Source organism: Aplidium turbinatum, chromosome 8 (genome assembly GCF_918807975.1).
Source record: "Aplidium turbinatum chromosome 8, kaAplTurb1.1, whole genome shotgun sequence".
NCBI classification, from domain to species: Eukaryota; Metazoa; Chordata; class Ascidiacea; order Aplousobranchia; family Polyclinidae; genus Aplidium; species Aplidium turbinatum.
In genome coordinates, this window is record NC_137479.1 from 5,652,742 (window position 1) to 5,723,983 (window position 71,242).

The 71,242-nt window shown below is 37.3% G+C and overlaps 2 protein-coding genes across 3 annotated transcripts; both read left to right on the plus strand.

Annotated features, from left to right (window-relative positions):
• The first annotated feature begins 3,723 nt into the window (after positions 1-3,723).
• Positions 3,724-29,860, plus strand: LOC145775255 (methyl-CpG-binding domain protein 2-like). The gene is made up of 8 exons (XM_082586511.1): positions 3,724-3,884; positions 12,776-12,923; positions 13,460-13,603; positions 14,876-14,966; positions 17,592-17,672; positions 18,023-18,119; positions 18,541-18,646; positions 27,801-29,860. The coding sequence occupies exons 1-7, from the start codon at positions 3,763-3,765 to the stop codon at positions 18,638-18,640; spliced, it is 783 nt and encodes a 260-aa protein (XP_082442637.1). The 5' UTR covers positions 3,724-3,762; the 3' UTR covers positions 18,641-18,646; positions 27,801-29,860.
• Positions 29,861-35,139: 5,279 nt separating this feature from the next.
• LOC145775950 (RNA-binding protein MEX3B-like) lies at positions 35,140-42,159 on the plus strand. Of its 2 annotated transcripts, none has more exons than XM_082587361.1 (7): positions 35,140-35,442; positions 36,868-37,024; positions 38,232-38,437; positions 38,602-38,782; positions 38,870-39,000; positions 39,094-39,525; positions 39,672-42,159. In XM_082587361.1, the coding sequence occupies exons 1-7, from the start codon at positions 35,172-35,174 to the stop codon at positions 39,929-39,931; spliced, it is 1,638 nt and encodes a 545-aa protein (XP_082443487.1). In that variant the 5' UTR covers positions 35,140-35,171; the 3' UTR covers positions 39,932-42,159. The 2 variants fall into 2 exon arrangements, with proteins under 2 accessions (XP_082443487.1, XP_082443488.1); XM_082587362.1 differs by having other exon boundaries at positions 38,241-38,437.
• Positions 42,160-71,242: the final 29,083 nt, after the last annotated feature.

The following is a 71,242-nucleotide window of genomic DNA, read 5'->3' on the forward strand; positions in this document are numbered from 1 at the left end:
GGGAACAATAGGCTACCGCTAAGTCAAACTAAGTAACAAAAGTGCGTCAGGAATCCTGGTTATAGTTTCTTAAAGAAGGATCCTAGTCTTGAATGGGAAAGCGCTACTATGCGCATTGCAAACGCTTTACAGTAGGGTTTCCCAAACTGTGGTCCGCGGACCATTGGTGGTCGGCGACGACTGCACAGGCGGTCCGTGGCGATATGACAAGAAATTAAAAAGTCACACATATACTTTGTACAGTACCAGGGGCGCCGGAAGCGGGGAGGCAGGGGGGCGAATTCCCCCCATGCCCTCAATTTTTCTCTGGATGGGGGGCAGGGGGCAATGGTGCCCTTTTAAGGCCATGTAAGCTACTGCATATTTTGCAATATAACACTTTCTGTTATTCGCTTTTAGTCTAATTATAATCTTTCATGTTTGCCTCAAAATAATATTCACGGCACAAAATTCTGTATCATAGTAGGTTACATAGGCCTACCATATTTTGATAGCCCAAAAAGAGGACACGTTTCGCCAGCAAGTACAATTTTACGTTTGGAAAATCTTTTACATCTTTTGGATAATTTTAAACTGATGCAGCAAAAGTTACAGCAAAAAAACAAGATAAATTTGTATGCCAGATTTGGCCTATGAATATTTTGCAGCCCCCTTATAGCCTACGGCCTGATTTGTTAGCCTACATTCTGCAACACGTTTCTAGATTTTTCCAACTTTTGGTTACTGTCTGAGTGAAATTTTTAAAAATTATATTTTAACATTTTTTGCTCTCTTTCCCAAGTGACACAATGAGTTTCAACATCACAAGGGTTGGAAAAACGAAGACAATTTAACCTATAAGATTTCATTCAGACTGGCAACAGGACTTGCTTACAAGACTTTTTAACAGTCTGCTTGAACGCTTTTTAAGATAGTTTTTCTCATGTTTGACTGCTTCCTCAAGACAACAAAAAGCTTTCATACTATTACGAGTCAGCTGATTTTTAGACAATTTAAGTCAGACAGCAACGATCGCAAAAATTTACGAAATGTGACAAATCAGGCACCACCTCCAGGTAGCAATGCCTTAACTTTTTCAGTGAGAAAGGATCAGCTTTGAAATTACGAAATTGTTGGCATGAAGTATGATTGAGATTGTATGCTACTCTATAGATAAGATTCTGAAAACGGACTGAGATAACTAAAAGGCTGTTTATTTCCATGCACCATTGAGGCTGAAACGAGAATCGCACATAAAATGCGTTCTATTTGCATCTGCATCAACTGAAAGTATCTATGCCACGATTTCTTTTTGCAGTAGCCTACCGCAAGCTATGTTATTTATGGTGCACTTTTGTAAATTCGTTCCTACTTGCTTCACTTGACCAATGAGCCAAACTCTTAAGTTGGTAATCATAACGTCTACAAGCGTTGAATCAATTGAATAAAATCAGAGTAAAATGATTGTTGTTTGTAAAAGTATGCAGTGGGCCGTAAATTATAAATACGATAAACTATTTTGCATTTTTCTGTTTTTAGGTCACATTTTTTAATGTATTTCCTGGTGATTTAGCCTATATAGCCCACTCATTTTTTTGATTTTTCAAATTTCTTATTTCGTCACAAATTTCCTTATAAAATTCCAAATTCAAAGTCATAAATTTCCGATAATTGCGAAACAATGGTGTTTGATATGTTACAATACAGTAGGCTGTAGACGTCTGATTGTTTACAACAACGGATCATCAAGATAGGCTACGCCAAATTTTTAAATTATCTTTGAATACTACATTGGTGCAGAAAATTGTTTTGGAAAGCACATACAAGCCATCGCCGCAAATTCGCACAGCAATAAAATCCTGTTGAAAATTTAAGCAAGAAAACTCAAAATACCAAAAAAAGAGGACATTTGAGCATTTCTGAGTGTCCTGGGAGGACTATTCATTTTTCTTGAAAATAGAGGACAAATCCTCTAAAAAGAGGAAATATGGTAGCCCTAAGGTTACATCATTATAATATAGTATGATGCCCTTTCGTGCCATTGCTCTTTGTATACCGGACACTTGTATAATTACTCGATAGTGAGCAGATAGAAAAGCATCATTGCTTTGTCTTATCTTAAAACTTAAAAAAAATTGGCCTTTCAGCAACAAAAGTGCCCTTTTTTCATAATCCTGCCCCCCCCCAGTCAAAAATCGTTCCGGCGCCCCTGTTCAGTACTTACCCTGTCAAAGGTAATTGCTGCAGTTCTTTACAACTTAAATGATTTCGAAAGCTTTTGCTATCCAGTAGCCTATCGTAAATCTTACTTGTTGCACCTTCGTTGCATTTAAAAAGTTGTTTACGAAAAATTAGTGGTCCGTGGCCCAAAAAAATTCAAAAATAATGGTCCGTGGCTCAAAAAAGTTTGGGAAACCCTGCGTTACACAACCGTACACACAATGTAACATAGCCTAACCACAGATCAACGTGTCCATCAAGCACTAGTCAAAATGCGATTAGGCATTCTTTCAAAAAATCATTGCTTACAATTCCTTAGATTTCTAAGCGAGACTCAGGATTGAACTAAAAGCCCGCGGTATTTGTACTAATCATGTAGATTCCAGCGCGTGATGTCAGAGAAAGTGCTCAAGCGCTACACTATTTTGTTTGTTTGTTTGTTTGTTTATCTTTATCCTGCATTGCGGGAAAGCAGACTTGAGCGCTATGCATCGGTGTACGCCTTCCGACGTACACCTGACCCACGCTGCAGCCGACAGCAATGTCTGTTTCCGGTTGTCTACTTTACTTATGACTTAAATTTGGTACTACCCATTACTCGAAATCGATCACTAGGTAGAGGCAATTATCGTAAAGTTTCTTGCCCAGAGAAACAACAGCAAGTGCGAGTGGCTGGAGTCGAACATGCAGGCTCTCGACTGCCGAGCCCAACGCGCTAACCACTCGGCCACTTTTAGTGAAGAATATCTGGCAACACTGACAATGCCTGACAAGTGACAATGGGTGCAATGGGTATTTAGATTTGGACTCTTTTTGGAGGTACCCGGAAATTTCCTGACTGAAAATGTGACTTCAAAATTGATGAAAGAGGAAATGAAGAAAAATAAGGAAATCAAGAGGAAAAGATTAAATATGAGAAAATCAGGAGGAGAATTGGCAAAAAAATTCTTGCTTTTTAAGTAGCTAGAAAAATAGGAATATGTAGCCTACTAGCATATATATACAAGGCCTGGTCGCCTAGTCCTGAAATATTTCACATTTCTCAAACGTATTAAAAAATTTTGGAGCTGGTTTACAAGCTTCCCACTTGGTTAAAAAGGTTGACTTCTTAAAACTTCTTCGTTAAAAATTTTTTCACAGATTTGTGAATACAAGCAAGACTGCCTATCAGAGTGGGGTATAATTTTGGGAACAAATATATATATTTTTTGCATTTGGCTACTTCAGCTGTCTGGAAATGAAGCACAAAAGAACAAACTGCTAACAATGTCATGTGTGAATTTCTTATATGGACAAAGCCACACTGACCTGGCTTTTGCCTACCTGCCTAAACTTTGAACAACCTGTCTCATATATAAAAAATTATTTTTCTGAAAGGTTTATAAGTGTTTGCCTAGAAGCGATTGTTAAAGATTGTTGACTATTGTTCCAATCTATGAGACTACGTAAAAGTCAAGTTTTCATTGTCATTAACAAATTATTTATTTGTTTTATGACTTTTTGTTGGTATTGATTAGACTAAAACTACACTTTCTAAAACTTGGCATCATATTAAATTGGCACATGTCTTTGTCTACAACTAAAAAGAAGACTCCAGCCATTGGTCTTCCTACTGGTTGGGTTAGAGAAGAATGCATTCGTCAGAACGGATTATCAAGGGGAAAAAGTGATATCTATTATATCAGGTGATGAAAATTCTGGTAAATTTATGTGTGCCAATAGTGTTAACTTGTTTTTTTCCAAACCAGAAGAAAGAAAAACTAGTTTTCTAAATGTCAAACGCCAGGTTGTTGCTGTTATTTTGGCATATTGCATCATAACAGAATAGTTATAGCTCCGGTTATACTTTGTATACCATACTAGTTAAATAAGAACATAGTTTTTCGGAGAATAGTTCACCATTTAACAGAATTTGTCACACTTGATGCATGTGCTTGTTTCTTTTATTGCTTGCTGAAAGGTCAAATAAAAAAGTTTCTCAGGCAAAATTGAAATTCAAAGTTCATGCAGTTATTAAGGTGACATCTCAGTTTAATATTTAGACTGACATTTAGAATTTAGACTCTAATTTCTCACGGTGACACCTATTAGCTAGTTTAATAGGCCTAGCCAATGGTACCTCAGCAGCTCCCAAAAATCGGTATATAAGTCATTGTGGGGGTGGTTCATTTTATAGTTATTATGGTACATAGAACTGTTTACATTGCAAAATGCTATCAAAGCATAGGCTACATTGGTTGGATGTATAGTCCAAACAAGTTTGGAGTCATTATGTATCATATAGTAATAAAAATTACTTCTTGATTTTTATGAGAAAAGCTATTTACAAACTTTGAAAATGTGTATATACTAGGGCAGGGGTTCCCAAACTTTCTGTTCATCGGTACCCTTTGGTCAATTTATAGATTCGCTCGTGTACCCCCAAAATTTTGTTTTAGATATTGCAACAAATTATCAGTAGAGCTGCATTAGAAGACTGCATACATGATATTTTGTACCAATCAAAGCACACAAAGTTATTCATAACAATGTAATCCAAGGTTAAACAAACACTACAATCAATCAAACAAACAATAGCCTATATCCGCTGAATAAGCCCAGCAATCCTAGCTAATGTGATGGATGAGCCTGCTTTTTAGCAACAAGCTCAATAATAGGGTGGGCTGAAAAAACTTTTTTTTTTTAAATTACAAATGGGGGGGTCCTAATGCCTGGCAAATGATCCAAAAACATCCCAAAAAATTTTTTGGGGAGTTGGGGGCAAAAACCAGCCTCCAACTCCCCCATCAAGGTCATGCGGGGGTCAAATTTCATGAAAATGCTGTAACTCGAGAACCGCTTGTGGTAGAAAGCTGTTCTTACACTCAAATGATGCAGAATAGTCATAATTCTATCTGTCCTAAAACAACTTTTCTTCGTAAGTAATGTATTTATTGAGATATTTAGAAAAAACTGGTATTCCATGTTCTTATGTATATTCGCATGTGCGTATCACATCAGCCTTTCTAGATTTTCGCTATTAAAACTGCTTCAGCAGTCAGCACTTGTCACCAAAGCATTTTGATGAGTTGTGTGCAATAGACAATTACTGTAGACATAGAATTAGACCAATGAACGTCTTAAGAGCGTTCATTAAAAACGAATACAAAACGATATACTAGCAAAATCTAAATATAAAATCGTCTCCACTCCTGCACACATGAAAGGCCATTCAGTTGCAAAGTTATCATAGCAGTGTACACTGTACAGTATAATGTTCTGCAGTGTATAACTGAAATGTTGTAGCCTACTTGTATTCTAACTGGCTTGACAAAACGTTACGTTGGCGTCACATGGGGGAGGGTGGGGGTCAAAAATTCGGAAAAACAGCGTTATGTAATATTTGAACCTTCCCTAAGACGTTTCACAATCAAAATACTACTGGCATCTTGTTTTGAGTAATATAAAGTTGCAGTGAAAACAAAAAAACAGTGAAATAATGCAGGATGCAGCCCACAGAAAAGTGATACTGCAGTTATTACTTTGCCTAATCTGTGGCAAAATGAGACTTATTGTCAATTTTCTTCATCATCTTTCTGGATCTAATTTTTTGCCGTATAAGCCCATCACGTCGCTCAAATGTTGCAACTGCTGTTGCTGCTTCACTGACAAGCTTAATGTGGCGCTCAACTGCTTGATTGTGGCATGGATGTAGCAGCTTAAAAGGGTTGGTACGAATGTCATTTACTTCGGCAGAGGACTTCTTCCTAATTGCTGGTGGTTCAGTAACACCGTCCATGTTCATGTCCACAAGTTTGTAATAAACTTTGGCCTTTACACTAATTTTTGGGACTGTAAAACGGCGAAAGGTTTCAGAAGATACGTCTTCATCTGGTTCATCTTCTGGCCAATATCCTCCTTCATAACTTTCTGCTGGGATTTCAGCATCAGCACTTGCCTGCAGCTCACCGCGGATAGCCATAATTTTGTTTACTGCTAAACAGCGAACCTGGTAATCACTATCACCCAACATGGCCAATAAAATATTTTCTGGGTGAGCAAAATAGGCATTGCGCTCGAGAGATGCTATTGCTGTTTCTCTTATTTTTGGACTAGGAAACTTTGTAGTTCGCTCTAGCAATGCATGGAAATTCTTTGCTCCTTGAGATATGGCATTTCTTCGTTTTATCTCAAACCAGGAGGGAAAGAAAATTTTAACACAAAATTCTGCTAAAAGAGCAAGGTTTTTTGATGTTTTTTCTTCGGAAATGTAAAGTCTTAAAATCCGTGGAGCAAGTGCAATTTCCCTGCATTGCTAGAGCGAATTACAAAGTTTCCTAGTCCAAAAATAAGAGAAACAGCAATAGCATCTTTCGAGCGCAATGCCTATTTTGCTCACCCAGAAAATATTTTATTGGCCATGTTGGGTGATAGTGATTACCAGGTTGGCTGTTTAGCAGTAAACAAAATTATGGCTATCCGCGGTGAGCTGCAGGCAAGTGCTGATGCTGAAATCCCAGCAGAAAGTTATGAAGGAGGATATTGGCCAGAAGATGAACCAGATGAAGACGTATCTTCTGAAACCTTTCGCCGTTTTAAAGTCCCAAAAATTAATGTAAAGGCCAAAGTTTATTACAAACTTGTGGACATGAATATGGACGGTGTAACTGAACCACCAGCAATTAGGAAGAAGTCCTCTGCCGAAGTAAATGACATTCGTACCAACCCTTTTAAGCTGCTACATCCATGCCACAATCAAGCAGTTGAGCGCCACATGAAGCTTGTCAGTGAAGCAGCAACAGCAGTTGCAACATTTGAGCGACGTGATGGGCTTATACGGCAAAAAATTAGATCCAGAAAGATGATGAAGAAAATTGACAATAAGTCTCATTTTGCCACAGATTAGGCAAAGTAATAACTGCAGTGTCACTTTTCTGTGGGCTGCATCCTGCATTATTTCACTGTTTTTTTGTTTTTCACTGCAACTTTATATTACTCAAAACAAGATGCCAGTAGTATTTTGATTGTGAAACGTCTTAGGGAAGGTTCAAATATTACATAACGCTGTTTTTCCGAATTTTTGACCCCCACCCTCCCCCATGTGACGCCAACGTAACGTTTTGTCAAGCCAGTTAGAATACAAGTAGGCTACAACATTTCAGTTATACACTGCAGAACATTATACTGTACAGTGTACACTGCTATGATAACTTTGCAACTGAATGGCCTTTCATGTGTGCAGGAGTGGAGACGATTTTATATTAGATTTTGCTAGTATATCGTTTTGTATTCGTTTTTAATGAACGCTCTTAAGACGTTCATTGGCCTAATTCTATGTCTACAGTAATTGTCTATTGCACACAACTCATCAAAATGCTTTGGTGACAAGTGCTGACTGCTGAAGCAGTTTTAATAGCGAAAATCTAGAAAGGCTGATGTGATACGCACATGCGAATATACATAAGAACATGGAATACCAGTTTTTTCTAAATATCTCAATAAATACATTACTTACGAAGAAAAGTTGTTTTAGGACAGATAGAATTATGACTATTCTGCATCATTTGAGTGTAAGAACAGCTTTCTACCACAAGCGGTTCTCGAGTTACAGCATTTTCATGAAATTTGACCCCCGCATGACCTTGATGGAGGAGTTGGAGGCTGGTTTTTGCCCCCAACTCCCCAAAAAATTTGTTGGGATGTTTTTGGATCATTTGTCAGGCATTAGGACCCCCCATTCGTAATTTTCAAAAAAAAAGTTTTTTCAGCCCACCCTACTCAATAATACGAGGTGAAACATTAGCAACAGCACAACGAAGATCATGTTCAGGTGTTTTGAGCTGTGATCTGTTTTTTGATTTGATTCCAAGCAGCACTGAAAATGTTGACTCACACAACCATGTTGATGGAAACAACAACAATGCATGAATAGCAGGTTTCGCAATCTTTTTGTACGACTTGCACATCGTAAACCAAAAATTTCTCTCAGAGTACCGGTAGCCTACACATCGCGTGCAAAGCCATCATGTTGGAGTTCAATCAGTTCCTCTTGCATTCCTGTCCCAGCCTGCAGTGCAGGCTAGCCTTTGTAATTACCGTAGCCTACGGTTCTCATAGCTCAATCAATCAGCTGTTTTGTCTTGTGTGCTATGATTGGACAAAATAAGTCATTTGAACTTGGTAGTTACTGTAGTTGTAGTTAAAGCTTCTACTGCCCGGGTGAAAGTGTGACTTACTAAGGAGTTCTTAATCTCAGGTCTTCAAATTATTAACATCATCAGGTGATAAAAAATATTTTAAGGCAGATTAGAAGTTATGGAAAGAATATTCTTATACTTAATCTAATGTACCCCTTGAAAAGTCAAAATGTACCCCTGGGGGTACATGTACCCCAGTTTGGGAACCCCTGTAGGGTGTTGCAGGCGCCCCATGAAATTTAAATCTTGGTTTCACCAAGCTTACCTTTTTTGTGGTACTGTGTTTAGATCAGTAGACCACAAATATGAAGTTTCATAAATTTTCATCAACGTTTACCTCCACCGCCGAGGCCATTTTGAGGCCCACTTTTTGAATTTTTTCATGTTTTTTACCACTAGAGGGCAGTGTATAAGTTTTGCAATATTGGGGGTAGATTCAAAAGATGCTCTATGATGTTCTAAATAATGTTTAAAAAAAATTGGAGAAATGGAATAAGTATATCCAAAAATATTCAAGTTTTGTCACTAATTTTTTGCACAATACTGCTCCTAGTGGTGAAAAGAAAAATTAAAATATCTTAAAAACTACTCGTCATATTGTTATGGAACTTGCATGCACCCCCCCATTTCCATGGGTAAGGAATTTGATTTTAGCAATATTTTTGCAAAATATTACCACTAGAGGGCGGTAATTCTAATTTTGAACTATTTTTCTGCAAAAAAGCGATATTGTTGCATTTCTTGAGGTGTGCTATCTGAAGAATACAATTTCATGGCTTATGCACAACAAAATTTATTCAATTGTAAAGAAACTGCATCATGCATGCACTATATCAATAAATCCAAACAGGCAATGTGAGTCTTATAGTTAACACAATTTCCGCAAAGGCAGTTGTGCATCTTCATTGTGTTGATAAACGATGTTTTCTAAGATTTGGTATCTTCGATCCTCCTCCACCACTTGAATATAGTTTTGCAGATTTTTTTCTTGCTTTGCTAGATGAAGAAAGTCGGATACCAGTTTTACCCCTCTGCTGATTCATTACAGACTCTGAGTGCATTTATGATACCATTAGCAGAAGCATAGCCATCATCTATTTACCACTCTTTCGGGTGTTTGGCAAGAAAAGTTGTTGAAATGTGCAAAAGTACAAAAAATATTTTGCTGCTGGCATTTGCATAGTAGCACAATGACAATGAGATCATTAACAATGTCTGGCAGCCCTGGCTTACTTTATCCATTACCAAACCTGTTTGTAACCTGGCCATGGAAACTTGCATTTAAACGCAGCAGAGTTCCAGCTAAATCTTTCTTTTCATCCATAATGACTTGTTTGTCCCATAGAACTAAGGGGATCAGCTCCCTAGTTACATATCATGTGTGCCTACCTAAGCTTTTAAAGCAGCAACACTGATAATTTTGTCTACTGCATCATAGCTTTTGGTGTCACTTACCAGTTGCTAATCTTCTCGGGACGTGCTGATGCAGCAATTGGACAGTTGAACCACTATCCATTAAATACAAAAGTCAACAAATCGCTCTAATTTTTGTATTTGTGACTTGGAAATGATTCCTTGTGGTAGAAAGTCTTGCAGCATTACCATCTTATAGCAATAGAGCTGCTTTCCCATCCACCTTGCTCGATGGACTGCACCACATTTTCCCATATGTTTTCTGCATGCTAGGCGGAGAAGTGGTTTGTCTAGCTTTATTTGAAGAGAAATGCATGCAGCAGAGAGATGGAATGAAAAAAAAAAGAAAAATTTAAAACAACAACACCCAAAACTTTTTTCAAGCCATCTCTCTGCTGCATGTATTTTTCTTCAAATAAAGCTAGACAAATCACTTCTCTGCCTAGCATGCAGAAAACATACTGGAGAAGTTATACTTTCTCGTGTGTGGGAAGCCCTGAAAGTCAAAACGTCAAGATCTCCAGGCATTGAACTATTCAAAAGATTCCGGAACAAAGGATTCGATGCAACCCCACACGCTGCAGCTGTACTGCATACCAAAGTTCCTCAAGAGTTGGGAAAATTTGTAACAGCTCAAAGCAGAAAAGTGGAAGCACTTATAAATTTTGAGAGAGATATGCAAAATTATCAGAGGTGTGATTACAAAGAACTTTTAGACCTGATGGCAATGTACATTAGAATCAACAGTGGACAGTACAACTTCATGAAATGTGGTGCAGTCCATCGAGCAAGGTGGATGGGAAAGCAGCTCTATTGCTATGAGATAGTAATCTATCATCATTTCCAAGTCACAAATACAAAAACTAGAGCGATTTGTTGACTTTTGTATTTAATGGATAGTAGTTCTGACATGCAGATCTGGGAATGGTTTTGAATGTGAAAGATGCAAGAAGATTGAGGAAGGAATGATTGGTCCTGTTGAAAAGCTGAATGATGAAGTTGAATCAGTAAATGCCTTTTGCTATCTAGGAAATAGATTGAATGCCAGTGGTGGTTGTGAAGCGGCAGTGACTGCAAGAGGAAGGTTTGGTTGGGTGAAATTCAGAGAGTGTCGAGAGTTGTTATGTGGTAGAAGATTTCCGTTGAAAATGAGAGGAAGAATTTATACTAGTTGTGTGAGATCTGCAATGCTGTACGGAAGTGAGACATGGTGCTTACGGGAAAACGAATTGGCGATTTTAAGAAGAACTGAGAGAGCGATGGTGAGAGCAATGTGTGGTGTAAAGCTGATGGACAAAAGGAATACCGAAGAACTTATGAGCTTGCTTGGGTTGAATGAGAGTGTTGATAAGTTGGCAAAAGCGAATGGAGTGAGGTGGTATGGGCATGTTTTGAGAAGGGATGAAGATGATGTTTTGAGAAGAGCGCTGGAGTTGCGAGTGGAGGGTCGTAGAAAACAAGGAAGACCAAAGAAAACATGGAAAAAGCAAGTTGAGGAAGAAAGCAGCAAGGTGGGCTTGACAAGAGAGGACGCGCTAGACAGATTGATGTGGAGGCAGGGTGTGAAGACGATTGCGGCACTTGGAGGTGAATCCCGCCACCCTCGGTAACGGGGACATCACCGGATTAAAACTGGACTACTACTACTACTAGTTCAACTGTCCAATTGCTGCATCAGCACCCCGAGAAGATTTGCAACTAGTAAGTGGCATCAAAAGCTATGATGCAGTAGACAAAATTATCAGTGTTGCTGCTTTAAAAGCTTAGGTAGGCACACATGGTATGTAACTAGGGAGCTGATCCCCTTAGTTCTATGGGACAAACAAGTCATTATGGATGAAAAGGAAGCTTTGGCTGGAACTCTGCTGCGTTTAAATGCAAGTTTCCATGGCCAGGTTACAAACAGGTTCGGTAATGGATACAGTAAGCCAGAGCTGTTAGAGATTGTTAATGGTAACTCATTGTCATTGTGCTCTTATGCAAATGCCAGCAGCAAAATATTTTTTGTACTTTTGCACATTTCAACAACTTTTCTTGCCAAACACCCGAAAGAGTGGGAAATAGATGATGGCTATGCTTCTGCTAATGGTATCATAAATGCACTCAGAGTCTGTAATGAATCAGCAGAGGGGTAAAACTGGTATCCGACTTTCTTCATCTAGCAAAGCAAGAAAAAAATCCGCAAAACTATATTCAAGTGGTGGAGGAGGATCGAAGATACCAAATCTTAGAAAACGTTGTTTATCAACACAATGAAGATGCACAACTGCCTTTGCGGAAATTGTGTTAACTAAGACTCACATTGCCTGTTTGGATTTATTGATATAGTGCATGCATGATGCAGTTTCTTTACAATTGAATAAATTTTGTTGTGCATAAGCCATGAAATTGTATTCTTCAGATAGCACAGCTCAAGAAATGCAACAGTATCGCCTTTTTACAGAAAAATAGTTCAAAATTAGAACTACCGCCCTCTAGTGGTAATATTTTGCAAAAATATTGCTAAAATCAAATTCCTTATCCATGAAAATGGGGGGGTGCATGCAAGTTCCATAACAATATGACAAGTAGTTTTTAAGATATTTTAATTTTTCTTTTCACCACTAGGAGCAGTATTGTGCAAAAAATTAGTGACAAAACTTGAATATTTTTGGATATACTTATCCCATTTCTCCAATTTTTTTTAAACATTATTTAGAACATCATAAAGCATCTTTTAAATATACCCCCAATATTGCAGAACTTATACACTGCCCTCTAGTGGCAAAAAACATGACAAAATTCAAAAAGTGGGCCTCAAAATGGCCTCGGCGGTGGAGGTAAACGTCGATGAAAATTTATGAAACTTCATATTTGTGGTCTACTGATCTAAACACAGTACCACAAAAAAGGTAAGCGAAATCCGAGAGGGTCGGGGCGCCTGCAACACCCTAGTATATACGTATCATTGCAAACTATTTAAATACGTTTTGTATTGTGTCTTGCAGCCCAACTGGAAAGAAAATTAGAAGCAAGCCAGAATTGATTCGATTGATTGGTTCAACATGTGATTTGTCAGGATTCGATTACAGATCTGGAAAAATATTGCCTGAAAAAGCAAAAGCATCCAGGGGGCATCGTTCTCATGACATCAAGGTTTAACTAACTTATTATTTTGAATACACTGTTACTGTAATCTTCAAAATAGTTCATAGTTAGAGCCTTGAAACCAATGTTTCTCTCTTACCGATCTTCTTCTTGCATATGAGGCAGCAATTCAAGCAACATCTCCCAATTGTTGCAACCAGTGCAATGTCTACATATCAGGATGTATGAGATCCACATGTTCTGCAGGTCGAAAGACTGGACAGTGATTTATGTTGCAATCTTATGTTACCGATAAACATAATTTATTCTCGACAAACAAATTATACATATGTAAAAACGTTTTCTGTGATTTTAACTTTTATATACTGTATATGTCATTACGTTCAGTTAATATATAATTATACTGTAGAAAACTTGTGTTCGGAACAGAATTTTAAGTGTTCCATGTGTACACTTAAACACATATCATAATCTTTATTTTCACATTGAGGCCTTCAATTTTCATAATTTGAAGTTTAATCTTATTTGGGTGATGTTTATGAGTGATTGCAACACGACATGTCATTAAATGTTTTTTTGTTTAGTCCGGAAGAATAGATTTGGGCACTTCGGTACCAAATCGACAAACGGCTTCAATATTCAACCAACCAGTCACCAAGCAGACCAATCATAAAACAAACAAAGTTAAATCCGAGCAGACCAAAGCCGGAGGGAAAGCCCCTCAGCAGGTACCACTTTCAGTCTTGACAATCTGACACTTATACACATACAGTGCACTGCTGTTCTCAATATCTCAACTGTCGGGGGTCAACGATCATTATGTTTTGTCGCTCTTTGTCCTCTGCTAATTCAGTTTTCACTTGATGTTTGCTTATAAGGATACATCCCGAGTAAGCAAAGCCGCAAAATTGATCTTCTTTGCATTCGCTGGCAATGTAAAAAGTTCAATTCTGCAAACTGAGTGTATTTCTTGTATCATTTGTCAATTTATTAATTTTCTGTATTTCCATGATCGCTCTCTCCGCAGCTAGTTGTCACAAGAACACTACACTTCGTGTGTTACGTGAATGGCAAATATTTTTTGTGTTTCTATTCCCTGTAGTTATCTGAACAAAACAAACTGCGAAAGGCTCATCTCACGGAGACCGCTGGTTGTTGCACTGGACGTATTTGCAGTTTACATCTTAAGTTATGCATCTAGACCAGAGGTGGGCAAACTACGGCCCGCGGGCCGCATGCGGCCCGCAACAACTTTCTGTACGGCCCGCGAAAACCTGAAGCAATTATATAAAAAAATAATCCTAAAATTGCTTGAAAATTTTAATTACTACAATGACTTAATTAAACTTTTTCTTTATAAATTTCGTCTTGATAGATAAATTATAGTCTTTTTGTCACATTGTAGTGGTTTGTTTCCCCAGCCACATAGTGATCTTGCATGAATGCATGGCTATTATTAGTGTCAAAGCAGCCATTGCTAAACAGTCGATGAGGCCTACGTCACAATCGAAGTTTCTGACTTCAGCCTGTCGCATCATGAAACTTTCTTTGTCGTTTTAGTCTTGGATCAAGGCCAAGACTCTTGGTGCTGGTAGAGAGAAAAGCGGCGATTGAGATAGTTTTTCTGATTATGTAAATTCGCTCACAGATGTATTCTGTTTAATTCGCTCAAAGTGCGTCTGGCGAAGTGTTATCTTGATGTGGGTTGTATTCAAATAAATAACTGAGACAAACATTTTTTTTAGATCTTTTATGTAATACATGTAGGCTATCTGTATATAAAATCTCCTTTTCTTTCGTCACTTTAAAAATAAATAAAAGCTTGTGTTTTGACTAGTTTAGATTTGATGTTTTGGTTTATAATCTTAATTGTACTATACTGCGGCCCTCGAACAAATTCAGATTCTGAATGCGGCCCTCGAGATAAAAAGTTTGCCCACCCCTGATCTAGACTAGACTCTCATGCAAAAGTGGCAACTTTGTTGTGTGTCTAATTACAGTTGTTTCGTGAAAAGAGGCTCACTGGTCTTCAAGCAGTTGATATTGCGAACACCATCGTAGAAACTATGGACCTTCCTGAAGTAATCCAAGGTTAGTTCCATGAAGTTTAATGTAGTTGTGTCTTTACTTTCACAAACCGTCGGATGCAGAATTGTCAGTGCTGAGGTGACTAACATTACACAATGGCAGAGCTCTGTAGAAAAACATTCTTTTTTTGTAATATTCGATCTCACAGTGATTGTGTTATGCGGTGAAATAGATTATTTTCAAGCGTTTAAATTCACTTTAAATTTCGTTTGACTTGTGATTGGTTACTGTTGGAAACACAGCTTCATCAAATCAATTTAATTGTGGACGACAATGAACTTGCTTGGCTGCAAAAAAAAAAGCCTGCAGATACATTTCCCTGCGCTCCATGTGCAGTGCACCCAGTTAACAGATTTACTTATGTGCTTGTATAAAAGAATGCGGTGAAGGGTGCATCCATTGAATGTATATATGTATGTGGAAGCTGGTACACGACCTAATGACGCGGTCCGAATGAACCCTTGTATCTATTGTTGAGGCTGCGCTGGTCAGAGGTAGCACTTGCTGTGTTGGTGCAGAAAAATTAAATTTATTAAGGACGTGAGTTATTTCAATATTTCATTAGTCGGTGTCTCTATACAACTAGGTTTTAACTTGCACACGATTTCTTAGAATGTGTAATGTATATAACTCTCCTAAATAATTCTTCCGCAGGCTCATTTGCAGCCTTAAACGCTGCGTCAGATCTGCTTGTTGGCTCTAGGCATAATTTATTGCCTGTGCTCACGCCTAGATTAATTGTTGATAGCGTCTTTGCCTGCGGGAAAGTCTTTTTGAAAGGAATGGCAACACTCTTTTGTTATTCTCATTTCAGTGCAATGTTAGATGCCATCCGGATGGCTACGACTTCTTATATATATGTTTAGTATTTTGGTGTTCAGTGTAAGAATCTATTTTTAACCCTAGTTCGATAGAAAACACAAAATAAAAAATATGTTAAGTTGGTGATAGTGTAAAGTCTGCCAGAACAGGATTGAAAAACTTATTGGACAAGCTTCTTGAACGTAGCAAGTGTTCTTTGGCAGCTTTGTGGGATGCTTCAATAATCTCTATAATTTTCTAACTATGCAGATGCCGTCGTGGGCTTTCAATGTCTTCACACAGACACTTTTATTTTCATTATAAAACGCTGTTTGACAGTGCGCCTGTAGCGTATCCATGGTCTCGGAATACAAAAAAATGTAACTGACCGCCTGGGTCGTTCAATGTTTATGAGCCAGCGAGGAATGAACTGCCGGAAACTGGATTCACACTAAGAGTTTGCCAGACGTTTTTAATTAAGATTTCTCTTCAAACGTGTCCATAAAGGATAAATAGTAAAAAAAAAACTTTATATATTTGTTTAGTGCAAAAACTTCACTTGTCGTATCGCTTGTCGCATTGTGTGTCAAAATATTTTAATTTTTTAAGTTTCATTTCATTTGTGCCTTGCGGCTATCATGTCTCGCGTCATTTCTGTTTTGCGGCATAGGATGGCGGCATTGGGTCGTGTATCCTCTCAAAGCTACCCTGTTGTAACTTTGTCAAACTCTAAACGATAACTTCAGTGCAATGCCTTTCAGTCTATTTTAAAGTTTAAAATGGCGAAATAAATGTACTTGTATCTTAAAATAGGTTAGAAAGGTAAATCTCCCGTTGATTTACTCTTCCATCTCAAGATATGAGAAACAGTTACTTAGAAAAAATTCTATTCCCCTTCTAATCCCCCAGCCATCAAATCAATTCATTGTACTTTGATTCAATATCTAAAGACGTTGAATAGTGTAAAAAGGACAGATTTGCTATTTTAGGTTTAATGTTTGCTCATATTAAACTATGGCTGTGTCAGTCCACTCAGGTTAATGGAGTTCACCTTAACATGTTCACAGCCTTTGCTGACGAAGCAACCCATAATGCGTCATTTCCCGATATTACATCGATGAAACTTTGTTTGAGTTTAAACCAATGTTACTTTACAATTTTACATTAGTAAGCTCTTCTTTTTCTCTGCCTTCATTTTAGTGTTGCATCATTCATTTTTCTTGTTCCTTTCCAACTTACGTTACATGCCGGTTCGCAGCATTTATATAATGTCACGTGACGTGAAATGGATATACAACTATAGTGATTTGCGTAAAAATTGCTTTTTGAGTTTGTGCTCTTCATGCAGAACTATTATTGATATTATTGTCTCGTTGTTTTTTGTTGTTTTTTTATGTAGGGATAAACCCTCAAAAAGAAGTTGTATGCGTAAATGCCTCTGATGAGCTCTGAACCTTTGCTTCTACTTTCACTGTGGTCAATCATAGTATGAGGGGCGTTATGTGTTTTAACGATAACTCAAGAGACTGCTTGATGTTTTAATAAAAAAGTATTACCATGAAGATATTTATCTCATTGGGTTACTTTTGCAGCGAACGTTTTATCAATAAACGTACTTTGAACTATAACTAGAAATTGTAGAATGTTTTGACAAGTTCTAGAATTACAGATTAATTAGTTAGAAAATATAGAGTTACATCATTGTGTGAGTGGCGCATTTAAGACCACAGTGATGAATGCCGATTAGAAGTTCCACAATCCACACCAGGGTTACATTGCCTAATGATTCACTTCATTTAGAATGTCATTTTATTGGTTTCTTCACAGCAATAGGAACAAGAACCACCTCCGAAGAATTGCTTCAACGCATTGCGTCACAACTACACCATGCATCTACTCCAATCACCGGTTAGTTCTTTTTTACGTCTTTTTGACGTTTACGTCATTTTAGTATAGCGCGCCCTTTCAAAGCTGATAAGAAATTCAGATTTTGAACATTCTCCGTTAACAGAAGATTATGTTATCGGTGTGTAATAATATGATTAATCAAGAAGTAAGATAAAGTTACAAAAACTACGATATAAACAATATTGGTGAAAGTGTTTTTTTTTCATTTGCCCAAAACTGGAAGGAAAATCAACTGCAAGTTTTTCACTTTAACATTCGCGCAGTATCTCATTTCAAGCCATCAACGAATCTATTTAGTTTGTACTTTCAATCATTAGCTTTCCCACACCCTGTTCATGATATCTTTCTAGGCCAATCTTCCTCTATGGTGGCTAAAGATCCCTGTATTTGGCTCAATGCGCAACAACCTATCTGCAAATCCTTCCGGATAACTGAAGAGGATATCAGGTATTCCTACCAGCTAATTTATCATCTCTTACGTTGATTGAGCGTCTATAAATGTGGAATTGATATAAAAAAAAGAACTGATTTTGGTGGCTGGGTGTGAGCCTGTTATCGGTACATTAGTCAAATTTGTAACAAAATTGAACATGTTTTTCGGCAGCCGATTATAGCAATAATTGACAGCAATAGACACCGTGTTTATCGCTGTCAATTGTTGGTATAATCGGCTGCCGAATGGTCTAAATGGCTAGCGTGGAAGCTACACCGTTATGGTTAGCGAATCGCAACTGCTCGCTGTTCCAGTGAGTGCTCAGCGTTGTGGTGATAGCCAAGAAGAACGCTCCATTCACAAAATTGAATATGTTCCACCAATACAACTTCAACGTAAGATGTCGTTGCACTGACGGATACATTGCCGTTTCAGGAAACAAGAGTACAGGGTGCTTGCCGCAAGGGAGCGCTTGGAACAAGCCATCGAACAGGACAGGGACCTTCAAAGGAAAGAACTAATGATTCTCGTCTAGCTCGAGGTAAGTTTTGACAGCCGACTCAAACATGGCGTTACTCTCTGGCAACACAACCGTGTGTACTTGAACCATTTATATATATAGTGTTAGAAGCACGACATTTGCATAAGAGTTGTGACCAAGTGCCCCGTTTTAGCCTTGTCTTCCTTCTCACCCCAAACTTCTTCTCGCTTCGCTGCATGAGCCATTTTCCTGATCCCAACCTTGCGTAGTGTTGTTAAATATTACATGAATACGAAATATTTGATCTCTACAAAGAAAGAGTCGCAACGTTTGCATGACATCTTCCAAACCTTTAATCGATGGTTGAGCTCACATGTTTCTCAGCATCGCCTTGAAACAGCGGTTCCCGGCGGGAAGCTTTATCAAATTAAAAGCAAAGTCTGGTGATCTAGTTAAGGGATTTGCTAAATGTAACTAAAAGTTTCAACAATACGTGTGTATTCATAGCAGAATTTTCACTCCATTTTTAAAATACTCCCTTCATGTGACTGATCATTGCAAACATATCCTGAAAAAACAGTTCAAACTAATGGCTAGTCTCTGCTGTGATTCTACTTGGTCCAGCTAATTATCGCCGTGTGGCGAAATTTGATACTTAATGTAATAATGTAGGCTACTGTTTTGCTCCAAAACCGAAAAATGGAGTGGTAATCATTTGAATGAGGCTGTTCACAAGACATTTTTTTTAAACATTGTATATTCTTCTACTGTATAATAAGCTAAGCTATCAACGCTTGCAAAGATCTTATAAGATGGCTTGTTCATAACGCAGCAACAGTTTACCTACCTCATTTTTATAATTGGAAATTGATTTCATTATAATTATAGCACCTTCCGTTCTCACAATGTCCGATAAGAGTTCAGTGGGTGTTTCGAATGATAACTGATAACCGTCACTTATGTCGACGTTTCGCCAATCTAATACGACCGACTTCTTTAGAGGCATAATCTGGTAATAGCTACCTGTCTGGAATGGCAGAATGCAGAATCATTTTGCTGTAAATCACCATAATAGCATGGTCCAATGTTGCGCCAATGCGCCATTCTTTATTTCTAGGCAGGTAGTCTTAACCTGATCCGGCACTCTGAAGAACTCAGTCGTTTCTGATTCACGAAACGTCAGAGGAAATTAGGATTATCACTCCAAACGCCTTGTATTCATTCAACTTATATCATACACCAGAAGAGCGTATTGTGTTTTTGAAGTCGAGTGGTTGTTAGTTAACAAAATAACCTCCGCTTGTTGGCATGCAAGAGTTAACTACTTTGCTAGTTGATTGATGTTAAAAACTTGTCAGTTGGTGCTTGGAAGTATGCACGCACCAATCAGGGTTGGCTGATTTAAATCAAATGATTTAAATCATTGATTTAAATCATGATTTAAATCAAACAATAAAAATCAAAAAAATCAATTAAAAAAATCAAATGATTTTTTATTTGCTAAAATAAAAATAAATACATCAACAAACGTTTCACTGCTTCTCTGTAATACAAAAGTTATATTTAAATACTTAAGGCTATAGGCTATACATGTTTTGAAAGGCAACTTAGTTTACTTAGCAGTTCACAAACAGTGTTGTTCACTAAACATAGTTTTTGAGCAAGTTTTTTCCACTTTTGGTCTGGTTCAATCAAAAGTTCAAAATCGATTGGGCACTGCAAAAGCTGGCGAGCTTGTATTTATGTACAAACTTCTCAATGCAAAATAAACTGCAATTTTGTGTCATCTGAACTTTTATTGTTTTGGTATTGTACATCGGTAACATAATTATATTACACAGTTAAACTTTCTTTGCAAAAAGTCTGGTTGTAGGCTATGCATCAGTTGAGCAAAAAAGCAAAGTAATGTGTGCTCAAACGTAAGGAAAGATTTTAGTGTAGTGAGATGACAGTCTGAGACGTACCTCAATCTCGATATGCACATTATGATTTAGTATAAAGCAACATATCACACCTACTTAAAAATATGTGCAATAGCGTGACGCGACAATTTATCGAAAGACAATTTATCGAACGACAGTTTATCGAACGACAGTTCATCGAAACGACAGTGTTACATCGTATCAGGGTATTACGTAATACGTAAGGCTTTGTAACGTCATAAATATGCTTTGGCTCGCTGCAGTTATTTTTCGCGGGCTTTCTGTCTTTCTTGCGGCATTTCGCAGCTGCAGCAGTCGTTTTGTGCTACTGTTTTTTAGGTTTGGATGTCTGTATATTACAGAAACTGACTGGATTCTATTCTTTGAAAGTGATAAGTTGTAATGTATACTGCTACCGTAAGTTAGGAACGTATAATGTTGTGCACCAGAACCGCCTGTCTGCCAAGCTGTGGTAAAATTATTCGAAAACCATAGCCTGCGAGCTTTTTACCGTACTCAATAAAAGGTGTGCGTTTTTGATTGCCAACCCATCGTGTTTGATCCGCGTTGACAGCTTACGCTTCATGATCTAACAGACAGTTCATCAAACGACTGTTTATCGAAACGACAGTTTATCGAACGACGAAGCACATATGCAATGGAATACTCAGGGGCTAGGGGATAATGGTTAGTGATTAGGGGTTACTGGTTAGTGGTTAGGGTAAAGGTTAAGGGTTAGGTTTTCGATTAACTGTCGTTCGATAAATTGTTGTTCGATAAATTGTCGTTCGATAAATTGTCGTTCGATTAACTGTCGTTTCGATAAACTGTCGTTCGATTAACTGTCGTTCAATAAACTGTCGTTTCGATAAACTGTCGGAGTACCGTGCAATAGACACTAGACAGGCTAGCCTACAATATGATAATAAAAATGATTAAACACTTGCAAAGGAAAGCCTTTCAATCAATCAACGGGTTAAAAATAACTCTGCTATCTTACTAAAATGATCTCTTCCCCCAAGTAGACTCGACGCTTTTTTATATAAAAAAAATCTGATTTAAATCAAAAAAATCCGATTTAAATCAAAAAAATCCGATTTAATCGGATTTAAAAAATTAAAAATTAAAAATAAAAATTAAAAAAATCATGATTTTTTCCAACCCTGGCACCAATATTAACGTTAAAGATACAAGACCTCCGTCTGAATAACCAAGGTTTATTTTATTTTTGTTGTATCGTCCTTGTGCCACGGAAAACAACACAAGTTAGACCCAAACGTTATGTGTACGAATAAAAACTCAGCATTTGCGTGTAGCGTATGCGTATAACAAGCGTTTAACAACATTAGCTGTCATTAAACTTTTTAAGTTTATTGCGGTTAAATTAATTCAACATTGTGGCCGAGGTCTCATCCAGATTTGAGGACCGCGTTATGTGAAAATTGTATTCTCAATCCCAGTTGCTGAGCGCATGACATCAGCTTTGCACTACAACGCCATCGTGATGTGAAGGCTGACTTGGCACACTCCAGGAGATGGCTGAGGAAAACAGTTGTATAATCACTACAGGCCTACCTGGCAGCGCATTTTTGGATTCAAACCTCCACCTCACACACACATCTCGGCTGGTCAGCAAACAAAACTGTTCCGCCTTGCGACAGACTACCTCATTCCTTCAAAAATTTTATCGCAGCATTTAGAAATTGTATTACTGCTTTGAAGCGTCCAAAAAAATTGTTGTTATTGCATCTGTCGACGCAACCCGTTGTTGTTTACAGTGCCGTACAGAACACTTCACCACAAATAAATTTTTAAACAACGAAACCAACTGAAGTTTATGTAATGAAGTGGACGCTGATGTCTCTCAACCTCTGAATGTGTTGATGACATGCGTAAATACACAGTGTAATGTTGCCATATGTTTTGCTGCTGCTAGCTTCCGTTCTGCTGGCTAAGTTGTAATTTAATATACAACATAGGCTTTCCTGGCGTTGCTTTTTCGGTATGAGCAGAAATTCGCCTGGAAATTATCGATTTTTGTTGTTGCCTTCCTCCTTGAAACGACCCATAACATGGCCGCTGTTTGGTGCTTGTCAATCAACTTCCTCAGATAACCCAGCTAGAAAAACTGGTCCTTTTTACATTAATTCAACGTCTGCAGACGTAAAATCCAGTTTTGCTGGTTGGGAAGCTAGTAAAATGCCGTTACAAATACCAACTTTTTCGTATGGGGGATGACGTGTGACATAAGCGCCTATTTCATTACTTTTTGGTATAGTTTTTGAATAACTTTTTGGTATGCACAATCACTTCTGGGAAAATAAAATAAATCAGAAACGCAATGGTCTCTGACGCTTTTCTCAACGGAGGGGAGGGTACTATAAGTGATGATGTTATTCACACAGCCGTCGTCTCCACTTTTTACTACGTTTTGCATGCTCTTTTACTGCGAGCATATTTCAAACAATGCATACTTATGAAGTCACTATGAGAGTGGCGATTAGAACGCTATTGGGCTGTCTTGCGTTTAAAATCATTTTGCTATTTCAAGCACTGGTAATTGTTTTACTGTCCTTATTAAAAGCCACAGAAGCGTGAAACATGAAATTGTTTTCTGATTCGTTTGTAGTAAATCGTGTGTTCTTGGAGCGTAGGAATGTAATGATGCAGAGTAATTGAAGAGATTAAATCTTCTTGCCCCAGTTTGTACTCTTTTTCCTTCGCTATTATTGAACTGACCTAATAAACAAAATAGGATTCGTTAAGCTTTAAATTGTTGTCCCTGCGCTCTTTTGCCATCATCAGATGCTTTTGAAATGTCGGATTCGCGATAATCACTTCTGAATTGTTTCAAACCGTTCTTCGTCGTGCTTTTCAGAAGTAGGACAGTGTCTTTGAACAAATGTAAAAAGAACGGGTTTTGCTGGCAGCGTTTTCACATGGCCCTTTCTAATATAAACAAATAAATCCCTGTTATAACAAGCCGGACCTCAGTGTTTATTTTACACTACCGCAGCATCGTATCCACTCAATGGGAGCTTCCCTGTGTAAACAACACCTCGTTTCCATTCGTCCTATTTGTCAAACCACTTGTGATTCTGTGTTTTCATATTCATCTGCATACATTCGTTTTGCTGCTGATCCATTGCATAGGCAACAAATCAGTCCTTTTTTTGGCTGAAAGCCATGAAGAATTTTAACAAACGACTGATTTCTGGATTTCTTTTGTACTTGCCGTATGACAGGAAAAATGGAGAATTTCTAAGGCAACAATTTCGGACACTTTCGGAATAACAAAAATTCACAGCCAAACAAGAGTAACTTCGATGTTGCACAGTATTTCATAGCAATTCAAATTTCGTAGCGACAGCGCAGTTAATTTAATTATTTCTTTTGTTAAATTTGTAGTCGCAGTGTAATTGTACGTTGTTGTAATGGAAGCAAAATGAAACAGGATTAGCATTAACCCTTTGCTTTTCAACGTTTTTTTGGAAGTTAACTGCTCAAGGGGGGGCCATTTTTGGATCAAATTCAATCAGCTGTTACGAGTTATCCGCTGATGCTATTTCAACAGAAGTTGCACTGGTGTGAAAGCAAATCATTTGTCCATAAGTTTGAAAACTCATTATTTTAAAATTTTATATGTTAAACTTGATATTTCAATTTTTGCAAAGGTACCTAAAAACGACAATTTTGATTTAACTTGCCGCCTTTAATTAACCGTGCTAATCCGATTTCATGCAAACTTCTAAATAACAAAGAGCTCGATCGAACGCACGAAGTGTGTGTGCGGTGTGCCGAATCATTGCATTGATTAGAATTTACGACTTGCGAGCAAATCTTATTGTAAGCTACTCAGTACTCACTGATTCTAAAATAGATACAATCAGAGTAATATTGTTACACGAATTTGAAAAAAACAAAACTGCGTTTGTTGTCTTACATTTTTGTCCTAAACTAATGCATTCCGAAACTCATGGCTAGCTTCTAGTTTTATGGAACCAAATTTCTCATAAGTAACACCTTAGCCTGCTTGAATAGCTGTTTACATCTTCGTTTGTGTATTTTAGGTCTACAATTGAGTTTGTAGTATGAATATTTTTAGTAGAGAGAAGACAATTGAACAAGTTGTTGAAATAATCTGAAATTTCTAAGTTCAAATTAGGTGCTTTTGAAATTGTGGATTTGTGTCAAGTCGCATCACAAATATCATGCAGGCCACATCATAAGTCATTTCGCTTACGAGTGTTTATAAACATGACTCATAAATTACATCCACAAAAAATACAGCATTTACATCAACAAAGCTAAGTTCGAAGCTCACTTTTTATTGAAGATTGTGTCAATCAATTTGAAAATACATTTTTAGTCCGCCAGCGTCGAAATAATGCAACAGCGAATTGAGGAACATGCGTAAACAAAGGAAATGTGAAATAACCCACAGTCAGCAAATCTACATAAATTTAACGTTTACAAATGTTGAATCAATGTAAAAGGACTGGATTGCTGACTGGGTCCTTATTGTTTGAAGCACTAAAAATACGCGTAAAAGCGACAACGTCAGCAAGGCAGTGATTATGTTTCTGGCCAAAAAAAAAATAACGTTTGACTTCAAAGATAAAAATGATTATAACGAAGCTTCAAAGTTTGTCGTAAAACATTTTACTGAGATACAATAAACATAATCATTTTGTGCCAGATTGTGAGAAGACTTCCTAGATTCTTTCCAACCATTTGCATGATTGCAAATTATTTTCTATAACTTTACATTGCTAAAAAATGGCTTCTTTGTTGAAACAACGTGGCTACAATTCTATAAAAAATTCTTAGGCCTACTACATTGAAGTAATGAAATTTTTTTTGTGATTTTGCTGATGACGTTTTACAATATCCGAGAAGTAAAAAATAATAATGATGAATTATTTTACAAAACCGTGGTTTGCAAGTGCTTCACAAAAAATTGTTGGGGGAAAATTTACTATTAGACGTAAAACGTTTGTAAAAGAAATTTGTCGGTTTACGTATTTATAATGTTTATTGCGCTGTTATCGAATTATAAACTGCCTGTAGGCTATTGTCTACCTTTGTGGTTGCCGGCCAGCTTAGAGCAGCATGCAAACTAAGCGTTTATGGTATTTGCATCGTGTTATGATTCTCGAAAATTTCCCACAAGGTCTTTATTTTTATCGTGATATTTTGTGCCTCTTCTGTCCTAAACTTGAAGTTATTGTGCAGCACTATCCACATCGGTTTTTAGACTCAGTCTTCATTGAAAATCTTTTGTGTGGTGCATCATTTCAAATAGTGTCTTTCCCTAAACTGTTACACAAATCGCCCAGAACCAGGTTGATTATTATGTATCTTACAGCAGTTGAGAGCCCGTTATTGTATGTGTGGAATTATTAGATGTCTGACTAAATTCATGCCAAAGTCGAGCAAATTCTGCTTTCGGGATCCTTGCCGTTATTTACTGTATTTTTTGTTGATAAGTTTAGGCAGCATTTTTCCAAGATAAATGAAGACATCGGTATTGTTCGTCACTTAGATTTAGTTTTCTCAGCATTATTTATTCATTCTTTGATCCACTAGTTTGTCCCACTTTTGGTATAATCGGATCGTTTATAAATGGCGGGTCTTCACAATAGCCGGCCTCTTATACATTGGCGCAACGTATTCAGATGTTGAATCAATGATGAAGAAAGCTGATTTGTTGTTTGTCTTATGTGACGCCTAAATTTATGCCTCGTCTACAGTACAAAATATTTTGTAATGTACATTGTGTACATTGTACATTTTGTTTGTAGGCCTACATTACAAAATATTTTGTAATGTAGATGAGGCATTATCATCTTTATTTTGCGCTTTTTGGAACAAAACACAGTGCACTGTGAAACAAAAATACAGGACATAACAACAAGTAGGCGACATAAAGCAGTGAAGGGACGCCATCGAGTTAGCTGCTACGTGCAAATGGAGCCTATCTCATAATTTTGAGTGTATCTCACAATTACTGTTTGCAAAAACGCTATTTCTCCGGCTTCTCCCAAAAGCATTTGCAGTGATACATTTCCTCAATTGCAAGTTTTGTCAATGAGAGCATTTCCATAGAACGTTTATTTCGAAACCAGGTTTTCGTGTCTTTATCCAAGAAAAGATTTCTTATTGTAACGTTTTTTATTCGTCAATGAATATTATCTGCTTGAAACAACTGTTTTGAATAGTTTGTGGCCTCCATAGCCTACTATTTTGATCGTGGATTGCTATTCTTCTTTGTAGAGCTGATAACGCAAAAAAGCTTGCTATTATTGTTTCTAATTAACAGCTTTGCGATCACTGGCTTTTCTTTGTAGCATAAGAAATAACGCGCTTTGTATTATTGAGGTCAAACCAAACAAAAGAAAGCAAGAGGATGCTTCTCTCTGCTCGCGCATATCGATGCACGAAGCAATTATGAGCTTATGGCTTGTCATCGCAATGTAATCCATTTCACGCTTTGCTGGAAGTTAGCTAGAAATAGCAAAAATTCACCAAAATCTTGAATTTACAAGAAAACTACACAACTTTTAGCATCAAATTTAATATCATCAGATCCGCCTGGCAATTTTAGGAAAAGTCAAGAAAAACCAAGTGCATGGCGTTACTGTGCTTCAAATAATTAAAGGAAATATGAGGGGGGGGCCAAATCTGGCCTCCCTTTGAGGAGCAAAGTGTTACTAAATTTCGGCGTTGCTGTATGCCGATGCATGAAGAACTACGAAAGAGGGGAAAAGGAGGAGGAAAAGTTTTAAAATAAAAAAATGCTTGCAAAACTTGAAATTGCCTCTTGTTGACCGATGCAGTGTGCTTACCGTCTAAACTTTAAATACACAAGTCTTCAAGTTTGCTTTTAAAGGGGTTTACAACGGCGCTCTTCGGCCTTGGCCTTGTTGTCACCGCGTAACCCCTGATTTACTTTTGCATTTTTCACGGAACCTCCTAAAAAAAATTTGATTATAACAATAACGTTCTTGGTATAACAATGAACAAGTGACGCCACAATTCTTTTTCGACGACTGACTGCTCATTTTCTTGTTTAACTACCTGGCTTGGAGTGTGAATGTGCACGGTGATCGAAAAATTTAGAATGACACATCAATATACTGTAGCAAGAAATCAATCTCCCTAAAAAAAGGGGCAAACGTTGGAGATCCCCCGTTAATGCACCGATATGCACTACAAAGTATCCGATCGCTCTCGATTGTTGACTCATTCGACTCTGTGGGGCACGAATTAATCAACTTTACTTTTTGCAGGTTTTGGAGCTGCTGATCAAACTTCGAGCTCGCTGTTCTTCTTTATCAAGTGATCTATACACAACGTGCAACGTTTGCTGATTTTTACATTCATTCAACGCAGTTTGACGTTAACTGTATGCAAAATGTTGTTTTTGCATCAGTCCAGAAAATGTCACAGCCACAATGAAGCTGAGGAAACAACGTTTTGTGTTGAAGACTGACGTTAATTATTTTGAACGGCGGGAATGTTTCAGTCTTGAGCGTATAAAAATCAAAATCAGCAAGATGGCAGTATGACCATTCCAATCATCGTTTGCAAACTTTTTAACGCCCCTGTTTTTGGGTTGAATTCCCGAATTCATTGAAATTTTTTAAAACAACTCATCGAATTGTTTCAACTCAATTACGAATATTAATTTCTTATTGAAAAGAATTAAAACGGCTTCGAATGAATGAAAACTTCAGTGATCATACACGGGGCAGAAGGAGATATCCTGGGCCCCTTCCGGTGTAACGGTCCAAGAGTTACTGCGGTCCAAAAGTTACCAGGGTTGCCAGATGTAATTAGTTATTTTTTTTATGAAAATAATTGTAATTTCTACAGCTCAAAAAGTTACATTGACAATTTTAGGCATTAATTAATCTTAAATGAAAAAGTATGCATTATTTTGAGAGTAACTACCCAATTAAACTTGGTTGTAAAATTTTTGTTTTTGTATTGCCTTCAGAAGCGCCGGGCAGCTCTTGTTATTTGTAGTGTGACGTCATTTTTAGAGTGCCACGCTACAGCAGCACGGTAACTTTTGGACCGCAGTAACTCCTGGACCGTTACACCGGATAGTAACTTGGTAGTTTTCACATTGATTTCACGTAGACAGACGTTGAATCTATTTCAAAAGAACCATTGTCCATTATGCTAGCTGAATCTTACAAGAAGGCATACGCCTGGTCTTTCATTTACCTTCCTAGAATGTCCGATTTTCTTCCATTCTTTGAAAGGCTTTCTTTATCCCTTGCAAGCAAAAGTTGCCCTTTCGTTTACTCAGTACTTGATAAGAATTTTAGTTTCAATGAAATTCAACAGCAGCGCGTTGCTTAAAGTCTTGTTTGTGGATTAGCAAGTACGTGAGTTTCTTGTCTGTGTATTTGAGTGTTTTCCTTTTTTATTTTGATGCTTCTTGTTCAGTAGACTATCCCAGCCAGCAATTCAGTCCTTTATGAAACGTCTTTTGACGTTGAATCAATGTACGAAAAGATGAATTGCTGTTTGAGATGTTGATCTACAATTTATTGCTCATTTACTTTTTTAAGTATTACCTGTACTGCGTCATTTCTACATCGGCTGAAAGCATTTGAAACAACTGTGTCTGACAACATATGAAGTCATTGGCAACTCATCCAAAACCTTCCCTTTTTTGCATTGTTTTAACGTCTCCTGATGTTATGGTTATCTTCCTGTTGTAATATGTGGTTTGTGGGCGTGTGTTTTTCATCCACAGCTGCCATCACAATTCTCCCTTGAATGAAAAATAATGTACTTCTATTGTAAAAAGGAACTACACTGCCTGCTTTGCCACCAATGTTTAGTTTTCCCAACCAGCGTTTAAGTCATTTTTACAGTGATTAAACGTCTGCAGACGTTGATTTAATGAAAACAACGACTGATTTGTTGGTTGGTGTTCTTGATATGAAGCCAACACATGAAACCTTTTGGAAAGATTACGTGTTTGTGAGGTTATGCAGTTGTTTCGAAAGGTAAACTTTAAAGCATGACCATAGAATTAACAAGAAAGAAATTTTAATTTCTCTGTTTCAAAACCCACACTTTTTTGCTTTTCTTTCTTCCTTGTCAATTCTATGGTCATGTTCTAAAGTTTACCGTTTTGAAAACTGGTTTTGCAGTGTTTCAAGATGGTCCTTCGAGATTTGCCAAGTTACCATTGTTGCGTTTATGCCAGACGTCGAATTACATTGGATCAACGTACCGGTAACAATTTTCACATTATCGCCGTGCTTTCCCTTCGCTTTTATGTAGATACATGCCGCATTTTCTTTCGTAATAAAAGAATTCCCGACAATGCAAAATGTTTTAACTTTCCTAATCTGGCTTCAAAATGTTTAAGAATAGACTTAGGTTACATTCTCGTATTTTTCCCCGTCAAAGCGTACCTGAGTCATCTCAGCAACATTTCCAGTAAAGCTGTGGAGTGTGGACTCACTATGGAAATGGTCTCTTGGTCTGGGCTCCTGTTCCAAATCTATGATGTTTTAACTGCAGCTCCGGGTCCATTATATCGTCAGGAAACGAAAGTGTTCTCTGGTCAATCACCAGTCGGCAAGGTTTTAAGATTTGCGTTCGTCAACCCAAAGTCAGCAGTTAATTACAGTTAACTTATAAATTACTGTAACTTGTGAAAACTGTTTAAGGTAATTGCGTCGAATTGATATCCCACAAGAGAAAGTGGAATTCAATGTCACATGAAATTTTTTATTGTTTTCCCTTTGCATTTGAAGTATTTCTCCATTTTGCTTCAAAGGACCCTGACCTTTATTTTGCAGTATCAAGGTCGACTGCAGCGACTTCTCCACCAATCTTTATTATTGGCATCTTCAATTTTTAAGTTTCACTTTGTCAGATCTTCTTTATGCTGTCACTTAATGTTATTGTTTGCTAAGCACTGAAAGACCACGGTAAGAGTACGGTAGCCGAAACTAATCCCAAGTTTTTGAAGAAAATACGGTACTCTATTTCAAAGATTTGAAAGATGAACTGCTGAAAGATGTAGTTGGCATATGGAACAAAACTGGTCTTTCAGTGCTTAGCAAACAGAGAATTGAAGCCAAGTTAAAAGACGTGATAGAGAAGTACAATACAGCAAGAAAGAAAGAAATGAAACGCAGAGGTAATGAGGTTAATCAAGAATGGTTACAGAACTTGTTCGATATATGTGCATGTAAGTGAAGTGTTCGATTTCCGAAAATCTGGTTGTTTTTCAAAAGAAACTCTCTTGCAGCTGTGAACTCGAAAACCGAGTCCAGGAGAAAGGAATCGCTTTCTTGAAAGATCAGCAAAAAGATTGAAAAATGTTTATCGGTGGCGTAGATGTCAACCATGTAGAAAAGGCTTTAGAACGGGAAAATCATAAAAGGAGGTGGGAAACGAGCAGTGAAGTTGAACAACCGAGCACTTCTGGCATACAATCTGCCAAAGCATCAGCATTACTATGTTCAAAACAGAGAAAAAGAAATGAAGCAGTTAGATGTCTACACGGTAGCGAAAGCGACTCTGATGGGGATATGAATTGGGAAGATGATAGGGAATACGAGCATCTGAAACCAGCTATTGGGGGAAAAGTGTACAAGAAAGTGCATTCTTTTTCCATAAATGATAGAAGTTGTGTAGCCTACTTGCTGATCGTAGGATGACTTCGGTACGCCAACAGCTGCAATGCTGCATCACCTTCGACAGTATACCGCCAACGACAAAAAAAACAAGAGAAAAATCTCTGATGGAAAGTGAGAACCTTCTCAACTCAGCTTCTGCCATGCAGTTATGTTATGATGGGCGCGTTGTCGATAAAATAGATCGATACGTTTTCTTGGGTCAACTTGTTGATGATAATGGCATGAACCACGAAAGTGTGCTTGCTGTTAAATATTTTCCCAAAAGTGTGTCGGTCACTGCAGCACTGATTTTTGACACCATCATCCAGGAGGCTTGCAGAGTTCACCTATCCCAAGTATATTCAGTCATGGCTGATACGACTGCTCTCAATGCAGGAAAAAAGTCCGGAGTCAATACTCGACTGGTCAATTATTTTAATGATGAAGTTGGTCATGATATTCATACCTTTAAATGTATGTCCCACATAAACGAAATATATCTTTCCCACGTCATTTCTTTTGTGGACGGCGCCAAGAAGGGTCCCGGAGCAATGCAAGATGGGACTTTGCTTAACCAGATAGCAAGACTAGACAAGCCCAGTACTGAAACCTTAACACCAACTATTACTACGCAATAACAGCTTCCAAGAGTGGAAAAATACAGAAAAACTTATTATCTTGATCACCTGATCTCTGTTCATCAGGAGAAAATAGACCGAAAATCAGATTTTTTGAAATAACTTTTTTTCTCAAGCAGGTATACCTTAATATTCTCTACATCAGGTATAGGAAACCGACCCTTCTGCGCATTTTGATACTAATTTTGTCGATCTATGATGTGTGGTTCCGGAGATACGCCCAAATTTCGAGATTTTGAGGCCCAAAAATTTCAAACCTAGTGGACCACCTCAATATGACGTCATAATTGAAACAAAATTGGGGTGTAAACTTTTTTCCCCAAATACCACCAGATGGGACCCCAGGCATTTTGAATTTCAAAAATGGTGAAAAAATGAAACACCCTATTGTGTAGCCTACAGAGGTTGAATCAATGTGATAAGGGCTGCCTTGCTGACTGAAAAGTCTAAATTTTGTTTGAAGTAAATTTTTGATTTGTTGCTGAAAATGCTACATTTTGTGAGTTCTGAAACTCAGCAACAACGTTTTCCAAGAGCTCCACCAAGACGGCTTGATTGTCTTTGCTTTTGAAGTAGCTACGCTGATATTCTACAGTTTCTTCAAGTGAACATCGTTTTCTTGAACCTGCCTTTGCACGTCATCAAGGAAGAATTTGCATTGATAATCACTTGGGTAGAAAAGGAAGTTTTTTAAACGTTTCAAAATGTGGCAGATTAAAGAAATGTTACGGAAAACTTTTTACTGAGTGACTAATGTGTGCCGTAGCGCTTTTTTCGTGTTCAGACTTACACCTGGTGGTTGAAGATTAAGTGGACGGGAAGGCAAGGAAGCCAATCTTCATGTCCACCTTCAGGCATGCCCTTAAGTGAAGTGTCCGCTTGTCGAAGTGTTGTTGCCAAGGTTCCGGAGAATTATTCCATCCATTTGGTGCCGATGAATGAAAAGCAGTCATTAGAATGTGTTGCTCAAGCGCTCACCACGAAAGTCGAACCAGAGCCGCTTGATCTTGAAGAAGCTTCTTGGTTTACGAAGTCGCGCTAACCAACTGAGCCATCGGGCGGACTATCTGTTCATAGGGCCGGGCTTTTCATTGGTACCGGACCAAAATTACTCTCTCAACGGCCCTGAATGTGTGTCTTGAAACGATGATCACAAAGTGGATTGTCTTTTGCTTTTATAGGCAAAATTTAAGGTGTTCAAAACTGTAAATTTTATAGCATCAACTAATCTGCTTTGTCTTCAATCAGCATCTGTAGGCTACAAAATTTGCAGTGGTTTTCTGACCAACCACAGTCAAGCGGCCTACTGGAAAATATCCCCAATTCCCATTCCCAATAGGCTGGAACAGCTCCATTCATTGATAGGCCTACAATTTTTGATAGCAAAAAAAAATTAAATCTTTATGGCATTTTGCCATGAAACTTCTTTTTGTAGGTTTTCCAAAAGTTCAGTTTATCACAACGTTTCGTTTTTAAATGTTTTGCAAAAATTGTGGTCTTGCAATTATTTTATTACAAAAATCGATTTGAATTTCAAAATAAAACTCTTTAAAAAAAATTATTGGAATGAAATCAAGACTAGCAAACTGACTTGGCGATTCTACGTTCTTTGTGTTTAACTTGCTACCATAAAACGATTTTCAATAAAATTTTGCCCCATTGCGGTCTGACCACCATTGCCAGAGCTTTCAAACGAGATTTGGCCTGAGCAGCGACCGTACAGCTACGTCACTAAAGACTATAGCAATCAGCTAATCGCGCAACAATTGTTACTGCGGGGGATTTGACTGTAGGCTATGTATGTATGTACATCAAAACAACACATTTCAACAGCAAAACATCAGACAGTTTGCTCAAAACATCAGATGTGGTAACGTGGCTTTCGTTATTGCTGTCTTTAGTGACGTATTCTCGAGCAGTGTTTGCACTTTTTGGTCATTTTGAAAAAAATGAAAATAAATGAAACATTGGACTTTGGGCCTTACCAGCGCCATTGAAAACAAATTTTTTTCGGTAATTTTTTTGAAATGTATTCTTGAATGTTCAGTTTACTCATTTTAATGCTTAATTCCCGTTTGAAATTTTCATTTAGTATGCCTTTAACTTTTCAAAAGCGAAACAGACAGTTTTAAACAGGCCGAATTTATAACCGTTAGGAGATGCAAATGAGTCATAGTTGTGCCTCAAAGATGCGACTTTGTATTGCACAACCTTTTATAAGCAACAACATAAAATAAACACGCACGACTTGAAAATGAAAAGTCGACTTGGTGATAGTAGGCTAGGCTATGTTTGAAATGAGTTTATCATCAAACTCAAAAAATGTTGTTGGTTACCTGCGCTAGTTTGTGCTTCATGTCTGTTGTGGAATTCAAATTGTTATGGTGCTTATTTTATTCGCATTATTTGTAATTGTACCATATAGCCTACTAATATTCTCGCAACAGACGAAATAAAAGGTTTCTCTCTCCCGTGGTTATGGAAGTTACATTTCAGATGTGTACTTCACCTACCACGTAGGCTGCTACACATCCCAAGTCACTTGCAGTTTCTAAATTTAAATGCAATGAGTGGTAAATTCAACCTTACCATTATCTATTTTCGTTATGTTTGTTGTGTACAATGTGCATTAAAGCTATACGAAAAGAGCTAGAATCAGTCATCTTTGCAACGAAAATAATCAACAAACTTGCTCTGCCTTGGCTTGTTTTTCCCTATTTTGAATCATCTTGACTAGTTTGCCCAGCACTAAATGAAAGCCTCGTGCTTGCTGTGACCCACGTGACTGGTTCCGTAGCTCTCATTGGATGATACATTCTACAGAAAAAAACACAGCACGAGGTTGCATCAAGAAGAATGAGAAAAAAGTTCAATCTTGGCTCGATTGCTATTGATGAAGTGTTGATCATGAGAGTGGTGGCAGGTTAAAATGGCTGAATTGGCTTGCAGGTTGAGGAAGAAAATTTGATTGATGTTAAAGCTAACTTATCTTTTCAAGTTTGTATTTTCGGGCAACCAGTGAATGTAATCGTTTACTGCCAAAAACTTTTCAACTAGACTGCAACCCGAAATTTCACATTGCAAGCGTAATGAACAGGTTTGATTAGAGGTGCAAAGTCACTCTTTTTGCATCATTGTAGCCTTTGCCAAAATATTGAAGTAGACAGAGCGACCATCCAAAGTCACTACAAGTGTGCGAAAAAAACAGTCTAAGTTTTCAAAGAAATGGCAATAGAGTTTTCATACAGCAGACATACCGGTATTCAATTTTTCCTATGCCGTACAACAAAATGTCTTAATCTTACTACTAAACTAATTATTTGTTTTCAGATTTTTATAGCTTTATTAGTTAATTTTGTAATCAGAAATGAATTCAGACGAAATTATGCAAAACCTGAATGTGTTGCTGGATCAAGAAACAACCACTGCAAGTGAAAATGTTCGTCCAGAGAAAGACCGTGAATTTAATTTTGTGCTGGAGATGTCGAGCTTAACAAAGTTAGGTGATCCTGGTGATGACGATAAAGCATCCAATTCCAGTTATGATGAAATCACAAAATGCAAGAAAAATCAAAATATGACTGAATGCGTTCCTGTGCCAAGCTCAGAACATGTCGCAGAGATTGTTGGAAGACAAGGTAAGGAAAAATAAACGCTGGTACTTTTAACAACCATTGGTTAAAAATGCTTATGCATTTAAATACAAGGCTGTGGCTATATTTACACTATATAGCCTAGTGTAATAATAGCCTCAATAGTGTTGCCAGATAAGGAATTCTGCCTTAATTTGAGAAAAAAAGTTTAAAGCTGTTGAAAACAAAAACTTGTATTTTGGAAATTTTTTTTTAGTCCTGGGCAAACAGATGCAACCTACCGTAGTTCATACCATGAACAGTTCGTACCCTCAGTTCGTACCTTAAAAAAATCGAGAGAAAAAATTAAAAAAGCCGAAGTCGCTGATCGCAGTTTCCGCAATCATTTTAAAATTTTCCCTTTGAAAAGATTGTGAGAAAAATTAGCAAGCCGAAGTCCGCTGATTGCAGTTTTCGTAAACATTTTTCCGCAGTTTCCGCTAACCCTAACCATAGAGTAATCTATGCTCTAACCCTAACCTTCGCTGATCGCAATTTCCGCAAACATTTTTCCGCAGTTTCTGCTAACCCTTACCCTAATTCTAACCATAAAGTAATCTATGCTCTTACCCTCGCTGATCGCAGTTTCCGCAAACATTTTTCCGCTAACCTTTACCCTAACCATAGAGAAATCTATGCTCTAACCCTCGCTGATCGCAGTTTCCACTTACCCATGGATCACAGAATTAAAAATTAATAAAAATTAAAAATAAGAATTAAAAATCTAATTAAAAGAAATAAAAATCTAATTCAGTGATCCATGGCTTACCCTAACTCTAACCATAGAGTAATTTATGCTCTAACCCTCGCTGATCGCAGTTTCCGCAAACATTTTTCTGCCGTTTCCGCTAACCCTTACCCTCGAGTTTGTTTCAAATTGTTTGGGGAAACTCCGATCAGCGACTTCGGTGTTGTGTTATTAAACTGCGATCAGCGACTTCGGCTTTTTTTAATTTTTTCTCTCGATCTTTTCAGGGTACGAACTGACTGTACGAATGGTTCAAGGTACAAACTAGGTTGCACCCTGGGCAAACGTCAAAACCCTAATCTTAATCCTAACTCTAACCCTTACCTTAACCCTTCCTAACTTTAATCCTAACTCTGGCAACACATGATTGTAACCATGGAATTAAGTGTGGAAAAATAGCCACTTAAATACAAATACTAGTGTACTCAGAGGTTTCTGCTCAAGTTTTGTGTTTGTGATTCTATTCTCTAATCCTAGATCCTTTTAGAATTTCGTCCAGTTTTCAGACCAATGCGGTTCAGTGTCATTAAATTTAGTTATATGTGCTGCAGAAATCTAGTATGGTACTAGGCCTACCTCATTTTTTATATTGGTGTTCAGAATTAACTATGTTCATTGTGAAAGCAATACTTAGGCTATTGTTAAGGGCTTCCTGACTCAATTGTTGTGGTTTATATGTTTAGGTTGCAAAATCAAAGCACTTAGAAACAAAACAAACACTTACATTAAAACACCTGTGCGTGGTGAAGAACCAGTCTTTGTAGTCACTGGAAGAAAAGAAGATGTTGCAATGGCTCGACGAGAGTTGCAGTCAGCTGCAGAACATTTTACGCAAATTAGGTGAGCTTAAAATTATATATACTATCTGAGGATACTTCAAAATTGATGTAATTTTTTACTGAGGCTTTCAAAGCATCTTTTAGATGTGCCGTTTATAGTTAGATCAAGATTTGAAGAGTAACAATAAATGTAAAGAAAAATCTGAACGCTATCATTGTTCATCTTTTCAATTTTTGTCAAGAATAACATAGCCTTTCATGAGTTGCAAATGTATTTTTACTACCACTTTGCATACCAGACCATCATTATAAGTGAATAAATAGAAGAAAATAGTGTTTTGTGATAAATGCACAGCTAAGATATTGTTTTTATGTAATGTAGGCTACTGGTTTTATATGACCAGTAGCTATTCATACCATATATTGTGAATATCTGAGGATATATGCACATGTCCATTGCCCACTCGAGCATGACAAATTCTATTCTTTCATTTTCTCTTAAAACAAAAATTGAATGAATGATGAAATCAAAAGAAATTGAATGAATGATTGAATGATGAAAAAGTGTGTATATAATATAACCTCAAGAGTTTTTTACAACTGAATCTGTGGCTTGTGCGCTGTTTTTGTGTTGGAAGGTTTAATACAGCCAGGAAGCGCTTTTTTTAAAAAACTAAGTTCTAAATCAAAGCAACACAATCATTATCGTCCTGCTTTTTTGTGGTGAATTTTCAATTTGAGTACAATACAGCTAAATCCTTTTGTGTCTTTTCAAGTATGAATAATAAAGTTACAGAGTTTTTTTAATTTGCTGAAATTTTAGAAATTCACTGGGTTAGTTTTCATCATAAGGGGATGTAACTATGTTTGCTGAATGAACTTCCGTGTGATCTTTATTTCAACGCACTTTGTTTTTGCTGTTAACAAGTTAGTTTGGTGACTGTAAAAAGTAACAATATAATACTTATTAAGTGTTTCACCAAGGTATAATTTAAAAATTTTAGTTTTGCAATTTGCTTTATTTATTGCTGCCACCTTTATGTACGTTTATTATGCATGCCGCGCGACTCAATGTTTTGTAAAACGACGTAGAGCTGATGTATTAAGCATACCTTGTATATTGCCATGCTCGACTGATGTATATTGCCATGCTCGACTGAACATGTGCATTGTGCAATTGCATGTAGCCTCTGCTGTTATAAAAAGTGTAGCTTTCATTTAACCTAATTTTGCCTCAATTTCACTACATGCAAGATTAACCATTTCAGAGCTTCTAGAAATAGGCATGCATATCTTGGAGAAAATCTTGCTGCCCCTGATGGAGGGTCTTTCACCTTGCCGGTTCGGGTGCCTTATCGAGTTGTTGGACTTGTAGTTGGACCAAAAGGTGCTACCATAAAAAGAATCCAGCAGCAGACACACACTTACATTGTTACTCCAAGCAGAGACAAGGAACCTGTGTTTGAAGTTACAGGTAACAACCTGCTTTTGATATGTGGCTAGTGGCTACTTTTAATTGAGTATGGAACTGTCTTATTTAATTGACTTGTATAGTTTTAATCATCAGACTCTGGTCAATGTATTCTTCGATGATAGTTTGAAGTTGAACTTGCTCAGCAATCACAAGTTTTGTTGCAGGACTACCTGAAAATGTTGAGAAAGCTAAAGAAGAAATTGAAGCTCACATTGCTTCCCGAACTGGTACACAGCAAACCAGCATTGATGATGACTTTCGAAGTAATGGTACTGAAGTAGGGAGCCCACCAATGTATCAGAAGTTCAGTCAAGCTATGGCATATTCACAATTGTACAATTCTGAGTAAGTAAGAACGTCTTGTTTTTCAGCCTGTGGTTTTAATTTCTAGTTGTTTTTAGTCAAGCTGCTAACCATTCAATTTGTTTACAGATCAGCACTCCCACAGAACTTGTACAACAGTGCCACTCAAGCAGGGACCTCAAGTTATTTTCGTGCTGGTTTACCTAACTCCAGTTTGTATTCCACCTACAATACTTCGCGTGATCAACCACAGCATCCAGGTAATGCTCTGTCCCTGTTATGTGCCAATTCGACGATCTCTACGATTCGTTTTAATATGAAATAGAACTTAAGAGATTATTTTTTCCTTTCAGCTGAATCACTGTCAACACATTTCCAACCGACAGAAGGTGTTCCTGCTGCTCAACATAACGTCATGAGCTTCCCTTTCAGCCAAGCTGTTGGTAGATCTGCTTCCCATTGGAATGAAAGTGGGATTGATGACACATCTGGGTCTCTCGACCACCCAGCAGTGGCAAATCCACAAGCGTTTGGATTTAATGCTTTTTCAACTCAGACTTTTGGGTCAGAGAGAAGTAGTGTAACACCAAATGGATTAAGTCCCTCTTCATCTGTTGGTGTGTTTCCTCGATTGTCTCCTACCTTGTTCGATAAAGAACCTTTTTCCCTCGGAGGCAGTCACCCAGCAGCACGACGTGTTGCTTCGGATGAATCAAGTTCCGGCAGTGTTGCAAAAGGTGCTGCAGTTACTCTTCCTCTCAACATCGAGAGCGGGTACAACTCAGGTAAACAGCGTTTCTCCACTTACGATTAGAATAGCTGTTTTAATTGCAAACAAATTTTCTTAATCGACTAGCAGACATGTTTGTTGTCTTTCGTGTGTTTTTCTAGTCAACCTTTTGCTTACACACATGCTTGTGTTTATTTGCAGGGGTAACCAACAGTGCTGCTGGATCACCTGAAGAAGGGTCCACACTTGAACAGCGTCTTGCTCAACTCGCACTTGGTGAGTCCACACTGGAGCGGTGTCTGATTTGCAACCAGGGGGCAGTAGTTGCTGCTTTTGTGCCTTGTGGCCACAATCTCTTCTGTTACAACTGTGCTGACTTGTGTGTTAAGCAAGACAATCCGGTATGTCCTTTCTGCCAGAAAACTGTCACCTTAGCTTTGCGTATTAAAAACAAATGTTAATTACTGAACAAAAGGGACTGGCGTATTTTAATTTGAAAGATAAACCTAACTGCTACCTTTTTATGATTTAGTGTTTGTTACTGCCAATATAGTTGTCTTCCACAGTCACTATCATTCTTGCATACCGACTTGGTCCAGATGGCAAACTCTGCTCCTTTTAAATTGCTTCCAGCCTTCCAGGTTATTAAAACATTGAATTGTGAAGGCATAGTTTTCTATCTAGAAAAGCTTATTTTGTATTTTCGATTTGAGAATTACATATTGCCTTGTATATTAATGTAATTTCTTATATCTATAGAGTTACGTGTTGCTTAAACAAAGTGATTATTTGCAATTATGACTTTTCCTACACTACCAATCCTGCTTGCAAAAAATATTCTTTATTTCTTGCTTGTAGTTTAATCTTATCTCAATCATGAGTAAACTGCATATCGTAGCCACTGCCCTGCTTCTGTAAAATAAACGCTATGAAGCTTTAGTCATGTCCTTCCCCTTAGTTGTGATATCCATCTATCAATGTTATTGCTGGGGAGCAATGACCTTGCTGTAGTGACCCTGCATAGCACATTTGTGGACCGTTGTTTTATTTATTGATAAATAATATATTTTATACGAATATCCTATGTGTAGGTTATTTTTGTTTTATTGTCTTTAACAAAACTGAGTATTTTTACTGGTTTTTCTTTTTTTACTTAACCAAGTGAATGCTAATTTTAATTTGCCATCACTTCATTTGAATTGCTTTGAGCCAAACATGTCACTATATATTGGAAATTGTAACTGCATGGATACTGGTCAAATCTTCGCCTGGTCTTTGTATCTCGTTTATTCAAGCTTAACTGCTCATGAACTTTTCTACTGTGTCATAGAAGTATGTGTACGTATATTATTCGTGGAAATCTTCCATAGCCTACGCCGCAGACGTGTGGTTTTGGTGCTGAGTTTTTATTTCAAAATATTATTTTCTTGGGTAGTAAAAGAACAATTAGTGAATGCTCACTTTGTAAATTTATTTTTGCTTTAAGATATTACATTACAGTTTTACTTTGGGTTGCTCTTGAAGGTTTAAGCACAGTCCTCCCATGATGAATTATGTCTAATTATTGTCTAACAGAACAAATCATAAGCGTTTTTTTATTTATGAACTTTTACGAGACTGCCATTCTGTAAGAGTGTCTTGCCATTCATTATGTTTTGTACAGTTTTGATTGACCGCCTTGCCAAATATTTGGTGCAGTAGAATCGATCGCACAATTATGTGAGATGGTGTAGCGGGTATTGTCCAGTAGGTGCTGGGCTTTTGTGAGCTTTAAGCTTACTGAAGGAACGTGGCTACCAGAGGTAGACATTTTTTTCTTGTAACAAAATTAATATATATACAATTTTTTTGAGAAGTGGATCCTTGAGGGAGATTTTTCCATAAAAATTTTCTGCCTAGCTACATTCTTGGATCATTGTGCGAATAAGAAGCCTGTATTCTACTGTGCCCTAACTTTCGCTGGAAAAGTGCTGGAGTTTGCTGTAATACCTTGAATGCCCTATTTTAAATGTTTACTGTGAATGGTATATTGTCAAAAACAAGCGTCATTTTCCACTGTCTTGTAATTGTGTAACTTCAGAGCTAACTTTTTAGCAACTTTTCTAACAAATCAAAGCACAGCGAATTTCAAAGTTTTTCAGTTTTACTTGCAGCTGAGATTTTTACGAATATAGTCTGACATGCCATCCAGACATACGGAAATTTTGGTATCTTCTACCATCATCCAGTCATTTTTTTTACATTGCTCAACGTCTGCAGATGTTGCATCAATGCAAATATAATGTACCGCTAACTGCTTATGTAAACAAATTTCATCAATGTATATATTTTAAAAGCTATAATTCCCCCTTTGAATTTTTGTGTTACTGCTTGTGCGAAATATTCGGTTATCTGGAGCGATTGCCCAGACAGCTAAATTTGTCATTTTTCATCGATTCAAAGTCTGTAAACGTTCCAATATCATTGTTAGGAAGAAAACATGTTTGGCATGGTACTGGAATGGTACAATCCTGGCATACATTTTTTCATATCTTGTTTTGGAGCAATGTGTTCTATGACTGAATACCCACACCGCTGTATATTCTTAACCGTGTCAACTTTTCAGAATCGATGATTTGTAAAAAGTGACCCTGAATGTTTCAGAGATTGTAAAAGTATATTTTTTGTGAATAAAAGTTGTATTTCGTTATTTTGCGTTTTGTTTCATTTGTTGATTTGGCAACCTGGACATAATCTCAGCGGCCCTAGGTCTTGCCACACCGAGGTTGTGTTTCGCCTGAGGCGTCCAGCAAAATGTGATGGTGACGTCAGACGGTGGTCGTCAGAGCGTGTCGTACTGTATATGGAAGCTTGATCAGGAAACAACAGACCTAAGTTATTTCTGATCATCTCGTGCCTAAGTCGTATTTTTACCTGCATTTCCAGCTCAACACTTGTTTCCGCAAATAGGTATTCTTAACAAGATTTGTCGCGTAGGTTGATGCCAAAGTTGCGCGATTTATGACATTACCACGTCTGTTTGTCCACACATTGCTTTGACTCATTAGTGCAGCTGAGAAGTTAAAAAGTTTAGCAGCATTTAAGTTTATTCTTCATTAACTCAACTACTGCAGCTTTTGTCACCACTTCCGCATGTTGCGACCTTGTGCATTGGAACGTTGAAAGCTAAACCAACCACATTGGTCAGGCTCACCACCCAAGCTATAATAATCAGCAATTTCTCTTGCAAAGGACAGTCGCTTAATGAATTTGCCATTGGATTGCAGTGTTATTAATCAATAGTCTATAAAGCTCATGCAAAGCAATATGCTTCGAAAAAATGCATTTGGCAGTGCACAGACCAAATGCAAAGACTTCAAAACGCTTTTAGAATATATAGTGTCCTTGAAAGTTGTGATAACTGGTTTAGATTCACACCATGCTTGATGTGTAGGGAGGATATGATAGTCAAACACCTTCAATTACTGAACTGTTTTGGCTTTTGGATTAAAATTTTAATTGTTCGCACAGCAAAGGAAGCCTTGTGTTGTCACAAACGGGATATGTTTCGTATGATCCTTGCAAACTATTGCACGTATGACTGGCACGATATTTTGCAGCATTGTTATCGACTCACTGATTATGAGCAACGTTCTTCCTTGTACGTATATCAAATCGAAAATAACATTGCGTTTCATTTTGAATAGCTATTAATGGTGAGCTACTCAAGTGGTCAAAATGTTACCTTAGAATCGTTTGTTCTCATCAAAACCAAGTCGAAATGCACTTTCAGATAACTCAATACGGCTATTGTTTAATATTTTTCAAAACTCTGAAGGAAAACCGACACTGGCCACTTTACTGGGACAATCACTTCAGGGTAGTTTTTACATTCACAAAAATGTAGGGTTATGAGGTTCTAAAAATGTGATCTTCTGTGGAGAAGGGGTGTCAATCGTAAAATTACGTCTACTACTGTATGGTGAATAAAAAAGACATAGCGTGATATGCAGGGTGGGCCAAAAGTGGGCTTGCATTTATAAAAAGTAGAGTTTGGGTCTAAAAGTAAATTTATTGTTTTCATGTGGGTACTTTTAAATTTCAAGAATGGTCGATATATCTTACACAGAAACTGTTTAATCTCATGAAGTGTACCGCAGGTCAATTTACAGCATACAAAAAAGTTTAATAATTGTAAGCCTACTTTTGGCCCACCCTGTATATTTTTAGCAGCCTTTTACACAAAAATGGTTGTTGTGATTCCGGACAGGATTCCATAGTCAAATATAACCAGTCAGAAGGCAATTTAAAGTAAAACTAGTTCACCACTAGTTTCTATTTGAATAAGATGATGAAAAGGTCGTATTTACGGTGACTATATCAGTAATTACACAAGTTTCTGAAATTGGCTGATTTGATTCACTTGTTTAATTGCTAGAAAGTTAGTCGTTTTACATTGAATCGTTAAATGACAGCGTTGAATTAATGTACCTAAAATAACAACTTTCGGTGCTGTTGGGGTCTCGAAAGTTATCAATCATTGCGCCATGATTGAATACTTTGCCCAACGACCACGTCTTTGGTCGTTTACAAACGAGCGAAAAAGAAACTCCATCAAAGAAAAGTCAGACGTCAAAACTTTGTATTCTTACGTAAATATAACGTCGAGATAGCTGTTTGCTAACTGACGGTCATGCTATTTCTACTACGTCACTCAACAAAGCTGTGAATCATCAGGAGAATATCGCAAACTTTCATGTCGGTCAGCAAACTAATCCTTTGTGACACTCAATCAACATCAGCAGACGTTCAATGAGTGTAAAAAAGGACTGTAAAAAAGTGCCAGGGAAACACTTAGTTGCACATGAGCTGGTCCGAGCATGGTCAAATCGGTACAGTTGTGTAGTGTTACATTGTTTCATCAATGTCCGCCCCTATAGCTCAGATGGATGGCGCATGACTTCGTGAACGAAGAAGCTTCAAGATCAAGCGGCGCTAGTTGACACTCGGGGTATGTGCTTGAGCAACGCATTCTAAACACTGCTTTCCATTCAGCGGCATCGAAAGGATGAAATAATTTCCTGGCAATAGGGCCTTCAACAATAGGAAAACTTCACTCTGTCAGTCTCGGTAACCGGCCCTCTACAAGTAGGCTATGCGAAACTACCAGGAATAACCTATCAAGGCTTTGTCAGTCCGAGAATAAAGATTCAAAACCAGTCACTGCAACAAAGCCGATTTTCAAATCACCTCCAAACTGTTTTAGTGTGAAGCTCGTCGTCGTCGTGTGAGCCTTTGGGCCGAGGGTTTATCCTTTTACCACCCCATATTCACGATGTTCTCGTGGTGAATCGTGAACTCGTGAAGTGCTGCTTAAATAAAGCTCAAAAAAATCTAATAATAAAATCTCCATTTCCGTGTTTCTTCATAAAAAAAAGCGTTACATGATATTTGAACGAGCTAGGTTGCAAAAGTGATCTTTTTGTTTTTATTAATTGAACATTTACTTTGGTTTCCGGTCAGCATCCAGCCAGAAAACATTGTACGTTTCACATCTATGTCATACTTTGCTTTTAATTAAACAAAGAAAAAGGCGACTCTTGTTAGCTGGGGAACTTTACATTAAATTTAAAAACTTTTCGGTGGTGTTCCTTTGCGTTGACTGAGCAGAGTTGCTGCAAAAATTACTTTTCCCAATCGATGTTTCTCAACAAAAAAATTTCCGATAGTTTCTTTGTTGAGTAGATTAGGCAACAATACCTACGAGATAGTTTCGTCTGTAGCTTCTATGTGATTCAACATAAAATTATTTAGTCATTTCTTGCTGACCTATCATAATGTGTTAGTCATGCTTAAAGATAAGCAAGAGCTATGTTGGCATATTTTTAAAGTTAGCTGAGCTTTTTGATGGAAAGCAAGAAACGATCAGTACCGTATTCAAAATTGTGATCATCAAAAAGGTTTGAATAGAACTGAGAAATCATTGTCATTCACTTTCAGCAGAATACTCATTAGCAGTAACTTTGACAGGGGTGTCCAGAGGGTACTTTTGGGCCTGGGATGATTTAAAGGGCCCATAACCATGTAAAGGGGCCAGAAAACTTGAAGAAACTACTTCGGATTCGTTGGATACGGTGCGTATTTCAAAGAAGGGTCTGAATTTGGGGCCCAAGAGGCTCGTTGGTACCTCGCCCAAATTATCCTTTCAACAGCCCTGCTCATTAGTCATCACCATAATTCATGCTTTCATGAGTTTCAATTCTTTGCAAGTTTCAGTTCAGTTGTTTTTTTATTTCTGACCATCATATCAAAACAATACACATCAACATAGCAAAGGTCAAGAAAAAGGTAGAAGCGACAAAACGCGAACGTTAAAACGTGCTTGTGATCGAAGTAAGTTATTGAGTTGAAAAAAATTTGGCACGGTCGCAACACCTTCAGAAAAATTTAAGATATAAAGGGAAAATAAAAAATGTTACAAAACAAATAAACATATATAGGCTATAACTTTATTAGCCTATAATAGGCTATAACAAGTTTGTTAAGTGCCGTGAGATTGAATCAAGGCTATGCTTAATGTTGTCTTGACATCGGTCTGCTTGTCTGCGACGTGTTTTCCTTCCTTCATCTTTACCAGTTTTATGCAAATTACTCTGACTCCAATTTTTGACCTTTTTGCTGTCATCAAACAATTTGCGGACTTTTGATTTTATTGTGTTTGAAATTATTAATGTAGCCTACCGATTTGCAAATTTTTCGGCAATATCCCAAGTCCCAAAGATCGTGCGAGTGATGAAGGTGGTAAACACCACAGTTACTTGTTTCTGCCGAAACCACACATGCATTGAACACTCATTCACGTTAGATTAACGTTTGTGAAATTGTAAGTGCTAGTCTGCCACGCATGTTTCAAGCAGCCACAGAGGCGAAGATAAAGCTTTGTGAAAATAGTTTTGTGTTTTTTCAAATGAGTCAAATTTAATTCTACAGTGCTGTAGTACAATGTACATACAGAAGATGTCAGAAGATATTTCATTTTCTTGATACAGTACTGTAGGCTTCAACTTTTAAAACATATAATCCCAAACAAATTAGGTAGGCGCTGATTAACTGCAACTTTTAGGGTACGGTATTCTTTTCAAGGTAGTTTCCTATACAGAAAATTTAAACGTCAGACTAGAATCGGCAGCAACCGGAAAGCCGAAAAGTTCCGGGTTCTGACCTTTTCATTTATGATTTTTTTTAATTTGAAACTTTTGAAATCAAGATAAATTTTGAAAGTCTGGTTGCCACAGAAGCATGCGATACTCAAGCTGACTCATTGTATTCAGTTCCACTATTAAGTAATAAGCCTAAATATAATTTATTTAACCTAAAAAATTAATCCACTTTAGCCTACTAGATTGAACGAAATGCCCAAAAGTGGTATTCCCAAAATCCATCGAATGAAACCTTTCTTCGGGAGAAACAAGGATTGTATGGACATCCATTAAAATCTTGTTAGTATTTATAAAAGCATCCCTTGCGAGTTTTAAAAAGGAACTTCTCTATTTACTAATTTTAACATTTTTACATTTAGAAACAATTTCTGCTGTGTAAGAAGATTATAAACTTTTATTATTTAAAGTGATTCCATTTGGGCCAGCTCCAGCAAGTAGCGGAGAAGGGGATGAGCAAAACACAATATGATGTGTTGGGACACATTATTCGGACCTTCCAAATACGCAGTGAAGAAAGTTACTTTTCTGTGTTTTAGGGGGTCGATTCTCCCTGGATCTTTCACTGGGCCAGTGTTGTGACCTATCGATTTTCCCGCAAGTTTGAGCTTGTATTTTTTAGAGTTTGCTTGTATTTTTTTTCGAACTGCCGGTTTCTTTTTTTGGGCTTGTTTACTTACAAATTTCTGGAAACAAAAAATAATATCAAGGCAAGGCGTAGAAAAAATCTACCTTGACGATGAGGACATGCACTAGGACCTGCAGTTCTTTCACTTGTGTAGATTACTGTAGCCTACCTGATACCTCATTGCAGTTCAATCAAAAATCACGCTGGAAAGTAGCGGAAACTGTTTTTTTCAGTTGTGACTTGGCAGAAATTCACCATTTTCTGTTGACTTGTGCTTTTTGGGCTTTTTTTAATTTACTTTTTGTGTTTACAAAATAACCTGGCATTTTGCCAACGCTGCGGACTGGGCTTATAAAACTTAAAGAACCAAGGAAAGCGTCGCAAATATCTTTACTAATTGCGCGCATGCGCAGAGCAAATAACTTATTATTAATAAACGCACTTGGAAAAACAAAGTGCGAAGGCGGAAGGTATTGCAACTGCAGCACATTACCATCTGTCTTGCCGTCACCAACCCTGATAGAAAATCACATTAATTCAACGTCGGCAGATTAATTGACTCTCTGGGAAATGTACCGAAAAAATTCTGAAAAACGCTTTTCTACATAACTTTTTAGAAATTATCGATCATTCTTAGTGAAATATTATTCATGTGATATCCCAATCGCCAAAATCAGTCTTTTTTGCATTGTTCAGACGTTTGCAGACGTTGATTCAGTGCAAAAAAAGACTGATTTGATGGTAAGATTAAACTTTTTTTGTAAGTATTTTAAAATTTGTTCAAACCGAAATAGCTGGTTTAGAATTTAGATGACAACATGAGTAATATGGCAACGCAGACCGGGAAGTCTCCTATTTCTCATGCTTGTTGATTCCTTGCCAAACTTTCGCTTGTTTACAAGCACGTGCGCTGGCGACTTATTTTTAACTTTTAGCTGTTCTTGGACCGCCATATGCCTGGTTGAAGATTCGTTCGCAAATTTGAATGCAACAAATAAACAACTTAGCTCGCTTGGAGTATTGCGACAAACCAACAAAAAAAAGTCAACGCATTTTATCATTAAAACTTCGATATGAAATTTCTAAGAACATGGTTGTGAGTTGTTTTGCCATGTGTTGTTCAGTTTCTACAAATTACTTGCCAAACTACACCCAGTTGATAGAGTTTTCGCCATGGCAACGTTGTTTCGATGTGCAAATGTTGCAGTTTAGCAACTGGGCCGAGAGTTTTTTGCTGAGAATATAAGGAAGTTGACAGCTTCTTGGAAATGGTAAAAATATTCAGATATGCTTCTGCCTCCTTAGGTCGTTGATTGGGTGACCTTTATGCTGCAACTCCCGAAAAGCTAACAGTCATTGCAGCACTTCAACTTCCGTTGACGTTAAGTCACAGTTAAATTTGCTGATACAAAATAAAAACTTAACTTTATCTGCCTTTGAAGTATCAATGTTAAAACATTCAAAAGCAATATCTTCAAAATAATGTTTAGGTGCCGGTAGCCTATGTCAAACAAATCATTGATGATGTGGTCTGAATTAATTTGTGGTATCCAGAGCAAAATCTGTCATTTTTATATTGATTCAACGTCTATCAATGTAAAAATGACGGATTTTGTTGTCTGGGATAATTACGTTGAACAAATTTAAGTGAAAACATAATAAACATACATTGCCTAATGCTTTTCTAACCAACAAAGTTGCCTTTTTCACATCATTTCAACGTCATCAGGCGCTGGAATTTATTTCATTTTCCACAGTTTTTGTCGAGTTTAAGTGGTTATATTTGAGGGTTTCTTTACTTGATTTAAAGAATTTCCTCACTTTTTTCTGATTATGAAAATATTGCTAGAATAACTTTGTAGTTGTACCAACAAATGGTTCATACAAATTAATTGTGAGTCACATCTCACCCCAGACAGCAAATCAATCCTTTTTTACATTGATTCAACGTCTGCAAAAGTTTCAGAGAATCACATTCTACTCTGCATACGTTAAATCAATAGCAAAAAGGACCAGTTTTGAAAGCTGGAATTAATTTTGCAAACTGTGACATTTTATCAGACATTTTCAGTTGCAGAAAAAGTTGCCGTTTCACGTCTAACAACTTTTAGAAAATGTGAAAAGGACAATTTAATCTAGCTTAGGATTAAAGGCACGAAACACCAAATCAATAAGAAGCGCTTTTGCTTGCCAATTTATTTCTCTTGCAACATTTGAATGCTTTTTTTAGAAAATGAATCAATATGTCTTGTTTTTTGCCTTTCCACATAGTTTCGTGAATTACTCGTGTCATGTCGCAAGCCTTGTTCTTCTCGAGTTAATTTCTAAGTTATACGTTAAAAAGTTTCTGTAAAAGTATTAATGATTTTTGTTAGTTTTTGTTTTATTAATTTATAATTGAAAAAATAGAAGAATTCAATACATTTATTTTGGAGAAAGTTTGGTCATGAACAGTACGCCCCCTCACGATCACCAACGAAGATGGTGCAAAAGCAATAAGTTTATTTTGAAATAAGTGGCCAACTTATCGCCGTAAACAAAAAAGTAAACAACTCTCGTTTCTGTAACTAATGGTTTCAATGGTTATATTTTAACTAAACGGCTGAACACGTAGCTGTGTTTCACAAATGAAAGAAATTACGATATGATTACGACCATGACTGGAATGGCGGCCTGATGCAGGGAATGCATTGTGTTGTTACATTCTTTTTAAGTTCGCTTAATATAACATCACTTCATAATAAACTCAGAAAAGGTCACAAAAAGGAACACTTTATGTAGCCTTTGTGCTGGTTAATGCATCTTTTTGTCTGAGTTGATACCTTTTTGCAAAGTGCATCTGATCTACTTTTAAATCAAAGCGAGGGCAAAATACCTCAAACCGAGGAATTCTGCACTTAATTGCATCATTTTTTTCCACTTCGAATGGCAATAGTTCTAAACCTGAATGATTTTGTAAAGGACAGTAGGCTATAAAAAAATGTCTAACACAATACGGCCCCGGTTTAAATCATCATGAATCGATTTCCACTAAATCTCAGCCACTTGCTCTACTCTACACAAAACTTTACATCCCACCTCAATAATCTCCCCCGCAACTGAAGACAATACACCTCTTTTCACCACTTGCTTTTGAATTGGTGCAATCATTGCGTTCCCCTGTTTATTTAAATAGAAACTGGTCGCTTCTATTCCAATGTGCACTAGTGGGGTCTGGCTTCCTCATCGGCCTATGAATGCGGCTCGGAGGTACAAATTGCTGACCATGTCGCCCTTAATTGTCTCATCTACCAAGCAGCAAATGCAATGCATGGCATGGCAGCACTGGACAAAGTCACACCCACTTGGCTTTACATCACCTGCCCTAAAAACTGAACAATCCTGTTTCACACAAAAAAAAATATTATTACTGTATTGAAAATTAGAAAAAACATCTTTGGCAACATAAAACAAATTTTAGCTTTTTTTCCTCGAATATGCTTGGCTAGTGTAGATAACAACCTTTAAAATTTTCGAAAATTGCTACACTGACCCCGAAAGGGAAAGCCTAGTGAAAACAGACAGTCATGAATAAATTGAAAAACTGCAATCTTTTGGTTGACCAAGAGATGAAAGAAAAAACAATGTTTTATTGCAGCGCTTGCAGCTTGTCAATAGATTGAAAGCTGGAATTTTGCATCAGAAAGTTTACAGTGTCATATTTTCTTGAAATGATTTGCTGTCTGGGATATTTCGCTTTCCGAATCCAGATTTGACCTGCCGTTGAATTCTTTACAAAAAAATAATGTGGTCAGCTACAGTCTTGTTATTAATAGTAATAATGTTATGGTTTTAGTTATTATCACCCTACAATAGCTATGTTATGGTTTTAGTTATTATCACCCTACAATAGCTATGGTCTTTTAACGGCAGGGCTTATTTTTAATTTTGTATCAGAATAACGATGTCATCACATTTTTACCCGACTTATTCTCACAGTGTTATGCAAGAAAGAACACAATCAGTGGATACTGTTTGTAAAGTTTTCGGTTTGACCCGTCCTAGAATCGATCTCAGATCTGCCAGCACCAGAGCCAAAGGCAAAATCCTTCGGCCACTGAACTGGCCAGTGTTGTTGATAAATTAAAAGGACAAGGAACGAGCAGAATGTGAACTCATTATGACCCCCAGGCCACAGTTGCAAAACATCTGCTGTAAATCGCTTTTCCAGGAAAACGTGTGGGATATCTTTGCAATATCAGCGCATTCTTTTCCACAATAAATACACAAGTTATTTTGACGCCTTCACACAAATCGCGTATCTGATATCGCGATAATATAAAAATTGAAACTTATTTCTTCATATCAGCAATTATATTTTATAACCATTGCTTTACGTTTTAAAATCGGCCATGTTTGTTTCTGAATGTTTGCTAATATATTCTGAGCAAAGAAAAACGAGCAGAGATGCTCAAAATAAACTTTGTTTAAATCGAATTCGAAACAAAATGATGTTGTTTTTGTTCTGCTCACTCCCAGGCGTGAAAGATTGTACTTTAGTGTTTACTTACATCTTGTTTCAAACGTGCATGATCTTTTCAAAGATGATCTTTGTTTCGGAATGAAGTGATGACGCAATAACATATCCAAGAACTTTTCCACAAAGGAAAACAATTTTTGTCCAAGTACAATACAAAATGATTTGTAGGCCTACATTTCTTAAGAGAAGAAAATTATTCTAAAAATGTGAATCTTCAAATAAATTTAGATCAATGAATAATGAAGGTGTTTGTTTGTTTATTTATTTCGTCTTCGAAGTTTAAAGTTCAACACTGCGTCATCAGTTGCGTCAATGCACTGCATTGACGCAAGATAATGCATTGTAAGATAGGGGACATTGTTGTGATGGGATTTTATCGCCAATTTCAAAAGCAAAAATACTGAACGAAACCAACCAAACCAAGCAGTGACCTCATTAGTGTGAATATGAGCTGAAAACAACAAAAAACTTTAACCTCAGGGTATTTATGTCTTAGAACAAAATGAAATTAAATAGCGTCTGAAAAAATTGCAATAGCAAACTTTGTAGCCCAGTCAAACTTCTTGCATGAAGATTGGAGCATTACACTATGCAGTACCGGTACTGGAAGAACCATAGGCATCCGAAGCCGAGCAACGTGATCAAGTTTAACATAATCAAGTTTATTAAATTTACAGAAACACAAAACTATGCAACAAATTATTATCGAACATTTTCGACATCACAAGATTTCCTCTTCAGAAATAATTGTATATATGTTCTTCCTGAAGAGGACATTTTGTGATGTCGAAATCGTTCGATATTTAATTTGCTGCGTAGTTTTGTGTTTCTGTAAATGTAATAAACTTGAAGATGTTAAACTTGATCACGTTGCTCAGCTTCGTATGCCTATGGTTCAACAAGACAAACTCTCTATCGAAGCTCTAGTAGTAGTACTGGAAGAGTATGAAACAACATGTTATTCTTGCAACTAAAATATCAGGTACGGAATGGTTTTCGAAACGACATGATTGCAAACAGACTGAAAGTCTTTTTTATAGAAATGGAGTCATCAGCTAACGGATAGACTGATTTCTTTGTATTTAGGTAACTGGCAATTACTCAAGTGTTGTTATGCTTTACCTGGAATAACCATATATAGATAAACCACTTAGCTTTTTCGACGTAGATACTAATCAAGCTTTCTTCAAAGGTTATTGAATTGTGCTGAATCAAGTTTTTTTCACTCAACTTTTTGCAAAACTTGAACTGATATTCAGCAAAAACAAGTTGTGTTTCTTTCAGATCAACGTCGCGCAATGTTCCAAGAACGCACAAACGACTACTTATGATGGATGCTTGATTGTTGTTACTGAGCCGCAAATTTGTTTGTAGGCTATTGCTGTGTCAAAATGTCTGTAAGATTTGAGTTGATGATACAAGAAAACATAAACAAATAGAAAGCAGTTTCTTGATTTACACCTAAGATGGCTGAACACAAAAACATGTTGACGCAAACAAAAATTATGTATCGTGTTTTTTCGATTGCTAAAATCAAAAAAAACATTAACTTTGTCGAAAGAAAACTACGGTTTCATCTTTGACTTTGGCGAATGGATGGAATCTGGTTTTGCAAAATGATCGATGACTTAAAAATGTCACACATTGTAGGTAGTGTAGCTTACACGTTCATGGCTACAATAGGATAATATTTTGTAATAACTTAACATGGATCAAAAACATTAATTTTGCACTGGTCTTTATTAATGAACACAGCAATTAATTTGAGTAATGAGATAAAAGGCCGATTTGTTACATTGCGCATAACAAATGACCTTGAAAATCATAGATACGCATTTGCTAAGCTGGAGAGCTTTATTTAGGGTATAATATTTGCTTCAGTGTTTAGTGAAAATTAACACAGAAATCGAATAAGCATAAATTCACAGCAAAAGAAATGATATGAAAAACCGCCCAAGAATTCAGGCAGCATACCCACTATTTTACACAGATTTAACAATTGCACACATTTAATTGGTGCAAAAAGGACGGATTTGCAGCCTGAAAAAAATGCATGATTAGCTTGGATTTGTTTCAAACTTGTTTACTGCGTTATTATAACGTTGTATTGACGTCTTGCAAAGTTGATGCTGAAATTTTTAATTCCTTGGCAGTGAAACCGGCAAAGCAGTGTCTTGCCTGTTCGCAGTGCCACAATTCAAACAGCTGGCTTCTCTAATTCCAGATCAAATTTCAAAATCGATTTTGTCTCGTTTTTGATTGCAATTGAGTTTGCTAAACCATACCGACGCAATCCGTCCATATGGTTTTTCTGACAAAAAGAAGATTGCATAAGTTTTGATCCTATTTCCTCAAAGTTGTCAGTTGCTTTCTGAGTTGCTTGGAAATATTGGATGGTGGTTCGACTCCCGGCCGCTTCCTACCAATGACGTCACAAACGCTACCGACTATGTTTTTTTGTAAAGAAGTGAGAGAAACGTCGGGATAACAACATTTTTACGTCATAAATATGATACAAAGGTTAAAAAGTAAAACGTCAAAAGATCATAAGAAATTGCAGAGCGACATACAGTTGATAAATCATATCATTATTATGAAGAATGATTGTGAATGACATTTAGTGGTATTCATGACGCATTGTTGGTAGCGTCCATCAAGACTGATTTGTTGCATAATGACTCGATTCGGGACCAACATTGCCAGGAAAGTAATTTCTTTCTTGCATGCAAAAAGCTACATAATCGATGCTGCATTGTCGTGCGGAGTTGATGATCGAAAGACGGCCAAATGAGCCTAGCAACCATCCAAATAGCAAAACTCGTCATTGACAGACCGATTTTTGTCAAAAATGAAGGATTTTACTGCCTGAGATATGCGCGAGCACCAGCGTATTATGTTCCGGCTACTGTTTCTACTGGACTTTCGTTCCATGCCAAAAAATTCATTTCAAAATTCTTTGAAACATCCGTGAACGATAACTTTTTCCATATTGATCGTTTTTTGCTTTCCATCAAAAGGTTCGGCTAACTATAAGAATATGCCAAAATAAATATTAGAAACAGGAGTTACAAAACTCGTTTATCTTTGAGCATAACTGATATACTGCATACCTATGACAAGCTAGTTAGAGATGGTGGATTTGACACACGGTTTGGCTACACCCAGCTTTGCTCAAGCGATGAGACTTTGGTTTCTGGAAGATAAATGGAAGATTGAAAACATTTTCGTCCCTGACGCGTTAATAACGAAAATGATTGATTGTACAATAGTAAGCTCTTAAAGTTTGATCATTGCTGCGTCACAATGCCTTGCGTTGCGCTAGCGAATGTGACGTAAGTTGTATTTTCTCGGTTGCAGAGTTTACCTAATAGTTAATCTTTCTTGCATTCTACTTTCTGGATAATTCTATTGATAAAATCTTATAAACAGACAATCGATAACAACTTAATAACATTGAATTGCATAATTCAAAATTAATACAGAAATGAAACAGATAGCCTACATAATTTCAAACGTTTTCGGCAAAACTTTCTGCCCTCTTCAGGAAAATATCTTAATTCATCTAAACAAAACAAAATTATTCGTGGATATATTGGATTCGTGGATTCGTGGATATATCTTATAAGTTAAATATGAATACAGTTCTCGTGAGAAAAGATAGTTGATGTGAGAACAGGCAACGGAATTGTGGACGTGTATTGGTTTAGCTTTTTAGTGGATAGGGTCGGATATACTTTAAGCTGAATTACAATAAAATTCGCTGAAGCTTACATGTATTTGTCCCATAGACCATTTTTTTTAAGAAAAAAATTCCATAGACCATTGCATATGATGTCCATTATGTGAACCAATAAAATTTTCTTTGGACCACTAAACATTCCAGGTGGACCACCAGCGGCGCAAATTGTTATATTGCAAATTGGGCAGTAGCTTACATGGCCTTAAAAGGGCATCTTCCCTCCCGCTTCTGACGCCCCTGTCGGTTCCACTGTAGATGTGCCATTGTTAATGTGAAAATTGTTTGTACCGGTATTTATTTATTTCGTTTTTTTTTACAATTGACAATTTGAAGTTTGTTTTGTTTGGTGGTAGGCTACTGCCGCTTCTTATGTTTTGATTGCTTGCTTGTTGACACGCCAAGAAGAAAGTGTTTTCAAAAGGTCCATATTTTTTGGATTTGGGAACCCTCCCCTTGTAAATGTCTGGCTACGGGCCTGCAGTCAAATGAAGAGTAAACCTTGCACAGGTGAATATCACATCCTAGCCAGCAACGTCGACCTTTTTACGTTGATTCAACATCGTTAAACGTTGAAACAACGTAAAAACGTCGATTTTGATAGTTGAGATTCGCTTGGGCATTCTTGTCGCATAGCTGATTTGAGGTTATACTGCTGACATCATCAATCATCTGGTAATCCGTCCCGTAACAAAGCTTGACATTTTGCTTTTAGTTTGCTGCATCGTAGTGCTTGCTCAGCAACATTGTGACACGTTTATCGAATGTTTCCTAATGACTTTCGTAATTTAGATCATTGCTTCAAGTAACAAAAAGTATCCACCCACTTGTCTGACTCGCTCGTTCATTTACCTGCTTGGACCAGCTTAGTTGCCGAGCGGTTTCGTCTTCGGCTCTGGTGCTGGTAGATCTGAGATCGGTTCCAGGTCGGGTCAAACCAAAGACTTTAAAAACCGTAGCGATTGTTTTCTTTCTTGAATAACGCAGTGAGGTAATAATGTGATGACATCGTAAACCTGATACAAAATTAAATTTGAGTCCAGCAGCTAAAAAAAACCTAAGTTGTTGTGGAGTGACAACAAATAAAATCACAACATTATTATGAAAATGAAAAAAAGAACATATTCTTCCCTTTCTAGCACTAGTTGCAACGTTCATCTGATGAAATTGAAAGTAAAAGCAACAACAAACAGGTTGGTTTATTGCTTCACTGACGTTTCGCGCACCATGACAATGCGCATCCTCAGAGCGAATAACATAGTGATAAGTTGAGTTAAAAGCATCGACTGGGCTTTACCTTTGCGATTCATGGATTTATGTTAAGTTTTGAAACACACATTTGAAAAGTTCCAACAAAAGTAACCGTCCGAAATTCTACAAACAACTCCATTATCAGACTAACCTTTGGTTTGTAAACACGAAAGCCACTTTCTAAGAGATCCATCGTGCCATAAAACTATCATGAGGATTACTCCACAAACTTAGTAACAGTTGGACGTGGAGAGAAGGAAACCTACTTGTTCGCTTGCTCATCAAAACCAAACTTATAATTTTTCAACGTTTTTACAAAATTGTTTGCTTGCTTCGATTAATGGATACTGGTGACGTTTGTTTGTTCGCAAGTGCAGTTCTAGCCCACAAGTATTCTTGCTTTGATTCAAGGTCTGAAAACGTCCAAAGAAACATTGATTGTCTGGCTGGACCAAGGGTCTCAAACTCAAATTGCTCTGAGGGCCAAATGAAGACTTGTAAATTATCCCGAGGGCCGGGATATACAATAAAAGTCAATAAACAAAAAAAACACAGTAAAAATGCAATAGAAAAGGTATAAGAACGCACCAAGAACGTTAGATCGCAAGAAAAACTAGGAAAACAAAGAGATGGAAAACACTGTACGAACATAAAAATAAACGCAACGAAAAACAAAAAAGAGCGCAAACAAAACGACGGACCCGGTGTGTAGGCTAAAAATCTTGCAATCAATTTTCAACAGCGGAAAAAAACTAAGCCTTAGAACTGACTTCAGCAAAAATCAAGGTTACTGTTGCGATAACCACACAATACTGTAATTGAATAAGCAATGTGATTGTAATGTAACAATACGAGTTTCTCGCACCTAATAAAATGGCACGACAGTAGTGCGAAAAAGCAACAAAAAAGTCGCCTGAAGTTTGATGGGCATTTTCAGATGTTTTGAGTAATTTTAGAGTGAATTTTACCTTTCTAAGCCTATAGAAAAAATAAGTAGGCTACTGTAATAACTGTTAAAATTATTTCAAAGTTAAAAAATGCATCGCGGGCTGCACCAAAAGTCATCGCGAGCCTCATGTGGCTTGCGGGCCGAGTGTTTGAGAGCCTTGGGATAGACTATGTTTTCAGTAAAATTGAAACCAATCGTCGGTTAGTTTACCAGCTTCAAGGGTGGCGACAATGTGAAACCAATAACTTTACCTTCGCAGCTAAGTTCATTTTGTCACAGCCCGCCCACATCAACTAACCTTGCTAAATACATTAGTCATGCGGTCGTTCTACGTTAAAAGGCGTTGGTTTGACATAAAACGATTGATCAAAGCAGACTGAAAGAAACTGCAAACATTGCAGGGGTTCCTGAAAGTAGAATTGTCTTGTTTAGATGTCACTCTGTGACGTAGGCTACAACGAAACTAAAGCGACGTTTACTTTCTACTACGGAACGACATCGAATTTTGTCGACGCACAAATGAGCTTTGGCTCCGACCGATGTTAAAAACTATTTCCACAATTTATATTTATTCAACAACATCAAACTTAAAAATATGAATATTGAAAGAACTATTCTGGAGGTGAAGTTCTATGATATTTCGACTTCACTGTCTTCATTGTCTCCGATCCGCGACTGAAGAAAAGAACCAGATCATAGAGATGAAGTTTTATCAAAGTTCCTTTTTTTTACTTTTTCATGGAGGATTAGTTAGAGTGCTGGTTAAATGTTGCTAATGTCTTCTTCAGTAGAAATTTTGTTGTTCAGTTTTGAAATAAATATCAAAAAATGTTGCCCGTTTAATTTCCTGTACTTGCCCAGCTTGCACAACCAGTCATTTTTACATCAATTCAACGTCTGCCGAAGTTAACTCAATATGAAAAGAGCTTGTTTTCTTGGTTTTTAACAGTATTTTATCAGAAACAAATTTTTTACCAAGACTGCGTTTGTAAAACCGTTTGCTTTCACTTCACGCTTGGTTGGTGAAACTATAAACCATTAGCTTCTTCAACAGAGGTGTCAATGTCACCCGCCTGTTTGTGCTATTCACTTTGAATGTCAAGTCCAACTATGGTTTGCAACTACAAAATCCAGTATTTTTTTTATATCGTCTCTTGATGTTGTATGATGAAAAAAAAGCTTTTGCCTGGAAGAAGATATGTTCAGGTTCAAGTCATCTATTCATTGACATGACCCGATAGCAATAAATTCTATTTTTTGACCTATTCTCAGACATTTTTAGAATTGTTAGAAAGAAGCATTTAATTTTTTGCAGCAAACAAGAGTTTATTAAAAAGTCTCACTGTGGTTTTCCAACAAAATACCTCAACGTCTTTGAGAGTCCAAAATCATAGAAAAAACTTCGTCTTGTGCTGAATTTTTGTCGGTTACTTTTTAAAATTAATTATTCAACCTAACTTTATTTTAAATACTCTTTAAATTCTCATGTTTAAGAATGTCAAAGCAATAATATACTAATCTTCTTTCGTTACTGGAACAACTTCAGTTAAAAAGATTCCACTACTGGGACAGAATTGAGTGGTAACCTAATCGAGGCAATTTCTTGGACCTCATCAAAGAAACTGAGAAATGATTGCAGTGCTGTTAGTGATACGTCATCAGTTCCTACGTAATTTTATGTTTTCATTTAAATGTAAATACAGGGCAAAAATTTCGTGACGTTTCTTTTCGCTTTTATTGGACAGAATCTCACAATAAAGACTTCACTGCCATTTTTTATGTTGATGTAGCCATTGTGTTTGTGGAACCACAGTAAACAATAGTTTATGATTTCAACTTCCTCCAACGCTTGATTTAGTTCGTGAGACACTAAACTCTGCCAGCAAATCAGGTGTTTTTTACATTGATTCGACCTCTGCAACCGTTAAATCAATGTAAAGAAGGAGTGGGAAGTAGCGGCTTAATGCCGGCGTGGTGGAATACTTAACACTCTGAAAATATTTTAAAGCATTTTCAGACAGCGGTCGGTGACTAAACTACATTTCTTTTAATAATTTTGCCAGACGAAAGTGTTTGACAATGTCTGGTTGACATTTGTTAGTCAGATATCTTGTTTCAAACCAACTCTTTACATTGAAGTGATGTCGTGGGATGTAACAATAATATAATAGATTTCATCGTCCACTGAGACCCAGTAGCAAAAACTCAACAAGCAAAATTGATTTGTTGACATAAAATCATTGTCCACAAACGTTGAATTATTGTTGAAAGAACCAGCTTTGATAGCTTGGAAACTTAGAAGAAGTAAAGTGCTACTGCAAACCAGACAAACTTCATTTTGCAACAAAGTAAAAACTTGCTAGTCGGGAAAAGGTCAACTTGGTTGCATTTGTATTTCCTCTGTGTTTGACTCATTTCAGTGTTGATCAGGAAGTGCACTTGAGATACAATGCCAAATTGATGTTGTCTGTCTTTTTTACAAAAATAGTAAAAATAGCATTATTCAAAAAAGACTGTATGGAAATTAAACTTTTTTTCAACTTACCATTACGTTGGGTTGATTTTGTTTCAAACTAATTTTATAGTGAGTTACTTTGCATAATTTCCGGGGAACAACATTGTATTCCAACGCCCTCATAAAACAAAGTTTAGTTCAAAACGATGTGACTTTGTCGTTACCGAAATTGTCTCTTCCAAGAACGACGTAGTTGACAACGCGTGCCCCCGTAATTGTGACAAAGCAGAAAAAGTCTACCACACCGTTTTGACAATGCATGATAATATTTGGTCAAAGAAATAAATCACTCTTTTTTTACAAGGAGCAGCGTGTCATTCTGCCTTTCATTCAAAAACAGTTATTCTCAACAGCTGAAATTTTGTATGCTTTGCCCCATCCTGGAGTTTGATTGGAAATATTAGATCAAAATCCAGTGGTCAGGCTACCTTGTTTAACTTAAATGTTTTCATTTGTATTTGCTTGCACCTACCAAGCTATATCGGACACATGCATGGTCACTGGGCAGTAATCTGAAAGTCAAGTTAAAATGCGTGTTTGTTGTGTGCTACGTATTCGTCTGTTTTGCAAGTCTCTGCTTCTACACTGTGCATTGAACCGCCAGCCTACGGCCACCATATGCTGCCTTATCAAATTCAAGCATCTTGTTCAACTTTTTCAGATATTAATCTTAGTAGCCTACTATACAAGATGACTACTTCAAAGGATCTTTGAACGAACCGTGTATATTGCTTCAATTTTTTTGCAAAACTTTGGTGACATTTTGTTGTTTCCGTCTTACAATAACAAAAATTACGTAACTTGACTGCTTTACCGTGTTATTACCATAAATGCTTTGATTGATTTACTTTGTCATTAAATTTACAAAGAGAAATAAAACAAAGTAACCTTAGCGGGTTTAACGTACATTTTACACTCAAAAATATAACATAATTAAAATCACACGTTTTCGACACGTACGTGTGTCCTCATCAGGAATTAAATCTGCAATATACATAAAATGAAAAATCGTAAGATAAATTTGACTTTGCACTACAACTGCAACGACATTCTGGACTGAAAAATTTACAAAAGAATTTACGAAGAGTTGAAGACCGCATCCCTATGGATTGAAATAGTGCTCCTTTAAATATGCATGTGAACAGGGTCAGACAGCAAATCAGTGATTTTTTACATTGATTCAGCGTCTACAGACGATTCGATGTAAAAAAAACTGATTTGCTTTCCGGGGTGTCAGTGACTCTGCAGGAATGACCTGCTTCTTCTTCTTCTTCTTCTTTCGTTTGAGAGTGAGGTAGAAATTGTTCAGATTTCAGGGCAGGTTGAGGTGCAATAACATGGTGCTAATTGTAAGCAACAAACAGTTAGTGACTTTTACAAGGAAATACAGCTAGTATCAGCATTGTTTGTTGCCAGTTTATGCAACACGTTTTGATCATAGCTAGGCTTGTTTTGTGGGATGATTGCCGACGGTGTTTGTTGATTTTCATATCACAATGTTGTATATTTACTTTTTTGCCTTCCATGTTGCGCAGCCACCCTTGCAGTGGTGGAAGTTTTGAGCTTAATTAAAATGAAACGTTTTACCAAAACTGATCAAAGATAAACGAAATCAAGAAAGACCAGAAGAAACATTCATGCGAAGGGTTCGACTTCTTACAAAGCACAACCCCGAAGAGCCGCGGCAATTGGCGGAAAATCGCCAATTATGGAGACTTTTTGTTGACGCTATTTTTTGCACCCAACTGGTGTGAAATAAATTATTATTAGCCTATTATCTCACTGTGAATTACAATTTGTTCACTTGGATAAATCGTTGTTTCGTACTTTTGTGTTGCCTACGCTTTCAAAGCAGAGTAGGTTACTTCTTTCGCCACTCTTTTGTCATATTTGCACTTGCCACAACCCACAAGTCATCATCCTATTATTCATTATAGTCGCTTCAACTACATGATGATTTGGTTTCATGGCGTTGAGCGATTTGTGGGAGTGACGGTTTTGCCAATTGAATGTGTTGTGTTGAACTGTCAACGAATAGGTTTGGAATATGTGCGTTGTGCATAGCTGTTTCCTGCAACGCATCCTACATTGTGCTTTGTTTCTGGTGAAACTTGTTGCAACCTGAAGTCGGTGATTTCAACACAACGTACTCATAGTTGTTTTTTAGACTTGAGTGTAGTTAGATAGATTAGCTGACTAGTTTAAGGACTATCCAATATTTGAGACATTTTCTCAATTGTCCATGACGACTGAGTAAACGACGGTTACTGATTGAACAGCTTCATGAACTGTCTACAAAGTAGGCTATGATTCAGAAATAAACTCATCTAAACTTTTTTCTATTTCCTACCCAAGGAAGTAAGGTCTTGTCATGATAAAACCAAACAAAGAAATGCAAATTATGTCATGGAATTATGAAATCGGTCAGAGATATCGATTAGCCTTTGAAACTACCATAATTTGAAACTACCATCTCTTGCTCTTCATTTTTGCTGGGTGGCCAGCCCATTGCCACTTCAAATTTAAAAAAAAAAATAAAAAAAAAAATAAAAAAACTTCAGATGTTTCCTCTAATAAGGCAAATAGATTTAGGCTACCACAAATTCAGCAATTCATTTTTGTTTCTGATAACAAAATACGAAAATTTTAAAATATTCTTAACAGCACCCAATGGCGTACTAACAACATCGTTATTTACTTTGACAGTGCTATGCAAAACATATTGAATGCCGTACTCTACTCCGTTAAATTACTGAATTTTTTTTTAAAACGGGAGGCAAAGCCCAATGGCCTCCTCAGCTTACGTCACTGACTGCACTACGTCACTGACTGCACTGCTTCACACAATTTAAATAATAAACGAAGTAGCACAAGTTTTAAAAAAATATTTTTGTATTTTTTAAAAATGTTGACTTCTTTCAGTTTTAAGAGTTTATTACTTTTGTCGGGCCGGTTGTTGAAGAAATTTGACGTAATGGATAACCGTTAATATAATTATAGGTGTTCAACGTATCAATTAACACACTCGACGCAGACAATGATTCGTTGAATGCAAGAAGAATGCAGAAACTCGTAATGAAAGGGACTTTGGTTTATTGTTTTCTTCGATCACAAAACTTACTCCCTCTTGAGAATAAGTCCGGATTTGTTTTTAGTCGTCATTGTGACCATCTGTCTGCGTTCCACTGCCGATCATTTCAAGACAGATGGTTTAATTAGCAGCTTGTTAGCAGCGTCCCTGTGTTAATTTAGTGAATCGTCTACCGCAGTTTCTTTTAAATTGGCAAAAAGAATCCTTTTGTATCACTTGAAGTTCATTATGAACGTTTTCAACGTATCGTTGCAACTACATTATATCATTTCAGTGCCCAAGTGATTATAGCTTTCGGCTCCAGTGGTAGATTTGAGATCGATTCTTGGCGGGTCAAACCGAAGACTTTAAAAACGGTACTGATTGTGTTCTTTTTTGCATAACGCAGTGAGGTAGTTGGGTAATAATGTGATGGACGTCCTAAACTGAGCCCTGTCGCAACGAGACCTTAGCAGTTGTAGAGCGACAATAAATGAAACCATAACATTACTATTATTAATGTGTCTACATGGCTTCAGCGTTCAAGAAAAAGCAAAGGCTGTTTTATAGCAGTGAGATACGTAGAGAAACTTCTATGCTGTAACTAAATACGCCGGTTCAATTGAAAACATAATTCTATAAAATTTGTTTGCCGTGTTGTAAAAATGTTAGGCTACTTCAAATCAAATTCGCAACCAAAGTTTCTACTGAGAGTGCTTAGAAAGCTGAAGCCTCAATCGATCAAGATAATTATTTATGAGACAAAACAAGTAATGATTTTCCAGACTAACCGGTACCTAACAACTTTGCTCGAAATGAGATAGATTTTGAGTCATGGTTTCTCTTGACAATCGATTTTTGATTAAAGTTTAAATTGAATGCGTAATCTCATTCATCTAGTAAGCCAGCGTTCGTCCATCGACCAGAAATCAGAACGCAAACTAATTATTTCGAAAATGATTTTTAATGGATAGCTTTGTAAAAAATAGCAATTCTTTTCGTTTCAGCTGTTTTGTCGTTTTCTTGTGCGTTGTTATTGTTTTCAAGGCGGCCATGTAGGCTATCCAAGCACGTGGCATGCTTTTGTGCAGTGCTGACTGCTGGTATGCCAGTTGAAAAATCCACAAACACGTTTCGTGCAAAAAAATACCTTTCTTGGAGCTTGAAATGATTCGAAGATTTAAAATCATCGAGTAATGGATTTGCTGAGCAATTGCATTGAATCAAACAAGAGCTACAAGCAGTGCTGTATTCGTAAAAAAAGCACAGGGCATACTGCCAGATTTGCCAAAATGATAAATAATACACAACTTGCAAAATACCGGTACTAATCTTTATTCTACCATAACATGAATTATCAAGATCAAAATTGGACGAAAGGTACAAAATTGTTTATTTTTCTATGAATACATTCCGAACAGCCTGCCGAGAGGAATCTACATCTTTATCCTTATAACAAATTTGGGTTCTAGTAGTTGTCAAGAATCTATCAGTAAGGATAGAATAGGCACTCTCTTTGAAAAACCAGAGGGTATACTATAGTTGCTCGAAAAAGCAGAGAGTATACTGCGTATACCGCCGTATACCCTCGAATACAGCACTGGCTACAAGCTAAAACACAAAACGAAGTATTAGCCTACTTCAAAGCTGCTTGGGCTGTCACCCTTCATGCAGCATGTAAGTCGATTATAGTTTGCAGAGAGAGCTACAGTAAACCTTATGTTAACGTGACAATACAAAGCAATTTCTGGCGAGATCACTTCCAGTTCATGGTAAACCTGTTGGTCTGGGCGAGCGATTTAGTTCAATCGTCAGTTGTATGTAAATTGCACCACGTGGGCTACAGTTGAGAGTATCCAGCCAAGAAAGGTTTCAGTTTTTACATCGTTTCAACGTCGCTAGATGTTTTTTAAATACAAAAGTTACGTTTATTTGCTGAGTGCTTGGAATTGGCTCTCACTGCTTTCGTTTTTTTTTGTAGTGTGCAACTAATGACCTAGATAGCAAATTTATACTTGACTGGACGGCAAAAGGCCGATTTTGCTAGCTCGGTAAAATTTGAAAACATGCTTTGAAAGTCCGGTTGTCTCGAAATTGGAAAGTCGCTCAATTGTCAATACAGGCTATCAGCACAACACTATTCTTTGTCCAGCCAGCAAAAGTTCCTTGTTGACTACAATACTACATTACAACGTTGTAAGACGTTAAAGCGATGTCAAAAAGCAACTTCTGCTGGCTGGTATATAATTCATGCACCGACTCCACTGATAACACATTGCAAAACTCTTGAGGTGTACTTCAGTTTCGAAAACAACGCTGCTAAACGTTGAAATGATGCAAAATACAAACGTTTGTTAGCTCGGTTGCTGTGAACCTGTGATAGTGCAACAGGTGGAACCGATTACATCATGTAGCGCAGGGACCTCAGAATACCGTAGCGTTACCAGCGTATGTTGTCAGTGAATTTGACTTGCAGCGTTGAAGCCACGCTTGTAGCCTACTTTACTTATTCGACTCGGCTGCGCCGTTTTGTGGTTGCATTAACAGTACTTTGTAAAGCGTTAAGAGCAACGTACCTGCAATACATAGGATGCAACATGCAACCAGTGTCTGGTTTTGAATCTTTATCCTCGGACTGACAAAGCCTTGATAGGTTATTCCTGGTAGTTTCGCACAGTGGCGTAGCCAAGGGAGGGTTTTGGGGGTTACAACCCCCCCTTTGGCACGCGTGTGACGTCACGATATTGACAATGATGCTTTCAGTCTAAAAGAAATTGCTTAATTTTAAACAAAATTGCATTGAAAGAGCAAGTTTTGCCAATACCAAACATCTCAGCCAGGAATTAGCAACAAGAAAACATAGAGACTTAGCTTTATTTCCGAAAAATGCCGAAGAAAACATGATCTTATCCTTTTGCTATGCCACCAGACACCACCATTTTACAGGAATATTCGTAACTACATTTTTGTTGAAAATGCTCTCAGAATGCACCAAATTCAAAGTAATTTTTCAAAATTTTCTGGGGGAGGACCCCCAGCCGTTGGGTCGTCAAAACCCCCCATTTCAAAATTCCTGGCTACACTACTGGACTTTCGCGTACTTGTAGAAGTAGACTGTAGAGGCTCTTAACGCAAGGCAGGTTATCGAGATTGGCAGAGTGAAGTTTTCCGATTGTTGAAGTGTTGTTGCCGTGGAATTATTCCATTCATTAGGTACCGCTGAATGGAGAGCAGTCCTTAACGTGCGTTGCTCAAGCGCACACCCCGAGAGTCGAACCAGCGCCGCTTGATTGTGAGCCAGGCGCGTAACGACTGAGCTAACGGGGCGGACAGCGTTCCCTGTGAGGTGTGCAACTGCGCGGTAACATTAGCGACTCTCCAAATATTAAAGTAAAAATAACAGATGTTTTTAAAGCGTGGTTTTAAATTCGTGATTGAAGTCTATTAAAGGGATGTGAGGATTTGTAAAATCAGCGATTTGTAAAACCGCGCGTTGTACGTGGCCGCATAGCCGTAGGAGAGTAAAACATTTTTGGGGGGCAAACAAAATTTACCCAAGTTTTGTCTTTGCAAAAATACTTTCAAAAACGCAACATTGCTCACAATCTCTGAGGTGGTGTGTAATTTAATACAGGAGTCGGGAACCTTTAACTGAAAATGAGAAAAACATCGAAAAGTCTGGGGACCTCCCCCAGAAAAATTTGAATAAATGCATTTGATTTGGTGCATTCTGAGCGTATTTTTAACTTGAAGTTGTAATAAAAAGTTGAGATAAAATTTTTTGGGAGCCAGCCCAGATGCCATCACAAAGAGCCATATGCGTCTCGCGAGCCAAGGGTTCCCAACCCCTGGTGAGATTATAACAATTATGTAAAGTTTGTAAACTGGTGAGATGTCGGAACATCATGGTAAGATCAATTTTGCCCAAATTCGCAACGTTTTTCTTTCAGCGGGAGAGCGACCCCCCCATCTCCTACGGCTATGCGTGGCCGCATACGCGTGGTGCAACTGCGCCGCGCGAGCACCGCGCGGAATTTTAGCTGTGTGAACCTCGCCGCGCGGGCACACACATGTTATCTGCCGACACCATTATTGAATTTTTTTTTTTGATCTGGCAACGCTATTAGGCTATTTGTGTCAGTTTGCAAGCGTTGTGTGTGAAAGATGTCACTTTTCAGCAACTATTCAACATATTATTTCATTCAAAGGCAAAACTTTGATTATTTTTTGCAGACAATCAAATTGACTCAAGTTTTTAAAGTAGGTAATTATAAGCTAGTGGCAAGAATATAGGCTACTAGAGTGATTTTTATGATGACGAACCGAATGGATTTGACAAACGGTGGTGGAATACCCTTGTGGCAAAAATTAGTGATGCAATATTGATGAGCCCAGCTTGGTGGGCGAACACAGTGTCTAGCGCTGTCAATTTTTGCTACAAATCGGCTGTCGAGAAACATATAGTTGTTAGTTGATTAAATGGTCTAAAATCTAAATGGCTAGTGTAGCGCCAGAGAGCTCTGTCGTCTCTGACGTCACACGTACACGTCACTAGAATCTTCCAGAAGACTCCGCCTTGAGCGCATAACTGCACGTCTCGGGAATTCAATTCAGCAATCGGGAATTCAACTTCTGTAATCAACGTCACTATGCCGAATTCCTACCTTGGTTCATCGTTATGTAGAATTGCAGTCGTGTTGCGTTGTGTGATCATATGTAAAACTCGCAATCTCACACTAGTACCTTCTTAAAGAAGTTAAGCTCATGATTTTAAATCAATCAGTCGTTTGCTATGTGAAAATCAATCAGTCGTTTGCTACGTGAAATTTAGTCTTTTGTAGAGTTCTACAACATGTAAAAATCAGAGTGTGTTAAGTTTTTGCTATGTGAAAATCAATAGTTTGTTGAGTTTTTGTTCAATATGAAAAGTCGGTTCTTTCAATATGGAAATCAGTTGAATGCAATATCAAAAGTCAGAACTTAAAACCAGTATCAAGAAATCAGTCTTGGTAATTCTAAAGCAATATATCAGTTTCGTTGTTGCTACCGTTTTCTATTTTTGGCACTGCCAGGATGACGTTTGGATCAGTTTATTGTTAATGTAGCAGCGACGACATTTCGTATCCAGTTGTTGGTGGTGGAGCTTTAACATTCCGGTGTTTTCCTTTACTTTCTGTGTTGCTGGATCGAAGATTAAAAACTATAAACAATTACGTTGTGAGCAAGCATTGATCTTCTGAGTTGAGTTAGTAAACAATACAGCAGCTAATCGACCTCGTGTCCTATCATTCCTTGCCGACTTTGCCCAGGAATGTTGCCATCCCACTGATGGCTGTGTATGGGTGGACATGCTGAAAGCAGCGTCCGCTACAGCTAGCATGGAAGCTACACCGTTATGGTTAGCGAACCGCAGGTTGTACTAGTGAGTGCTCACTGCTCAGCATTGTGCTGACGGCCAGGAAGAACGCTCCCTTCTTCACAATTTATCAATATCATTATATTTAGGACGCGTTAGACAGATCGATGTGGAGGTAGGGTGTGAGTGAAGGCGATTGCGGCACTTGGAGGTGAATCCGGCCACCCTCGGTAACGGGGACCACCGGATTAAAACTGGACTACCATATTTAATTATTTATATAGTAACTTTAGCGGGTTTAGCATACTTTATTTCACACAAAAAGTAACATAATTAAAATAAAATAAACTCAAACGTTTTCGACACATACGGTCGTACGTGTGTCCTCACCAGGAATTAAATCTGCAATACATAAAATGAAAAATCGTAAGATAAATTTGACTATGCACTGTAACTGTAACGACACTCTGGACCAGGGGTCACCAAACTACGGCACGCGAACTGATATCATTCGGCCCGCCATGTGCTGCGGAAATAACAGCTGCACTACAACTGTTAAGGAAAAAAGTTACCTAACTTTTTGTGAAGGACTGACGTTGCTGTTTATCATTAGGCCACTACAAATGTCACATAAAAATTTCTTATCGGTATAGCTAGGTTTTTCGCAAAACTTGTTGAATCTTTTCCTAGAAAGGGTATAGGCCTAGCCTACTAATAAAATAATTAAAATCTACTTCTTCAGGCGTGTCTTTTGGTTCATCAGCAATGAAGGTGTTTAAGACTTTATTGAAAAATTGAGAAGGATATTCATTTAAATGAAACATGTTTTTTAATTTCTTTCTGAAACAACTGATCATCAGAACACACCAAACGAGCAAGAGATAACAGACACAAGATTAATGTGACATTCATCCTGTGTATAAAACTTTTAAAGTGCACCAATATTTTCAACTGAAGTCGTCTACCCCCTTTGCTCTTTCTTCGAATGTTGTGTATAAATTTAGTTGTTTGCGTGACGCAAACCAGACATACATTGGTATGTCAACCAGACATTTGTTGACAAGGGCCGGGGAGCACTTAAACCCAAACCTAACAACTAAAAGTGCAATTAAAGAGCACATTGCCTCTTGTAAAACCTGCACTGGCAATGTTTCAATCGACCAATTTAAAATCATCTCCCGAGGCAGATCTGATTTTCAGACTAAGATCATGGAAGCCTTAAGACTCAAACGTAACAATCCATCTCTCAATCGGCAGTTATTCGCCTGTGGCTCATCATTCCTTTAGTGTGTGTTCTAATTGTTTTGTGGTTATTTTTATCTTACGTTATATTTAACGTATAAGGATAGTTTATATTTAAGTATAAGAATGGTTTGTTATAAGTTGAATTAAGATGTAGGCTGTCTAACTGCATGATGAAATTTCTATCTATCTAATTTGGCTATCTGACTCCATGAAATAATTTCCACACAATTGTTATTCAAATTATAATTTTAAGTTATCAGAAGGTGTTCATATAATATTGTAGGTCTCTAACGCAATTTGAATTTATACATTACAAAATAGTGAAATTACAGAACAGGAAAACATTATTGAAATTACGGAACAGGGAAACATTATTACAAATCATTACATTTTTAGCTAACCAATCAATTTAATGTTTTCTGAGAGCTGAACTGGTCTAACTGGGCTGGTTTGATGTGAGCTAGTCCGATTTGATAGAGCTCGTCCGATTTGATAGAGCTCTTTGTCTAATTGAGCTGGTTTGATGTGATAGAGCTAGTCCGATTTGATAGAGCTCGTCCGATTTGATAGAGCTCGTCCGATTTGATAGAGCTCTTTGTCTAATTGAGCTGGTTTGATGTGATAGAGCTATTTGTCTAATTGAGCTGGTTTGATGTGATAGAGCTCGTCCGATTTTATAGAGCTGGTTTCGTGTGAGCTCGTCCGATTTGATAGAGCTCTCGTCAAAGGGCGAACAAACCCTTTTATTTTCTGTTTCCTTTTTTCTATTTACTTCGGGAGCAGTTTACATGGAAAATTACAGAAACTTTAGTAAAAGGCAGGAAAACTTATACAGTATGTTGAAATAATGGATCGCTACAGTTTGTCCAATGCCTGTAGTCTACACCTCACGTGATCTGTTTCCCACCGCATAATTTACTCGCAATCTTTCTCGTATCATTTGTTCAGTTTGTGCTTTTAGTCCAGAGAGTCGTTACAGTGCATAGTCAAATTTATCTTATGATTTTCCATTTTTTGTATTGCAGATTTAATTCCTGATGAGGACACACGCACGTGTCGAAAACGTTTGAGTTTATTTTAATTATGTTATATTTTGTGTGAAATAAAGTACCGGTATGCTAAACCCGCTAAAGTTACTATGTTTTATTTCTCTATGGTTCAACAAAGCAAACTCTCTACCAAAGCTTTAACTATTTATGTCTTAGAAATGAAAAACTTGAACACAACGTTTGTCATAAAGTTGTTCTAATCTAAACAGTGTTGGATTAACGTCGATATCCTTCTTGTTTCTTGGGAGAGTTTCATCC

Excerpts from the sequence above, each read along its gene's own strand:
- LOC145775255 (XM_082586511.1), top strand. The coding sequence starts at position 3,763 with ATGTCTTTGTCTACAACTAAAAAGAAGACTCCAGCCATTGGTCTTCCT. Across the intron at positions 3,885-12,775 it reads AGTGATATCTATTATATCAG|CCCAACTGGAAAGAAAATTA; the intron begins GTGATGAAAATT and ends TGTGTCTTGCAG. Across the intron at positions 18,120-18,540 it reads ATAACTGAAGAGGATATCAG|GAAACAAGAGTACAGGGTGC; the intron begins GTATTCCTACCA and ends TTGCCGTTTCAG.
- LOC145775950 (XM_082587361.1), top strand. The coding sequence starts at position 35,172 with ATGAATTCAGACGAAATTATGCAAAACCTGAATGTGTTGCTGGATCAA. Across the intron at positions 38,783-38,869 it reads TCACAATTGTACAATTCTGA|ATCAGCACTCCCACAGAACT; the intron begins GTAAGTAAGAAC and ends ATTTGTTTACAG. Across the intron at positions 39,526-39,671 it reads CGAGAGCGGGTACAACTCAG|GGGTAACCAACAGTGCTGCT; the intron begins GTAAACAGCGTT and ends GTTTATTTGCAG.